Below are 72089 nucleotides of genomic sequence, written 5' to 3'. Positions count from 1 at the left end.
CTGATTGGGAACCATATTTAGGTAGCCTGGGTTTCACTGTGTGTTTGTGGGTGATTGGTCCTGTCCTTAGTGTTAGTTTGCACCAGTTTAGGCTGTTTCGGTTTTCATTACGTTTATTATTTTGCACTGTTTGTATTTAGATTCGTGTTGCTATAGTCAATAAACATGGACCGTAATCTACACGCCGCATTTTGGTCCGACTCTCCTTCACATACAGAAAACCGTGACACAAATGTAAATCAAAACCAGATGTTGAACTGATGTCTGTGCCCAGTGGGATGTGAAGGGATGAAACTCAGTGTTTTAAGGCCCAGCCCACTTCTGCCATGTCATGACATACCTGGACCACCTATTGAGATGTGCATTTTGTTTAGTAAATCAGTTGACAAAAGGAGACTGGACGAGGACTTTAAATCAATTCATTAATTGATGTAAATGAAATGAGCACTTGACTTGACTGATGTGAAGGGTGTGCTGTTAGCCTTGAGTCCATCTGTCAACCCTACTATTACACAGCACCTTGGCCAGCTCTACCCAACCCACTCTACACACACACACACACACACACAGGTAAACACCTGAAGCCCAGGTGCGAAGGAGTTTTGTATGAAGACCAAAGGGGTCTCCCTCTCTCTCTCACACACACCTCCTAAACCCCAGTTGGGAGGTGGAGGGTGGTTGAAAGGTAGCTTTTGATCTGACAGGCCAGGGTGTAAGGTGGAGGGGAGGAAGAGGTGGGGAGGAGGAGGGGGAGAGGAGGAGAAGAGGAGGAGCCACTGTCCAGGAATGACATCTAAAAATGGCACTAACTAAAAACATGAACCTCAGGACCTGTGTCACAATTAAGTCACTTCCTTTACACATCTCCTTACTCTCCTTCCCATAGAGACTTTGACGATTATAACACTGTCCATTCCACCAAAACAAAGCAGCATATTGTTACCCCAACTATACCTCCCTTTCCCCTCTTCATGTTATCAAGCCAAAGACCCAAAACCAGACCACCCCAGTCCAGCACAGCCAGCAACCGCCACACCGCTAGTGGAGTTGTTCTGCCAACTTGGATGTCTGCCGAGTTCTACACATAGGTTTTGAAAACAGCTTGACTGTTTGGGGTTTGAACTGCTTTTAAAAAAATGCGCAGGTAATTGGCATAGACTATTTATAGTCGCCATATGCCAACCTGAAAATGCGTCATTATGCCTGATTTGCCTCTTGTCTCAGCGCATGACAGAAAATATACAGAGCACAGTAGCCTACCAGTGTAAACAAGGAGATGTGGATTTTATCTTGAGTTTCAAGCTAAGGTAAACCTTTCTAAACAAATGGAGGCTAACAAGGAAAGTTGCGTGGGTGATAGGAAGACTGCGTGACAGTGACGTCTGCGGTGTTATTAGAAACGATGGGTGACAGGTAAACAAACAGACGTCAACGCAAATGTGCCCTGAAGCCAAAACAACCTCCTTTTAATCCATTGTCAAGTTCAGATCGTGTACTCAAACTACATATTTTTACGACTCAAGAATATCATCCAAAATCAGGCCAAATTCGTTATTTTTCTTACCTTTGATAATATTGTGGATTCTTCTTTCTCTTTCTCCTCATAGCGACCGAGGGGCACCAACAACTCGTCCTCACAACAGATGAAACTCACAGTACATCCCATATAGACGAATTCAGCGAACAATGATCCATTCAATTCAAATCAGTGTTCCGGTATATCGTGTTGCGGCTCTGCTCTATTTTTTCAAATCAAAGTTTACGGTCGCAGTTTCCAAAAGACACACTGAAAACTCACGCAGGTGAGACAGGCGCGAGTAGTCTACAACTCGTGCTCCAGTCTCCTCAATAAATCTCGCATTGAGAAATTACTCAATATTCCCGCTGAGATTTGGTGGATAAAATCCGTCGCCTACATTTCCCTACCCCACGCTGGTATGGAGTGGAGCAAAGACACACGAACATGTGTTTGTAATTCAACTCTGCTCATTCCTCCCTCCCTCAGCCTCTCATAACCTGCCCAGTACGACAACTTCCAAAGACTGGTCCCAGTGTGGAGCATAAGCATGCTTTCTTCAAAGGGATGGGTGTTAAAATATGTTTAGCCTTGAAACGTGTGTGTTTATTAATGATGATGAATATTATTATTGACCTAATATTTAACTATCGATGAACTACAGTACTTCATCCACATACTGTTATTTGTTTTATTAATGTTGCTTCTTTGCACCCCAGTATCTCTACTTGCACACTCATCTTCTGCACATCTGTCACTCCAGTGTTTAATTGCTAAATTGTAATTATTTTGCCACTATGGCCTATTAATTGCCTTACCTCCCTTTTCCTACCTCATTTGCACACACTGTATATATACTTTTTCTACTGTATTATTGACTGTATGTTTGTTTATTCCATGTGTAACTCTGTGTTGTTTGTGTCCCACTGCTTTGCTTTATCTTGGCCAGGTCACAGCTGTAAATGATAACTTGTTCTCAACTTGCCTACCTGGTTAAATAAAGGTGTTCTCAACTTGCCTACCTGGTTAAATAAAGGTGTTCTCAACTTGCCTACCTGGTTAAATAAAGGTGAAATAAAAAATAAATAAAAAACGTATAAACCCTATTGCAATCAACATATTTCTATTGTCCTTTGTAGCTTTCCAAATAGTGTGATAAGAGATTAACAACCACCTGCAACATTATTCCTTGGATTCCATGTCTGTGTCTGAAATGTTTCATCTCCATTTTCGTCATTTGGCAGACACTCTTATCCAGAGTGACTTACAATTGGCCCAGGTCAAAATTTGTGAACTATACACAGTAGTGTGTAGGGTGCCATTTCAGACTAAACCCATGTTTACCTAGTTTACCTGACTTGCCTAGTTTAAATAAAGGTTCAATAAAAATAACTACAAAAATGTGTTGTTTATACTGCAACACCCATATCATGCTGAGACTGTTGGAGCCATCTGAACAGGGGGGGATTCTGTCCCCACACCCAGGTATGATGACTTAGAGAGAGTGCTTTACTGTGAGGTCATGACAGGAAAACAGCCAGATCATGCTGAGACTGTTGGAGCCATCTGAACAGGGGGGGATTCTGTCCCCACACCCAGGTATGACGACTTAGAGAGAGTGCTTTACTGTGAGGTCATGACAGGAAAACAGCCAGATCATACTGAGTGTTGGAGCCATCTGAACAGGGGGGAATTCTGTCCCCACACCCAGGTATGACGACTTAGAGAGACTGCTTTACTGTGAGGTCATGACAGGAAAACAGCCAGATCATACTGAGACTGTTGGAGCCATCTGAACAGGGGGGATTCTGTCCCCACACCCAAGTATGACGACTTAGAGAGAGTGCTTTACTGTGAGGTCATGACAGAAAAACAGAAACTGTCAGATTTTTCAGAAATGAAAAAATGGGACACAGTGAGTGTGTGTATTTTTCCTTTAAATGTGTGTGTGTGTGTGTACATGGTTGTGTGTGTGTTTGCATGCGTGCCTGTGTGTGTGTGTTTTCCTTTATGTGGTGTGTATGTGTGTGTACTGTTTGTGAGCATATGCCTACATCATGTGTGTGTTTGACCTACTCTGCTGGCTTCCTCGTGCTGATTGGTTCAAGGTTGGTAAGGAAGTGGTTAAATAAAGACTTCCTCTAATTTAGTTTATTTATATTCCCATATTATTTGAACTGCGGTTCTCTACTCTGGCTTCCTATCATGGAATATCAGCTGCACTTTCTAGGAGTCAGAAATGACCTGGTATGTACTAAGAAACAACATGGTCAAATTATAATTGCACAGTAATAACACATGCCCTACTTGTTTGTTTCTTTGGGATTCATCCCCAGTGCATGTTTGATTGAATTCCACCCATGGTTGTTTTGCAGGTCGGAGGAGGGGGTTGTTGTTGCATCAGAGTGACCTCATCGCGTTGCAGGGTTGGATAATGCCTCTCTGGGGGGAGAAGTTAAAGATAGAGTGTTATGTTGAGAAGTGAAGGACCCTCGCTGCTCCTGCTTAAAACCACACTTTTCATATTTACAGCTCATTGGTCAAGCCTGACCAGTAACAGAATCAAAACATTACATCACATACACTCTCTCTCTCTCTCTCTCTCTCTCTCTCTCTCTCTTTCTCTCAATTCAATTCAATTCAAGGGCTTTATTGGCATGGGAAACATGTGTTAACATTGCCAAAGCAAGTGAGGTAGACAACATACAAAGTGAATATATAAAGTGAAAAACAACAAAAATTAACAGTAAACATTACACATACAGAGGTTTCAAAACAGTAAAGACATTACAAATGTCATATTATATATATATATACAGTGTTTTAACAATGTACAAATGGTTAAAGGACACAAGATAAAATAAATACGCATAAATATGGGTTGTATTTACAATGGTGTGTGTTCTTCACTGGTTGCCCTTTTCTCGTGGCAACAGGTCACAAATCTTGCTGCTGTGATGGCACACTGTGGAATTTCACCCAGTAGATATGGGAGTTTTTCAAATTTGGATTTGTTTTCGAATTCTTTGTGGATCTGTGTAATCTGAGGGAAATATGTATCTCTAATATGGTCATACATTGGGCAGGAGGTTAGGAAGTGCAGCTCAGTTTCCACCTCATTTTGTGGGCAGTGAGCACATAGCCGGTCTTCTCTTGAGAGCCATGTCTGCCTACGGCGGCCTTTCTCAATAGCAAGGCTATGCTCACTGAGTCTGTACATAGTCAAAGCTTTCCTTAATTTTGGGTCAGTCACAGTGGTCAGGTATTCTGCCGCTGTGTACTCTCTGTTTAGGGCCAAATAGCATTCTAGTTTGCTCTGTTTTTTTGTTAATTCTTTCCAATGTGTCAAGTAATTATCTTTTTGTTTTCTCATGATTTGGTTGGGTCTAATTGTGCTGTTGTCCTGGGGCTCTCTCTCTCTCTCTCTCTCTCCAATTAAATTTGCTTTATTGGCATGACGTAACAATGTGCATCTTGCCAAAGCTTATTTTGGATATTTACAATATTAAAATGAGAATCAAAATTGTCAACGGGACAACAGTAACAACAATAACCAAGTGTCAAAATGACCGTACATTCAACAATAACAATAAGCATACAGTAGAGTACATGTGCAGGTTGATTGGTCTGTCAGACACTGTCCCTCAACTTATGGCAGGCAGCAATGTAGTGCCCTGCCAACCCACAGCTCTCTGCGTCCTCCCCCAACAGGACGGGTAGCCTACTCTCATCAGAGAGGTTTTTGAAACCTTGAATAAGGGTTTCAAATTTGGGGAAATGACACTCTCTAATTGTTTTATATTTTTGACATTTTGTCAGGAAATGCAGCTCCATCTCAGGTTCTGCTGTTGTGCAGTGGTTGCACAGCCTTTCCTCTACAGGGAGCCAGGTTCTGCTGTTGTGCAGTGGTTGCACAGCCTTTCCTCTACAAGGAGCCAGGTTCTGCTGTTGTGCAGTGGTTGCACAACCTTTCCTCTACAGGGAGCCAGGTTTTCCTGTGTCTACCCTTCTCAATGGCAAGGCTGTGCTCACTGAGCCTGTACTTTGTCAAGGTTTTTCTAAGGTTTTGATCAGTAACCATGGTCAAATATTTAGCCACAGTGTACTGTCGATTTAGGGCCAGATAGCACTGCATTTTGCTTTGTGTTTGTGCTTGTGTTTCCCAATTTTCCTGTGTTGTAATTTGGTTTATCCTGATTGATTGGATGTTCTGGTCCTGAGGCTTCAGTGTGTTAGTAGAACAGGTTTGTGAACTCAGCCCCAGGACCAGCTGGATGAAGGGACTCTTTTCTTTGTTCAGCTCTTGGCATTGCAGGGCATGGTAGTGATATGAGAGGGGGTCACTGTATTTTAGATGTTTCCAAAACTTAATTGCTCTTTTTTTGAGTTTTTATTATTAGTGGATATTGGCCTAATTCTGCCCTGCATGCATTGTTTGTAGTTTTCTTTCTCTCTCTCTCTCTCTCTCTCTCTCTCTCTCTCTCTCTCGCTCTCTCTCTCTCTCTCCCTCTCTCTCTTTCTTTCTCTCACACACACACACGCACACACACACACACACACACACACTTCTATTCCTTGTGCTCTGCTCACCAAGGTATAACAGTGTTTGGAATGAGGCCGATAAAACACATCTGTCCAATCCCTGGAGGAAGATCAGGTTCATAATGAGGTTACTATGCAGTAGGTGTGGAGTAGTATATCTGTAGGTCTGTCAGTCTCTCTGGGGGACTGGTTCAATGCCAGAACACCACTCATACAGAGAAGAACCAACTTTTATATCATGTTTATTTGCTCTAATGTTTAATGTGATAATCACTCATAATGAAACTGTACGTTGACTACAGTAGCTGAGAACAAGCATCTGTGCTAGTTGAAGAGGAATATGGAGCAGCTGGCAGAGTGTACCATGTGTGAAATGGGTGTCTCACACACACACCTTCTCATGTTTATCCACACACACACACGCACACACGCACACACACACACACACTGTTATGGTGAGTGAATGAGGACCCAAAAGCGAACTAACTTAAACAGAGCTTCTTTAATAACCAAACATAGGTAGGCTCAGATAGACCGGCAGATTCCGACAGGACAGGACAAGGTTACAGCAAACATGACGATAGTCTGGCTCAGGCATGAAACACAACAAACAAGAATCCGACAAGGACAGGAACAGAAACAGAGAGAGATATAGGGACCTAATCAGAGGGAAAAAGGGAACAGGTGGGAAACGGGGTGAATGGGTAGTCAGAGGAGACAAGGAACAGCTGGGGGAAAGCGGGGGAGAAAAGGTAACCTAACAACGACCAGCAGAGGGAGACAGGGTGAAGGGAAAGGACAGAGACAAGACACAACATGACAGTACATGACAGTACCCCCCCACTCACCGAGCGCCTCCTGGCGCACTCGAGGAGGAAACCTGGCGGCAACGGAGGAAATCCTCGATCAGCGCACGGTCCAGCACGTCCCGAGAGGGAACCCAACTCCTCTCCTCAGGACCGTACCCCTCCCAATCTACGAGGTACTGGTGACCACGGCCCCGAGGACGCATGTCCAAAATTCTACGGACCCTGTAGATGGGTGCGCCCTCGACAAGGATGGGGGGGGGGGGGAAGACGAGCGGGGGCGCGAAGGACGGGCTTGATGCAGGAGACATGGAAGACCGGGTGGACGCGACGAAGGTATCGCGGAAGAAGAAGTCGAACTGCGACAGGATTAATGACCCGAGAAATACGGAACGGACCAATGAACCGCGGGGTCAACTTGCGAGAAGCCGTCTTAAGGGGAAGGTTCTGAGTGGAGAGCCAAACTCTCTGACCGCGACAATATCTAGGACTCTTAGTTCTACGCTTATTAGCAGCCCTCACAGTCTGCGTCCTATAACGGCAAAGTGCAGACCTGACCCTCTTCCAGGTGCGCTCGCAACGTTGGACAAAAGCCTGAGCGGAGGGGACGCTGGACTCGGCGAACTGAGATGAGAACAGCGGAGGCTGGTACCCGAGGCTACTCTGAAAAGGAGATAGCCCGGTCGCAGACGAAGGAAGCGAGTTGTGGGCGTATTCTGCCCAGGGGAGCTGTTCTGACCAAGACGCAGGGTTACGAAAAGAAAGACTGCGTAAGATGCGACCAATAGTCTGATTGGCCCGTTCTGCTTGACCGTTAGACTGGGGGTGAAAGCCGGAAGAGAGACTGACGGAAGCCCCAATCAAACGGCAAAACTCCCTCCAAAATTGAGACGTGAATTGCGGACCTCTGTCCGAAACGACGTCTGACGGAAGGCCATGAATTCTGAAAACATTCTCGATGATGATTTGTGCCGTCTCTTTAGCAGAAGGAAGCTTAGCAAGGGGAATGAAATGAGCCGCCTTAGAGAACCTATCGACAACCGTAAGAATAACAGTCTTCCCCGCTGACGAAGGCAGTCCGGTGACAAAATCTAAGGCGATGTGAGACCACGGTCGAGAGGGAATAGGAAGCGGCCTGAGACGGCCGGCAGGAGGAGAGTTACCGGACTTAGTCTGCGCGCAGACCGAACAAGCAGCCACGAAACGACGCGTGTCATGCTCCCGGGTGGGCCACCAAAAACGCTGGCGAATGGAAGCAAGCGTACCCCGAACGCCAGGGTGGCCGGCTAACTTGGCAGAGTGAGCCCACTGAAGAACGGCCAGACGAGTAGGAACGGGAACGAAAAGAAGGTTCCTAGGACAAGCGCGCGGCGACGGAGTGTGAGTGAGCGCTTGTTTTACCTGCCTCTCAATTCCCCAGACAGTCAACCCGACAACACGCCCCTCAGGGAGAATCCCCTCGGGGTCAGTGGAGGCTACTGAAGAACTGAAGAGACGAGACAAAGCATCAGGCTTGGTGTTCTTAGAGCCCGGACGATAAGAAATCACGAACTCGAAACGAGCGAAAAACAGCGCCCAACGCGCCTGACGCGCATTAAGTCGTTTGGCAGAACGGATGTACTCAAGGTTCCTATGGTCAGTCCAAACGACAAAAGGAACGGTCGCCCCCTCCAACCACTGTCGCCATTCGCCTAGGGCTAACCGGATGGCGAGCAGTTCGCGGTTACCCACATCATAGTTACGTTCCGACGGCGACAGGCGATGAGAAAAATACGCGCATGGGTGGACCTTGTCGTCAGAGAGGGAGCGCTGAGAAAGGATGGCTCCCACGCCCACCTCTGACGCGTCAACCTCGACAACGAACTGTCTAGAGACGTCAGGTGTAACAAGGATAGGAGCGGATGTAAAACGATTCTTGAGGAGATCAAAAGCTCCCTGGGCGGAAATGGACCACTTAAAGCACGTCTTGACAGAAGTAAGGGCTGTGAGAGGAGCTGCCACCTGACCGAAATTACGGATGAAACGACGATAGAAGTTCGCGAAGCCGAGAAAGCGCTGCAGCTCGACGCGTGACTTAGGGACGGGCCAATCAATGACAGCTTGGACCTTAGCGGGATCCATCTTAATGCCTTCAGCGGAAATAACAGAACCGAGAAATGTGACGGAGGAGGCATGAAAAGTGCACTTCTCAGCCTTCACAAAAATACAATTCTCTAAAAGGCGCTGGAGGACACGTCGAACGTGCTGAACATGAATCTGGAGTGACGGTGAAAAAATCAGGATATCGTCAAGGTAAACGAAAACAAAGATGTTCAGCATGTCTCTCAGGACATCATTGACTAATGCCTGAAAGACAGCTGGAGCGTTAGCGAGGCCGAAAGGAAGAACCCGGTATTCAAAGTGCCCTAACGGAGTGTTAAACGCCGTCTTCCACTCGTCCCCCTCCCTGATGCGCACGAGATGGTAAGCGTTACGAAGGTCCAACTTAGTGAAAAACCTGGCTCCCTGCAGGATCTCGAAGGCTGAAGACATAAGAGGAAGCGGATAACGATTCTTCACTGTTATGTCATTCAGCCCTCGATAATCTATGCAGGGGCGCAGAGACCCGTCCTTCTTCTTGACAAAAAAAAACCCCGCTCCGGCGGGAGAGGAGGAGGGGACTATGGTACCGGCGTCAAGAGCTACAGACAAATAATCTTCGAGAGCCTTACGTTCGGGAGCCGACAGAGAGTATAGTCTACCCCGGGGGGGGGGTGGTTCCCGGAAGGAGATCAATACTACAATCATACGACCGGTGTGGAGGAAGAGAGGTGGCCCTGGACCGACTGAACACCGTGCGCAGATCGTGATATTCCTCCGGCACCCCTGTCAAATCACCAGGCTCCTCCTGTGAAGAAGAGACAGAGGAAACAGGAGGGATAGCAGACATTAAACATTTCACATGACAAGAGACGTTCCAGGAGAGGATAGAATTACTAGACCAATTAATGGAAGGATTATGACAAACTAGCCAGGGATGGCCCAAAACAACAGGTGTAAAAGGTGAACGAAAAATTAAAAAAGAAATGGTTTCACTATGATTACCAGAAACAGTGAGGGTTAAAGGTAGCGTCTCACGCTGAATCCTGGGGAGAGGACTACCATCCAGGGCGAACAAGGCCGTGGGCTCCTTTAACTGTCTGAGAGGAATGTCATGTTCCCGAGCCCAGGTCTCGTCCATAAAACAGCCCTCCGCCCCAGAGTCTATTAAGGCACTGCAGGAAGCTGACGAACCGGTCCAGCGTAGATGGACCGACAAGGTAGTGCAGGATCTTGAAGGAGAGACAGGAGTAGTAGCGCTCACCAGTAGCCCTCCGCTTACTGACGAGCTCTGGCCTTTTACTGGACATGAAGTGACAAAATGACCAGCGGAACCGCAATAGAGACAGAGGCGGTTGGTGATTCTCCGTTCCCTCTCCTTAGTCGAGATGCGGATACCTCCCAGCTGCATGGGCTCAGCACCCGAGCCGGCAGAGGAAGATGGTAGTGATGCGGAGAGGGAGGCGACGGAGAGCGCGAGCTCCTTTCCACGAGCTCGGTGACGAAGATCAACCCGTCGCTCAATGCGAATAGCGAGTTCAATCAAGGAATCCACGCTGGAAGGAACCTCCCGGGAGAGAATCTCATCCTTTACCTCTGCGCGGAAACCCTCCAGAAGACGAGCGAGCAAGGCCGGCTCGTTCCAGCCACTGGAGACAGCAAGAGTGCGAAACTCAATAGAGTAGTCTGTTATGGATCGATTGCCTTGACATAGGGAAGACAGGGCCCTGGAAGCCTCCTCCCCAAAAACAGATCGATCAAAAACCCGTATCATCTCCTCCTTAAAGTCCTGATACTGGTTAGTACACTCAGCCCTTGCCTCCCAGATTGCCGTGCCCCACTCACGAGCCCGTCCAATAAGGAGAGATATGACGTAGGCGACACGAGCAGTGCTCCTGGAGTAAGTGTTGGGCTGGAGAGAAAACACAATATCACACTGGGTGAGGAACGAGCGGCATTCAGTGGGCTCCCCAGAGTAACACGGCGGGTTATTGATTCTGGGCTCCGGAGATTCGAAAGCCCTGGAAGTGGCCGGTGGATCGAGGCGGAGATGGTGAACCTGTTCTGTGAGGTTGGAGACTTGGGTGGCCAGGGTCTCAACGGCATGTCGAGCAGCAGACACTTCCTGCTCGTGTCTGCCTAGCATCGCTCCCTGGATCCCGACGGCTGAGTGGAGAGGATCCGAAGTCGCTGGGTCCATTCTTGGTCGGATTCTTCTGTTATGGTGAGTGAATGAGGACCCAAAAGCGAACTAACTTAAACAGAGCTTCTTTAATAACCAAACATAGGTAGGCTCAGATAGACCGGCAGATTCCGACAGGACAGGACAAGGTTACAGCAAACATGACGATAGTCTGGCTCAGGCATGAAACACAACAAACAAGAATCCGACAAGGACAGGAACAGAAACAGAGAGAGATATAGGGACCTAATCAGAGGGAAAAAGGGAACAGGTGGGAAACGGGGTGAATGGGTAGTCAGAGGAGACAAGGAACAGCTGGGGGAAAGCGGGGGAGAAAAGGTAACCTAACAACGACCAGCAGAGGGAGACAGGGTGAAGGGAAAGGACAGAGACAAGACACAACATGACAGTACATGACACACACACACACACACACACACACACACACACACACACACACACACACACACATACACACACACACACTACTCATGTTCATCCGACACCCTGTTGTGCTGGGAGCATGTCTGGTCCATCAGCAGGGTGCCACACACACACATCTGACACTCCGTAGAGCAGAAAAAAAAGTTTGGGACATAAAAGACTGTAAAAACACCATCAAATCTGCTAAGGTGATTTACATTTTAAAATCTGTTCCTAAGTATTCCCATCATAATAGATGTGATCGTATACATTTAAGCAAGGTTTGAAATGACTATGACAAATATGATATCTGTTTGGGTCAATTTGCAGTCCACAAATTATTTGTAATTATGTTCTTGCCCCCTGACCATCCGCTGAAGAAACAATTGTCCCACAGCTGAATCTAGTTGATGATCCTGCCCTAGAGGCTAGAGTGTGTTTGATCTGTCAGCAGGCTGTCCAGGGCTGATGACATGCTTGAGGCCACCCAAAGACCTTGGCACCTTGGGGAAGAACATGGTCGGTTCATATTTCTGTGTTTTTTTAGGTGTGTTTGTGAGTGTGTGTAAAATTAGTATGGCGTGCGTCATTGACAAATCTTATCATGGCCTAATTCTGAATTTCTAATTACTTCCACAGTTTCTCTTGAAAACGTGTCTCCAAGTAAATATTGGCACTGCTCAATTGCATTGTCCATCTTTTGCAGCCATAAGCAAGTGAAACGGCCACAGAAACAGACTATCCTTCCAGGCTGTTAGTTTAACATCTTCCTAAAGCTCCCTTAAAGCTACGATATGTACGTTTTGGGGCAACCCAACCATAATTCACATAGAAATGTTAGTTACAGATCTGTCATTCTCATTGAAAGAAAGTCTAAGAAGCGGTAGTGTCACGCCCTGACCATAGTTTGCTTTGTATGTTTCTATGTTTTGTTTGGTCAGGGTGGGATCTGAGTGGGCATTCTATGTTGTATGTCTAGTTTGTCTGTTTCTGTGTTTGGCCTGATATGGTTCTCAATCAGAGGCAGGTGTTAGTCTTTGTCTCTGATTGGGAAACATATTTAGGTAGCCTGTTTTGTCATTGTGGGTTGTGGGTGATTGTCTATGTGAGTTGCTTGTGTCAGCACAGTTCTTATAGCGTCACGGTCGGTTTTCGTTTATTGTTTTGTATTCAGTGTTCAGTGCTTTCTTGAATTAAAATATCATCATGAACACATACCACGCTGCATTTTGGTCCGCTTCTTACGACGATCGGGACAAGTAGTTCTGTTCTATGTGCGCTACTTTCAATGCTTCCCATTCCTAAGTTTTGTTGTTTGCGTCTTTTAATTTCAGTTTTGTACAATAGCTTAAAATATTTTTGGTTATGGAAAATATATTAGGTGAACTATTAGAATTTTAGCAACCAGGAAATGGCAGAGCATCTCTAAGGCCCTTGGGGAGCATGTAGGTGATGAGTGCTGCATTGTTGTGTTGGGGTTAGGAACCTCTCTGTCAGTGGGAATCATCCCTCTCCCAGGGGGCCCCTATCTGATAATTATTTTGGTCAGGGGTCAGGCCCAGGAATTTGTCATGGATGTATTACACAATGGCCGCTACAGGACTGTAAGTGAGGTAGAGGTGGAATACTCCGGAATACACAGCGAAACTGTGGCCACCTGCTCCAAACCTGTAGTGTTGGACTAGAAGTCTTGTACAGGGGATGAGAGAGATACAGATTATTTTTAAAGGACGACAAGATAACTTTTGTTTTGTCTCACCCCCCCTCCCTCCCTTCCCCCTCTGTCTGTCTCTCTCTGTCTCGTACTCTCTCTGTGTCTCGTACTCTTTCTGTGTCTCGTACTCTCTCTGTGTCTCGTACTCTCTCTGTGTCTCGTACTCTCTCTGTGTCTCGTACTCTCTCTGTGTCTCGTACTCTCTCTGTGTCTCTCGTACTCTCTCTGTGTCTCTCGTACTCTCTCTCTCTGTCTCGTACTCTCTCTCTGTCTCGTACTCTCTCTGTGTCTCGTACTCTCTCTGTGTCTCGTACTCTCTCTGTGTCTCGTACTCTCTCTGTGTCTCGTACTCTCTCTGTGTCTCGTACTCTCTCTGTGTCTCGTACTCTCTCTGTGTCTCGTACTCTCTCTGTGTCTCGTACTCTCTCTGTATCTCTCGTACTCTCTCTGTCTCTCTCTCTCTAGTTCTCTGTCTCTCTCTCTCTAGTACTCTGTCTCTCTCCGTCTCTCGTACTCGCTCTGTCTCTCTCATTCTCTCTCTGTCTCTCTCATTCTCTCTCTGTCTCTCTCATTCTCTCTCTGTCTCTCTCATTCTCTCTCTGTCTCTCTCGTACTCTCTCTAGCTCTCGTATTCTCTCGCGTGTTTCTTACTCTGAGATGTTTTGACAGATGTGCAAGGTGGAGCGGGAGGATAAGGTGGTGCTTTCTCTATACAAATCCCCTTTTATTCAATATACACACAATGCTGTTCTGGAGTAAAGCTGGAGGATATGCCTTTGTTGTTATTGAAAGCCCACCACAGGAGGTTGGTGGCATCTTAATTGGGGAGGACGGGCTCGTAGTAATGACTGGAGCTGAATAGGTGGAATGGTATCAAATACATTCCATTTGCTCTATTTCGGTCATTATTATGATCCGTTCTCCCCTCAGCAGCCTCCACTGAAGGGCACCTCTCCTGTCACGACTTCTACCGAAGGCGGCTCCTCTCCTTGTTCGGGCGACGTCACCGGCTTTCTAGTCATTGCCTCTCCATTTTTCATATGTCCATTTGTTTTGTCTTGTTCCATACACACCTGGTTTTCATTCCCAAATCAATCTACATGTATTTAGTCCTCTGTTCCCCACCATGTCTTTGTGTGTAATTGTTCATTGTAAATGGTGTTTGTTCAAGCGCGATACTTTTACAGTTTCTGTTCGTTGAGTTTGCCTGTTCACTCTACTCTGCTCTCCTACACCTGACTTCACCTCCCTTACACAGCCTTTACATCTCCATTTGATTTGTCACAGACATTTGTTTTGTTTGTTTCCAATTTTATCTGCAGTCCTGAAGTTATTCCTGACACACCGAAAGAAACTAACATTTTAGTTAACAACTTTAGAAGTTAGTTCCAGATCAAGAACTGAAAGACAAGGCATTCTTCCCTGAGGACAGACCCTCACCATAACCAAAACAGTTCTTTAACTGTGCTAAGGTTACCTTTCTGAGTTTGTGTAAACACTGAAAACCATTCAGCCAAAACCTTATAGAGGTACAAGTACCTTCAGTCCTAGCGCACTATGACCCTAAGGTCAAACTAAACTGTCTTTAGGTTCACATCTGCACATTGGGGTTAGCTACAGCTATTAGGTAGCTGTGGCAACCTGAGACGTGACCACCTGGGGGTTTGGAAAGGTCATAGGTGAGGGTCAAGCTAGTGTTGCAAGTTGACATTTGAGGACAGCGGAGATTGACATGGGGATATCCTGTGGTGGCTTGGTGCTGTGTGATCATCCCAAGGGGAGAAGAGAGAAAAAAGAAAGAGCATGAAAGAGAGAGAGAGAATAGAAGAGATGGGTGAAGGAGGACAGGAATAGGGTGCACTGAGGAAGAAGGGAAAGATGTAGCCAATAAAGAAAGTGAAGGAGAGACAGGAAGAGAGAGGAGGTTATGTGAAGAGGGATGAGGAGAAAGAGGAGACAGGAAGAGAGAGGAGATCATGTGAAGAGTGATGAGGAGAAAGAGAAGGAGAGACAGGAAGAGAGAGGAGGTCATGTGAAGAGGGATGAGGAGAAAGAGAAGGAGAGACAGGAAGAGAGAGGAGGTCATGTGAAGAGGGATGAGGAGAAAGAGAAGGAGAGACAGGAAGAGAGAGGAGGTCATGTGAAGAGGGATGGGGAGAAAGAGAAGGAGAGACAGGAAGAGAGAGGAGGTCATGTGAAGAGGGATGAGGAGATAGAGAAGGAGAGACAGGAAGAGAGAGGAGGTCATGTGAAGAGGGATGAGGAGAAAGAGAAGGAGAGACAGGAAGAGAGAGGAGGTCATGTGAAGAGGGATGAGGAGATAGAGAAGGAGAGACAGGAAGAGAGAGGAGGTCATGTGAAGAGGGATGAGGAGAAAGAGAAGGAGAGACAGGAAGAGAGAGGAGGTCATGTGAAGAGGGATGAGGAGAAAGAGAAGGAGAGACAGGAAGAGAGAGGAGGTCATGTGAAGAGGGATGAGGAGAAAGAGAAGGAGAGACAGGAAGAGAGAGGAGGTCATGTGAAGAGGGATGAGGAGAAAGAGAAGGAGAGACAGGAAGAGAGAGGAGGTCATGTGAAGAGGGATGGGGAGAAAGAGAAGGAGAGACAGGAAGAGAGAGGAGGTCATGTGAAGAGGGATGAGGAGAAAGAGAAGGAGAGACAGGAAGAGAGAGGAGGTCATGTGAAGAGGGATGAGGAGATAGAGAAGGAGAGACAGGAAGAGAGAGGAGGTCATGTGAAGAGGGATGAGGAGATAGAGAAGGAGAGACAGTAAGAGAGAGGAGGTCATGTTAAGAGGGATGAGGAGAAAGAGAAGGAGAGACAGGAAGAGAGAGGAGGTCATGTGAAGAGGGATGAGGAGAAAGAGTGACAGATAAAAGGAAGGATGGTTTAGTGATAAAGAGATACAGGAGAGAGTGTGTAAGGGTGAGGTAGAGAGCGATAAAGGAGAGACAGAGTGGGTAAGGGTGAGGTAGCGAGTTACAGGGAGTGAGGACAGGGGTGACAGAGTTCCTTGGCTGTCTTTTTTGTCATTAGTCCACTGTTGATACAGTCCCAACATGTTTTCCTGTCAGCAGTCAAGTTTTCAAAATATTGGACTAAAGATATGTATCTTGAAGATTTGGTTGGTGATATGCAAAACATGTTGCGACTGTATCAACAGTAGAATAATGATTCCTCCCTTCTCTCTCTCTCTCTCTCTCTCTCTCTCTCTCTCTCTCTCTCTCTCTCTCTCTCTCTCTCTCTCTCTCTCACACTCACTCACCACTCCCTATCCACATCATCCAAACAGAAGACAGGTCCAATATCATAACTGTGACATACTCTGGGCAGCTTTTAAATAGTAGTGACCTCATTTTGGCTGTCTTCACCAGCTAGCTAATCAGGAGGCCTATGGAGCAGTCAAAGATGGTATCCCATTCAGACCCATGTAATGACTGCCCTCTGCTGGTGAATGGGGGTAATAGTCATTTGGTAATAACAGATAGAACACATGGGTAATAAACCGGCTGTAGGGCCTTCTTAATACCAAACACTAGAAGGGAGCCAATTATAGCCTTTTGAACCATGTATGGTGAGATAGCTTGCCTGAGACCTAAAATACATCTGCCAGCCCCTGGAAGGTAACTTTTTTTGTTTTGACTCTGGAGTGTTGAAAGATTTGGAACTAGTTGGTCACATCACAGTTGAGTTTATTGTGTCATACAACAGACACCAGAGGGCATTATATACATGTACAGACACCAGGGGCATTAGTTTATGGAGGGACATTAACTTAAAGAACACATACATACAGGAGCAGCCTGATAGTGCCAGCACATATTCAATGTCAAGCAAGGAATGTTAGGCTACAATATATTACAAAGGGACAATCTTATACGTTATTCAAAGCAGGGTTGGAGTTAATTCCATTTAAATTCCAGTCAGTTCAGAAAGTGAACCAAACTCCAATTTGAATTTTAAAAATGTCCTCATTGAAAAGCATTGAAAAGCATTGAAAAGCATTGAAAAGCATTGGAATTTGAATTTTAGGGTGCTTCCTGAATTGAAATGGAATTGACCCCAACCCTGATTCAAAGTAATGTGGAGACAACCTGTCAGATCAATCATAACAGTCCATTCCCTTCTGAGGTCTGGGATGTGGACCTGCTAAATCGAGACGACGACCCCCTCTCTGGTCCTCGTGACTTCCTGACCAGGGCAACCAGGTTCCCCCTGAACTTCTCCCCCACGAAGGCATACAGCACTGGGTTAACAAAGCTGTGGACCAGGGCCAGGCTGTGGGTGACCTGGAGGGCCAGGTCCACCCTGTTCCTCACAGCACAGTCGAAGCGCACCAACTTGGCCCTCATCAGGGTGTCGGCCATCACCGTCATGTGTAACGGCGTCCAGCACAGGAGGAAGGCGAACACCACGGCAATGATGACCCGCATGGCCCTGTGCTTCTGGAAGCCACGCGTCTGCAGCAACCGGGCCACGGTGATGCTGTAGCACGCCACCATGATGACTAGTGGGAGCAGGAACCCTAGGATGTGTCGTAGGCCGCGAGTAGCGAGCCGCCAGTGGGTGGCTCTGCTGACGTCGAAGTGCTCAGCACACCTCGTCGGACCACCGCTCTGGGGCGTGAAGGCGTCGTTGAAGAGGGCAGGGAGAGAGAGGGAGCCCCCCAGAGCCCAGATGAAGGTGCAGGCGTACCATCTGCAGGCTCTTTGGCGGCCCTTACGGGACTTGGCGGGGCGAACGATCACCAGGTAGCGGTCGACACTGATACACACCAGGAACAGGATGCTGGTGTAGAAGCTAGCCTCCATAACCATGCTGAGGAACTTACACAGGAAGTCACCAAAGATCCAGCCGTGGAGCGTGGCAGCAGCCCAGAAGGGCAGGGTCAGAGCCAGCAGCCCGTCGGCTACAGTCAGGTGAAACAGGAAGACGTCGGATGGGGTCAGGGACTGTTGACTGAAGCCAATCACGAGCCCCACAAGTAGGTTACCAGGAACAGCCAATAGGAAGATGGCGATGTGAAGGACACACAGGAATATGACGGCACCGGGATAAAGGGGCTGAGCTGCACAGGACAATGTGTTAAAGTTCAGGTCAAAGGAGGTGATGTTGAAGTAATAGGAGTCGTTGGCTGAATTGTAATCATAGTCCAGGACATATGATTGTTCTAGCTCTGTTGGAGATGGGAAAAACCGTAGTCAGTGGGGATCTTTTTATGATATGATCACTTAGTCTTATACTGTTATTCTATCTAAAGCTTCTTATACAGTCAACAGATGCACATGTCTTTCTATAGATCTATCCATCACATCCTCCATCCACCCACCCAAACCCATCCATCCATCCACCCACACCCATCCATCATCCATCCATCCACCCACCCATCCATCTATCCATCCACCCACCCAAACCCTTCCGTCCGTCCGTCCGTCCACCCAAACCCATCCATTCACCCACCCAAACCCACCCATCCATCTATCCATCCACCCACCCAAACCCTTCTGTCCGTCCACCCACCCAAACCCATCCATCCACCCATCCACACCCATCCATCATCCACCCACACCCATCCATCATCCATCCATCCACCCACCCAAACCCTTCTGTCCGTCCACCCACCCAAACCCATCCATCCACCCATCCACACCCATCCATCATCCACCCACACCCATCCATCATCCATCCATCCACCCACCCAAACCCTTCCGTCCGTCCGTCCACCCACCCAAACCCACCCATCCACACCCATCCATCATCCACCCACACCCACCCATCCATCTATCCATCCACCCACCCAAACCCTTCCGTCCGTCCGTCCACCCACCCAAACCCATCCATTCACCCACCCAAACCCACCCATCCATCTATCCATCCACCCACCCAAACCCTTCCGTCCGTCCGTCCACCCACCCAAACCCATCCATCCACCCACCCACCCATCCATCTATCCATCCACCCACCCAAACCCTTCCGTCCGTCCGTCCGTCCACCCACCCAAACCCATCCATTCACCCACCCACCCAAACCCACCCATCCATCTATCCATCCACCCACCCAAACCCTTCTGTCCGTCCACCCACCCAAACCCATCCATCCACCCATCCACACCCATCCATCATCCATCCACCCACCCATCCATCCATCTATCCATCCACCCACCCAAACCCATTCATCCACCCAAACCCACCCATCCATCCATCTATCCAACCACCCACCGAAACCCATCCATCCACCCACCCAAACCCACCCATCCATCCACCCAAACCCATCCATCCACCCACTCAAACCCATCAATCCATCCACCCAAACCCATCCATCCACCCACTCAAGCCCATCCATCCACCCAAACCCATCCCTTCATCCATCCAAATCCATCCATTCATCCACCCAAACTCGTCCATCAATCCATCAATCCACTCAAACCCATCCATCCATCCAAACCCATCCCTTCATCAATTCATCCACCCAAACTCATCCAACCATCCATCCATCCATCCATCCACCCACACCCATCCAACCATCAACCCAAACTCATCCATTCGCCCAAACTCATCCATCAATCCATTCAAACTCATCCATCCATCCACCCAAACCCGTCCATCCACCGAAACTTTTCCATCCATTCACCCACACCCATCCAACCATCAACCCAAACTCATCCATTCGCCCAAACTCATCCATCAATCCATCCAAACTCATCCATCCATCCACCCAAACCCATCCATCCACCCAAACTCATCCATCCTTCCACCCAAACCTATCCATCCACCAAACCTATCCATCCAAACCTATCCATCCATCCACTCACCCATCCATCCACCAAAACCTATCCATCATCCAAACCCATCCATCCACCCAAACCCATCCATCCATCCACCCAAACCCATCCCGTCATCCATTCATCCATCCACCCACGCAAACCCATCCATCCACCCACCCAAACCCATCCATCCACCCATCCAAACCCATCCAGCCCTCTTCCAAACCCATCCATCCATCCACTCAAACCCATCCATCCATTCAAACCCATCCCTTCATCCATTCATCCACCCAAACTCATCCATCCATCCATCCACCCACACCCATCCAACCATCAACCCAAACTCATCCATTCACCCAAATTCATCCATCAATCCACACGAAGTCATCCATCCATCCACCCAAACCCATCCATCTATCCACCAAAACTCATCCATCCATCTGCCCAAACCCACCCACCCACCCATCCATCTATCCATCCACCAAAACCCATCCATCCACCCACCCACCCACTCAAACCCATCCATCCACCCAAACCTATCCATCCACCCACTCAAACCCATCCATCCATCCATCCACTCACCCATCCATCTATCCATCAATCCATCCACCAAAACCCATCCATCATCCAAACCCATCCATCCACCCAAACCCGTCCATCCACCCACCCATCCATCTATCCATCAATCCATCCACCAAAACCCATCCATCGTCCAAACCCATCCATCCATCCACCCAAACCCATCCAGCCATCTATCAAACCTATCCACCCAAACCCATCCAGCCATACAAACACATCCACCCGTCCATCCATCCACTCAAACCCATTCATCCCGCCATCTACCAAACCTATCCATCCATTCCAACCCATTCATCCAGCCATCCATCCATATATCCACCCAAACCCATCAATCCACTCAAACCCATCCACCCATTCATTCATCCATCCATCCATCCACCCAAACCCATCCATTCCACCCAAACCCATCCCTCATCCATCCAAACCCATCCATTCCTCCACCCAAACTCATCCATCAATCCACTCAAACCCATCCATCCATCCAAACCCATCCATTCCTCCACCCAAACTCATCCATCAATCCACTCAAACCCATCCATCCATTCAAACCCATCCCTTCATTCATTCATTCACACAAACTCATCCATCCATCCACCGACACCCATCTAACCAAACTCATCCATTCGCCCAAACTCATCCATCAATCCACCCAAACTCATCCATCCACCCAAACCCATCCATCCACCCAAACCCATCCATCCACCCAAACCTATCCATCCACCCAAACTAATCCATCCATCCACCCAAACTCATCCATCCACCCATCCAAACCCATCCATCTATCCACCCACCTAAATCCATCCACCGATCCATCGACTCAAACCCATCCATCCCAACCCATCCATCATCTACCAAACCCATCCATCCACCCATCCACTCAAACCCATCCATCCATCTATCCAAACCCATCCATCATCTATCAAACCCATCCATCCACCCATCCACCCAAACCCATTCACCCAAACCCATCCATCCATCCACCCACCCATCCATCCACCTAAATCCATCCCTCCATCCGAATTTCATGAGTATTCTACAAACTATATAGGTTCTCACCTGTCATTTTTGCAACCAGCTCTATGATAATGAAGAGGGAATTGCCACTGTTTTAAAGACATCACAGCTGGGATGGAAGTGTCAAGATATCCTGTTTTAGTGACCAATATTGTGTCACTGCACGTGCGTCATTTGTGAGCCTCAAATTCTGCCTCCTCAACGATTACAAGTGAAAGTCATACACTCCACTTTTTCATTGAATTATCAAAAAGAGTTTGACAATAGTTTGGAACTTTTTAGACAGTTTATTTTTCTGTCAGCTGTTGGTGAATCTGAGAGGACGTTACTATATATATTATGGCAAGATAGAGACAGACAGAGAAAGACTAGCCTTTAACTTCTGATGCCCTTGTCGAGACATCTTCACTTAAAGACATCCTCTAGTGATTTTGAACTTTTACTGTTTTTAAAGCAATATCCCAAGAATAATTACAGTCAAATACACACACTGAAGGGTACAAAAATATGCTTTGAGCAATATGGTGTTTTATAGGCAAAACTGCAAACGTCAAGCTGTAGGGCATTCAAGGAGTTGGTCTGATGAGAACGTGTTATGCCATCCTCATGACATGTGACATGCCTGGACCACCTATTGAGGTGTGCCTTTTGTTAAGTAAATCAGGTGTTAAATGAGTGTAACAGCTCTCGTCGAAAGGAGTGGACCAAAGCGCAGTGTGGAAAGTGTTCATGATATTTTATACAAAAACACTCAAACAAAAATAACAAACGCTAAAACGAAAGCGCACAGGTCTGTCAGGTACAGACACTAAACAGAAAACAATATCCCACAAAACCCAAAAGGAAAATAACAACTTATATGTGATCCCCAATCAGAGACAACGATAGACAACGATAGACAGCTGCCTCTGATTGGGAACCACACACGGCCTGGGGACCGTCGCTGCAGGCTCAGGACTGGGGACCGTCGCTGGATGCTCCGGACCACGGATCATCACTGGAGGCTTTGGGCCATGGATCATCACTGGAGGCTTCGTATGTGGAGCAGGGAACAGGTCTCACCGGACTGAGTCGTTCTGGAAGTGGAGCTACCACAACGCGTCCTGGCTGGATACCCACTTTAGCTCGGTGAGTGTGGACAGCTGGCACAGGACACACTGGGCTATGAAGGCGCACTGGAGGCATAGTGCATAGAGCCTCTGGAGCGTAGAGCTGGCGCAGGATATCCTGGACCGAAGAGACTAGGAGCGCTGCTGAATGCCCACTCTAGCACGGCAACTGCGTGGAGCTGGAACAGAGGTAAGCACGGGGAGTTTGCTCAGGTCTAAACCCTGACTCCACCAATCTCCCCGTGTGCCCCCTCCCCCCAATTTTTGTTTTGAGCTGCCTCTCGGGCTTCCATCATTTGCTCAACTCCTCGTATCGTCGCCGTTCCTCACTCGCTGCCTCCATGGCAGGGTCTTGTCCCCTGCCATTACCTCCTCCCAGGTCCAGGATGTCCTCCACTCCCTTTTCTCCCGGGCCCAGGAACCCTGCTCCTCCTGGCCACACTGCTTGGTCCTTTGGTGGTGGGATCTTCTGTAACGGCTCTCGTCGAAAGGAGTGGACAAAAGCGCAGTGTGGAAAGTGTTCATGATACTTTATACAAAAACACTCAAACAAAAATAACAAACGTGAAAACGAAAGCGCACAGTTCTGTCAGGTACAGACACTAAACAGAAAACAAGATCCCACAAAACCCAAAAGGAAAATGACAACTTATATGTGATCCCCAATCAGAGACAACGATTGGGAACCACACACGGCCAAAAACAAAGAAATAGAAAACATAGACTTTCCCACCCGAGTCACACCCTGACCTAACCAAACATAGAGAATAAAAAGGATCTCTAAGGTCAGGGAGTGACAGTGAGATTCAAAGGAGACTGGAGTACCACTTTAAGATGAGCACCAATGGGCCTAATAGTTACACACACGTTAGTCCAGTACAACCCCGGCTATGATCCATAGCTAGTCGGCTTGGCCTAACATGTCATGCCCTGATCTGTTTCAGCTGTCCTTGTGCTTGTCTACCTTTGCCCCTCCCTGTATTACTGAACTCTGCCTGTCCCTGAGCCTGCCTGCTGTCCTGTACCTTTGCTCTTACTAATGATTATCGAGCCCTGCATGCCTTGACCTGTCGTTCGTCTGCCCCTGTTGTTACATTAAACATTGTTACTTCACACAGTCTGCACTTGGGTCTTACCTTGATACATGACGTAACCAAACTAAATATTCAACGGAGAACATTTCAACTACTGCCTAAACAAATACCAGGGGCTGCGAACTACCACCTGTTCAGAGAAAACTCCCCCCAACCACAAAGTAGCAATAAATGTGGGCATTCACACACACACAAACACACAGACGATCACAAATAAACAAAACATTGAGTTTGTCAGTAAGTGATATCTATTCTTAACTTGTCAAGAAGACATCCAAGATGGCGTAGCAGTCAGACGTCTTTGTCCTTTGTCTTGTCGTGTCCCATATGTATATATCTTTTTATACCTTTTTCTTCGCATATCTTTTTTATATTTTTCTAAACCTCAACTTCAAAATACTCTCCTGCAACCCTAATTTTTATTTACCTCAGAACCGGGATCCCCCAACAGAAGCTAGCCAGCTCACTAGCTACTAGCTAGTAGTCAGCTAACCACTGCTAGCGGTCATCAGTTAACCTTTAGCTCGGAAAGCTCTCGCCAGTATGTACAACGCGACTCAAACCAGAGCAAACCGGACCTATTTTCTTTCCATATCCCCAGATTCCTACCGCAAGCGCTGAACCTTTTCACCTGGATCATCGCAGCTAGCTAGCTGTAATCCGAGTGACTACTCCTGGCTAACGTCTGTCCCGAAGCAAGCACCAATTAGCCTGGAGCTAGCCCATGCTAGGCCCATTCTCCCGGCTAGCTGAAGAGGCCCATCAGCCACTCCTGGGCTACAATACCTGGACCCCTTCTACTGCCAGTACGGGACACGGAACCCCGCCGATCCTTCATGACTGTACTACCGACGTAACCTGCTCGAGGGGGTACTCAACTGGTCCCTATGCCGCGAAGTCCCCTGAATGCCCATCTGCTAGCCTGCTAGCCGCGGCCCACTAGCTGTCTAGAGCATATTGGACTGTTAGCTGAATAGATCCATCGGTCAATTTCTTGGGCCACTATACCTATTTTGCTAATTGGACTAGGTCCTCTCTGCTACTCGGAACCCTACTAATCCATCACGACTGATCTATCGACGTCACACGGAGGCTAAAACAGACGTTCCTCCGTCGTGACGTCCCTCTAAGGCTCTTCTGCTAGCTTGCTAGCCCCGGCCTGCTAGCAGTCTGAATCGCCATGTCTCCAGCCAGCCCAACCACTCACTGGACACCTATGATCACTCGGCTACGCATGCCTCTCCCTAATATCAATATGCCTTGTCCATTACTGTCCTGGTTAGTGATTATTGTCTTATTTCACTGTAGAGCCTCTAGCCCTGCTCAATATGCCTTAACCAACCATTTAGTTCCACCTCCCACATATGCGGTGACATCACCTGGTTTAAACGTCTCTAGAGACAATATCTCTCTCATCATTACTCAATGCCTAGGTTTAGCACCAATGTACTCACATCCTACCATAGCTTTGACTGCACATTATGCCTTGAATCTATTCTATCTCGACCCAGAAACCTGCTCCTTTTACTCTCTGTTCTGAATATACTAGACGACCAGTTCTTATAGCCTTTAGCCGTACCCTTATCCTACTCCTCCTCTGGTGATGTAGAGGTTAATCCAAGCCCTGCAGTGCCTAGCTCCACTCCCATTCCCCAGGTGGTCTCATTTGTTGACTTCTGTAACCGTTAAAGCCTTGGTTTCATGCATGATAACATTAGAAGCCTCCCCCTAAGTTTGTTTTATTCACTGCTTTAGCACACTCTGCCAACCCGGATGTCCTAGCCGTGTCTGAATCCTGGCTTAGGAAGACCACCAAAAACCAGAAATGTCCATCCCTAACTATAACATTTTCCGACAAGATAGAACTGCCAAAGGGGGTGATGTTGCTATCTACTGCAGAAATAGCCTGCAGAGTTCGGTCTTACTATCCAGGTCTGTACCCAAACAATTTGAGCATTCACTTTTAAAAATCCACCTTTCCAGAAACAAGTCTCTCACCGTTGCCGCTTGCTATGGACCACCTTCTGCCCCCAACTGTGCCCTGGACACCATATGTGAATTGATTGCCCCCATCTATCTTCAGAGCTTGTGCTGCTAGGTGACCTAAACTGGGACATGCTTAACACCCCGGCAATCCTACAATCTAAGCTTGATGCCCTCAATCTCACACAAATTATCAATGAACCCACCAGGTACAACCCCAAATCCGTAAACACTGGCACCCTCATAGATATCCTCCTAACCAACTTGCCCTCTAAATACACCTCTGCTGTTTTCAACCAAGATCTCAGCTATCACTGCCTCAGTGCCTGCATCCATAATGGGTCTGCGGTCAAATGACCACCCCTCATCACTGTCAAACGCTCCCTAAAACACTTCAGCAAGCAGGCCTTTCTAATCGACCTGGCCAGGATATTGACCTCATCCCGTCAGTAAAGGATGCCTGGTTATTCTTTAAAAGTGCCTTCCTCACCATCTTAAATAAGCATGCCCCATTCAAAAAAATAGAACCAGGAACAGATATAGCCCTTGGTTCTCTCCAGACCTGACTGCCCTTGACCAGCACAAAAACATCCTGTGGTGTTCTGCATTAGCATCGAATAGCCCCAGTGATATGCAACTTTTCAGGGAAGTTAGGAACCAATATACACAGGCAGTTAGGAAAGCTAAGGCTAGCTTTTTCAAGCAGAAATGTGCATCCTGTAGCACAAACTCAAAAAAGTTCTGGGACACTGTAAAGTCCATGGACACTGTCACCACCAATAAATCCACTATAATTGAGAATTTCAATAAGCATTTTTCTACGGCTGGCCATGTTTTCCACCTGGCTACCCCTACCCCGATCAACACCCCTGCACCCCCCACAGCAACTCATCCAAGCCTCCCCCATTTCTCCTTCACCCAAAACGAGATAGCAGATGTTCTGAAAGAGCTGCAAAATCTGGACCCCTACAAATCAGCCGAGCTAGACAATCTAGACCCTCTCTTTCTAAAAGGATTTGCCGAAATTGTTGCAACCCCTATTACTAGCCTGTTCAACCTCTCTTCCATATCGTCTGAGATTCCCAAAGATTGGAAAGCTACCGCGGTCATCCCCCTCTTCAAAGGGGGAGACACTCTAGACCCAAACTGTTACAGACCTATATCTATCCTACCCTGCCTTTCTAAGGTCTTTGAAAGCCAAGTTAACAAACAGATTACCGACCATTTCGAATCCCACCGTACCTTCTCCGCTATGCAATCTGGTTTCTGAGCTGGTCATGGGTGAACCTCAGCCACACTCAAGACAATACTGTGCAGCCGTATTCATTGACCTGGCCAAGGCTTTCGACTCTGTCAATCATCACATTCTTATCGGCAGACTCAACAGCCTTGGTTTCTCAAATGATTGCCTCGCCTGGTTCACCAACTATTTCTCTGATAGAGTTCAGTGTGTTAAATTGGAGGGCCTGTTGTCCAGACCTCTGGCAGTCTCTATGGGGGTTAGGGTCTCTGATCCACCTCTACGCAGACGACACCATTCTGTATACTTCTGGCCCTTCTTTGGACACTGTGTTAACAAACCTCCAGATGAGCTTCAATGCCATACAACACTCCTTCCACGGCCTCCAACTGCTCTTAAATGCAAGCAAAACTAAATGCATGCTTTTCAACCGATCGCTGCCCCCACCTGCTCGCCCGTCCAGCATCACTACTCTGGACGGTTCTGACTTACAAATACCTAGGTGTCTGGTTAGACTGTAATCTCTCCTTCCAGACTCACATTAAGCATCTCCAATCCAAAATTAAATCTAGAATCATTTTCCTATTTTGCAACAGAGCCTCCTTCACTCATGCTGCCATACATACCCTCATAAAACTGACTATCCTACCGATCCTTGACTTCGACGATGTCATTTACAACACTCTACTCAACAAATTGGATGCAGTCTATCACAGTGCCATCCATTTTGTCACCAAAGCCCCATATACTACCCACCACTGTGACCTGTATGCTCTCGTTGGCTGGCCCTCGCCAAACCCACTGGCTCCAGGTCATCTACAAGTCTCTGCTAGGTAAAGCCCCGCCTTATCTCAGCTCACTTGTCACCATAGCAGCACCCACCCGTAGCACGCGCTCCAGCAGCTATATCTCACTGGTCACCCCCAAAGCCAAGGCAGCCGCCAGTTCTCTGCTGCCAAAGACTGGAACAAACCACAAAATCTCTGAAGCTGGAGACTCATATCTCCCTCACTAGCTTTAAGCACCAGCTGTCAGAGCAGCTCACAGATCACTGCATCTGTACATAGCCCATCTGTAAATAGCCCATCCAACTACCTCATCCACATACTTTATTTATCTTGCTCCTTTGCACCCCAGTATCTTTACTTGCACATTCATCGTCTGCACATCTACCATTCCAGTGATTAATTGCTAAATTGTAATTACTTTGCCACCATGGCCTATTTATTGCCTTACCTCCCTTATCCTGCCTCATTTGCACACACTGTAGACCTTCTCTACTGTATTATTGACTATGTTTGTTTATTCAAAGTGTGTTGTGTGTCGAACTGCTTTGCTTTATCTTGGCCAGGTCGCAGTTGTAAATGAGAACTTCTTCTCAAGTAGCCTAGCTGGTTAAATAAAGGTGGAATTTTAAAAAAGATAGAAAAGAGAACAATGGTAATCTTGGGTAGAGCTGCCGTGGGATGAGAGGGTCTACATGTCTGTCATTAACATCCCTGTGACCTACAATACACCATGTCTAGGTCCTGTCCACTGTGTCACTTACATGATATGCTCAAATTGCATGCATGTCAATAACTGTCATATTGCAGAAGACACTGGGGTCTTTGGTCAGTGTTGCAAGCTCTTTGTACAGGGAAGGAAGTGAGGTAAGATGGCTGGGTACCTTACAACATTATGCTTTTCAGGCCCGTCAAGTGTTAAGCTTCTTAGAATGTGGAAATATGTTGTTCTCAAGCAATGAACTCAGAATCCCTACGTTGTACATTTTCCATCAATGTGTGTAGCAACGGTCATCAAAATTGTTACAAAGTAAAAAATAAAATTCTGATCAATTTAACTGTTGGACAATGGATGAAGATACTCCAAATATTTTCCAAAAAGTTTTAAATCCTTCGAATTATAGCACATTGTTACGGTTTTCTTCCGTCAAAGGAGAGGAGGACCAAAATGCAGCCTGGTTATTTTGATTCATCTTTAATAAAAGATAACCACGAACAATACTAACCACAAACAATACAAACCAATAACATGAAAACCTAAACAGCCTTATCTGGTGCAAACAAACACTGAGACAGGAACAATCACCCACAAAACACTCAAAGAATATGGCTGCCTAAATATGGTTCCCAATCAGAGACAACGATAAACACCTGCCTCTGATTGAGAACCACTCCAGGCAGTCATAGACTTACCTAGAAAACCCCACAATCCCATGACCTACAAAAACCCCAAGACAAAACACACCACATAAATAACCCATGTCACAGCCTGGCCTGACCAAAATAATAAAGAAAACACAAAATACTAAGACCAGGGCGTGACACACATAAAACTTTGTACTGGCACAGACAAGTAATGAATTGAGTTGAGGCATTTTGGTAGAAATTCAGGTATTCAATTAATTGACAAATGTAACTTTTCTTATGATGCACTCTGTCACGGATCCCTCTGATTAGTATTTGTATAAGTGTACCCTTTGGTTTCCATTGGGCTCTCGATTATTGTTACAATGTCCGTTGGTGTGTGCCGTTGGTTTCGTGCCCTTGTGGATTGCACAGATGCTTACGGGTCTAGTCCCGTGTGTTAATAATTGTGTATCCGAGGTACTTCTTGCTCTTTTGTTTGGGTTTCAACTCTGTTTTTGTTACGTGTTTGTTTGGTCTTTGTCCCTGTGCCTTTAGACGGCACGCCATAATTTGGTCTTAATAAAAAAAACAATTACGCATTCCTGCACCTGTCTCCTGAATTTCTTCACATTTTCTTAGTGTATCATTTTTCCCCCATATTTTATAAAATAAAGAATTTATATTGGTTAGAAATATGAGTTGAATTATGGGCTACAGGAAGCTCAAATAGCAGGTGATTGGTTACACTAACCCACCTCCCATTCTGGAACTATTGCATGACCAGAACTAGTAATTGGTAGTTGTCACTCCTGGCAAGGCCCCACCCCCCTTTGCTAAACAATCATGTTGCATTGTCTGAAGTACCCCCTCATGTGCATTTTATCAGTAGGCCTATGGTGTCATGAGTCTTCTCAAGTACCCCCTGTGGATTGGCCAAGTACCCCCAGGGAACCTAGTACCCCTGGTTGGGAACCACTGCTCTAATTTATATAAACAAATAGCAATTCAACAATGTGCACGAAATTAACTATTTTGATGGAAATCACAAATGTCTTCCTGCTAAATTGAACAATAACAAGCTAGCAGGAGGACATTTGAGGATTAACTATGCTCCTCAAGGAGTAAAAGAGTGTTTGAAGTCCACCGAGATAGTGAATTTCTGCATATTGTTTAATTGCTATTTGTTTATCTAAAGCATAAGCGATAAGTGGTTGATTGAATCGTAGTAATCAAATTGTAGTAATCATGGCCCGGGGGCCCTGACCTCCAGGGGGCTCCAATTTCTTTTTAGAGGTATCATTAAGATGGCATAAGTCATGGCAAAATGTGTAGAAGTTCAGGAAATTAGCATTAAAACATTTCTGTCCACATCATAGAAAAATGTGTAGAATTTCAGGAAATTAGCTTTAAAACATTTCTGTCCACCCCATAGAAAAATGGGTAGAATTGCAGGAAATAGCTCTAGAACTGTCACGCCCTGACCTTAGAGAGACATTTTATTTCTCTCTTTGGTTAGGTCAGGGTGGGATTAGGGTGGGCATTCTATGTTTCCTATTTCTTTGTTTTTGGCCGAGTGTGGTTCCCAATCAGAGGCAGCTGTCTATCGTTGTCTCTGATTGGGAATCATACTTAGGTAGCCTTTTCCAACCTGTGTTTTGTGGGTAGTTATTTTCTGTTTAGCTGTTTTGTTGCCTGACAGAACTGTGTGCGTTTGGTTTTTCAACTTTGTTATTTTATTGCGGTGTTCAGTTTATTAAAAATCATGAACGCCTACAACGCTGCACCTTGGTCTCCTTCTTCTCCTTCTTCAACCCACGAGAGGCGTTATAAGAACTGAAAAAAAGTATCTCTGCCCCATGGCAAAATTAGTTGAATAGCATGAAATTTGTTATAACATCTAAAAATGGCAAAATGTGTAGAACTGCTGAAAAAATGGTTTAAAATGGCAACATTTTTTCAAGAATGTATTTTTTTTAAACCTTTATTTAACTAGGCAAGTCAGTTAAGAACAAACTATTTTTAAAATGGCGGCCTACACCGGCCAAACCCGGACAACACTGGGCCAATTGTGAGCCGCCCTATGGGACTCCCAATCATGGCCGGTTGTGATACAGCCTGGTACAGCCTGGATGTAGCGATGCCTCAAGCACTGAGATGCAGTGCCCTAGACCACTGCGTTGCGGGCCACTAAAATCTCGCTTAGGGCCCCCAAAAGGTTACAGTCGGCCCGGGATATCTGTACCACCCAATCCAAAAAACGCACACAAAAAAGCAGACACAAATATTTCAGATATCAATGGTCTACAAACACATTTGCGACAACAGTATATCTTCAATGCATTGATAAAATACATGCCATGATCTTGGTGATACTGTGTGTCTTGTTTAAAATAAAACTCCCTAGTTGTTGAGAAACATAGTCAGTTACCAAGAGAACTTTGCCTAGAGTGTACTCCACTGCCTATTTTCCCCTTTACTCTACAAAGCATTCTATGAGTTTCACTATCTGAGAGGGCACTGCCCTGAGTACATTGTGATGTATGTTTTTGGCCAGCCCAAGTTGTCACCCTATCATCTTCCTATTTGTCACACACACACACGCAGTCAATGAGGTGCCTCCCCAAAAGGTCCTAAAGAATCATTCATTATGTATACATACATCTTGTATTGAGAAAGGCCACTAGCCCAAAATGTTGACCAAAGTACCATGTCCACCATTACTAACAATGAATATTACACCTTTGTGAACAATAAGATACAGATCTCCAGCATTTTTGTCTCTCAGCCTGTCAATTTTATAGGATGCTACAAGACAGCATCTTCAAATGTAGTCTACTAGTTGTAGTCTGTAGGCCTACTGTAGTCTACTCATCAACTTTTTATGGAATTATGTAATGATTCTTATCCAATGAAATCGTCAACAAAAGCATTCTCCTGTGTAGCCTACATATTTGGCGTGTTTGCAAGTGGAAGAGAGTGTACATGTGTGAGTGAGAGAGAGAGAGAGAGAGAAAACATGTCAAAGTCTTGTGAAAGTAAGAGAAGAACTGAATTCTGTACTATTGAGTCTAGGGCCGATTGGCCTTATAATCAAACGCTTAGCTTGTCATACCTGTGGGACCACAGACCAAGTAACCACCAATAAGCAATAATAAAACACCTGTTGTTTCAATGACATGACCTCAATCATTAAACTAATTGTCACATCTGCCCCTGTAGTGCCCTCTACTGCTCATCCTGGGTCTCCTTGACCTGCCGCCACTCCCCCAGTACTCTCTCTCTCTCTCTCTCTCTCTCTCTCTCTCTCTCTCTCTCTCTCTCTCTCTCTCTCTCTCTCTCTCTCTCTCTCTCCGTGTGTGTGATTATGTGATTGTGTGGGTGGAGAAAGGTGTGCTGGAGTCAGAGCAGATCCCCACCAGCTGCAACCTGTTCCATAATCAAGACCTCTACAAATACTCAGTCCTGCCACTTCTACACTGCCAGATTGTAATCTCTGCTCAGTCAGTGTACGCCTCTAGCCAGTTGTTACGATTAGAGCCTCTTGTGCCTGTTTTCCTTGCCTGATGCTGTTTTCCTCTCCGCTACAGTTCTGCCTGCTCTGACTCTGGTCTCTGTCTCGTCATCCTGCTATTCTGTCCTGGATTCCCCACTCTACTACTCCCTTGGATTCCCCTCCAGACCTACTTACCCTGTTGTCCCAACCCCTCTCGCTCCAGCCTCGGCCTCCGCACCTGGTTTCTTGCAACCCACCCGAACGTCCTCTGGCCTGCACTCCATCTTCCCCCTGTGTTTAAATAAATACCTTTAGTTACTTCATCCCAGTCCCCTTGTCTGAGTCTGCTCTTGGGTTCCACTCTGCGTAACACTGTCTCAGTGGCTCAAGGAATCCATTATCAAAGGACAAATATAGCAGTAAAGAATTGTTTTGAGAACAAAAATAAACTGCCCTGTTTGATAGGTGGCTATCACAAAATAGAGGCTGTTCACAAACAAATTAGTCCAAATATGCATGTTTGACAGACAGCTACTGCTTGAGAGGAACTCTCTACAGTCTCTGACTTGGATACTCTCATGCAAAAGTGGTCAGAAGCTTCTTGAGGTAATGGGTCCATATGGGGTAATGGGTCTCTTTCCCCTGCAGTGCTAAAACACACAGGCCCGTGGTGCAGTGGTCTAAGGCACTGCATAGCAGGGCTAGAGGCGTTACTAAAGAACCAGGTTCATTCCCGGGTTGTGCCACAATCGGCCAGGAGTCCCATAGGACGGCGCACAACTGGCCCAGCATTGTCCGGGTGAAGGGAGGGTTTGGCCAGTGGGGCTGTACTTGGCTCATTGTGCCCTAGCGACTCCTTGTGGTGGGCCGGGTACTTACAGGCTGACCCTGGTCACTTTTTTCTAGTCACTGTTCTTCTACATCTGCATTGATCGCTGTTTGGGGTTTAGGCTGAGTTTCTCTATAGCCCTTTGTGACATCGGCTGATGTAAAAAGGGCTTTATAAGTAAATTTCACTGATTGATTGATAAACATTCTGAGTGGACCCTGTGGTTTTCCTTACCTGCAATGGATTTAAGTGAAGATAGACTTGTGTTTACTGTTTTTCACTTTCTTGGGCCTCATTCCTTCTCACCTTCTCGAGCGGTAGGCTTGTCCCTACTTGAATTGAGATTCCTCTGGTCTGCCCAACAGAGAGGACTTGAGGGAGGGAAGATGAGGGGAGATAGATGGGGAAGGAAAATTATTGGATCCATAGCCCACACCCAAGAATCCAATTTCAATACTGTTCTGTAAGGTAGGAAATAATGTAATGTAATTAATTACTTGAAATAAAACTTTGTGTCTCCTCATTGAACGTAACCATCACACTCAGTCTATATTATCGATCAATCAAATGTATTTATGAAGCCCTTTTTACATCATGTTTATCTTCATTCATTTTCTTTGAGACAGATACTTGGATACATGAAGTTGCATTCATTTGCATAAGCCTACATATAGCATGCATTAGTTGTATATACTGTATACAGTACCAGTCAAAAGTTTGTACACATTCAAGGGTCTTTCTTTATTTTTTATATTTTCCACAATGTAGAATAATAGTGAAGACATCAAAACTATGAAATAACACAAATGGAATCATATAGTGACCATAAGTGTCAAACAAATCAAAATATATTTTAAATGTGTAACGTCTGCTTCCAACTCACACCCTCAAACACGTAGATCCCCTGAACGCAGCTCACTTTCCAGCCCACACTCTCCAGATCCCAGTCACCTGCATTCCAATCACCTTTTCACACACCTGAATGTCATTATCACACACTATATAGTTCAGTTCTTTGCACTCCATCACTGAGATATTGTTTGTTTTGTGACATGTCTTTCAGAGCACGCTGTGTCCCGTGATTTGCGCCTTCCGTGTATGATAGTTTTTGCCTATACCCTACCTGTACTTTAGCCTATTGGATTTCCTGTTATCTACCTATTGCCCGATCTCCCGAACAACGTTACTAGCCTTTCCCCTGCCTGTACTGTTGCCCTTTTGGACCCCCTGTGTATGACCTTCTGCCTCCTCCTGTGGTCTTTTGCAAAAAACACCTTCTGCGCCCTGCGGATGAAACCAGCTCTCTGTCTCCCCTTCGTGTTCATTACAATATTTTAAATTCTTCAAAGTAGCCACCCTTTGCCTTGGTGACAGCTTTGCCCACTCAATCATCAAGTTTGCGGACGACACTACAGTGGTAGGCTTGATTACCAACAACGACGAGACAGCCTACAGGGAGGAGGTGAGGGCCCTCGGAGTGTGGTGTCAGGAAAATAACCTCACACTCAACGTCAACAAAACTAAGGAGATGATTGTGGACTTCAGGAAACAGCAGAGGGAGCCCCCCCCCTGTCCACATTGATGGGACAGTAGTGGAGAGGGTAGTAAGTTTTAAGTTCCTCGGCGTACACATCACAGACAAACTGAATTGGTCCACCCACACAGACAGCATCGTGAAGAAGGCGCAGCAGCGCCTCTTCAACCTCAGGAGGCTGAAGAAATGTGGCTTGTCACCAAAAACACTCACAAACTTCTACAGATGCACAATCGAGAGCATCCTGTCTGGCTGTATCACCGCCTGGTACGGCAACTGCTCCGCCCACAACCGTAAGGCTTTCCAGAGGGTAGTGAGGTCTGCACAACGCATCACCGGGGGCAAACTACCTGCCCTCCAGGACACCTACACCACCCGATGTCACAGGAAGGCCATAAAGATCATCAAGGACAACAACCACCCAAGCCACTGCCTGTTCACCCCGCTATCATCCAGAAGGCGAGGTCAGTACAGGTGCATCAAAGCTGGGACCGAGAGACTGAAAAACAGCTTCTATCTCAAGGCCATCAGACTGTTAAACAGCCACCACTAACATTGAGTGGCTGCTGCCAACACACCGACTCAACTCCAGCCACTGTAATAATGGGAATTGATGGAAATTGATGGAAAATATATCACTAGCCACTTTAAACAATACTACTTAATATAATGTTTACATACCCTACATTATTCATCTCATATGTATATGTATATACTGTACTCTATATCATCTACTGCATCTTTATGTAATACATGTATCACTAGCCACTTTAAACTATGCCACTTTGTTTACATACCCTACATTACTCATCTCATATGTATATACTGTACTCGATAACATCTACTGCATCTTGCCTATGCCGTTCTGTACCATCACTCATTCATATATCTTTATGTACATATTCTTTATCCCTTTACACTTGTGTGTATAAGGTAGTAGTTTTGGAATTGTTAGGTTAGATTACTCGTAGGTTATTACTGCATTGTCGGAACTAGAAGCACAAGCATTTCGCTACACTCGCATTAACATCTGCTAACCATGTGTATGTGACAAATACATTTGATTTGATTTGATTTGACATATGCTGAGCACTTGTTGGCTGCTTTTCCATCACTATCCGGTCCAACTTATCCAAAACCATCTCAATTGGGTTGATGTCGGGTGATTGTGGACGCCAGGTCATCTGATGCAGCACTCCATCACTCTCCTTCTTGGTCAAATATTCCTTACATAGCCTGAAGGTGTGTTTTGGGTCATAGTCTTGTTGAAAAACAAATGATAGTCCCACAAACCAGATCGGATGGCATGTCGCTGCAGAATGCTGTGGTAGCCATGCTGGTAAAGTGTGCCTTGAATTCTAAATAAATCGCTGACAGTGTATTTGTATTTATTAGGGATCCCCATTAGCTGCTGCCAAGGCAGCAGCTACTCTTCCTGGGGTCCCACATTACATATAAAACAAAAGATAAAACAGTGAACTATGTTTGTACTGAACGAGCTAAAGATTAAACTGTACATCATATAGCATCTCTACACCACCTATACACAACACAAAATGTTCAATACCACCATACAACAATATCACAATGTGTGCATATGCATGTGTCTGTACCTTTGTGTGTGTCTCTTCACAGTCCCCGTTGTTCCATAACGTGTATTTGTACCTGCTTTTTAAATTCTACGGATTCTACTGCTTGCATCAGTTACCTGATGTGGAATAGAGTTCCATGTAGTCATGGCTCTATGTAGTACTGTGCTCCTCCCATAGCCTGTTCTGGACTTGGGGACTGTGAAGAGACCTCTAGTGCCATGTCTTGTGGGGTATACATGGGTGTCCGAGCTGTGTGCTGAATGCTCGGTACATTCAGCTTGTCAACACCTCTTACAAAACCTAGTAATGATGAAGTCAATCTCTCTTCCACTTTGAGCCATGAGAGATTGACATGCATGTCATTAATGTTAGCTCTCTGTGTACTTTTAAGGGCCAGCCGTGCTGCCCTGTTCTGAGTCAACTGCAATTTTCCTAAGTCCCTCTTTGTGGCACCTGACCACACTACTTAACGGTAGTCTAGGTGCGACACACTTGTGTTGTTATGAAGGCAGAGCAGTGCTTTATTATGGACAGACTTCTCCTCATCTTAGCTACTGTTGTAGCAATATGTTTTGACCATGACAGTTTACAATCAAGGGTTATTCCAAGCAGTTTAGTCACCTCAACTTGCTCAATTTCCACATTATTCATTACGAGATGTAGTTGAGGTTTAGGGTTTAGTGAATGATTTGTCCCAAATATAATGCTTTTAGTTTTGGAAATATTTAGGACTAACTTATTCCTTGCTACCCATTCCGAAACTAACTGCAGCTCTTTGTTAAGTGTTGCTGTCATTTCAGTCGTTGTAGTAGCTGACGTGTATAGTGTTGAGTCATTCGCATACATAGACACAATGACCTTACTCAAAGCCAGTGGCATGTCATTAGTAAAGATTGAAAAAAGCAAGGGGCCTTAACAGCTATACTGGGGAATTCATGATTCTACCTTGATTGTGCTTGAGAGGCTTCCATTAAAGAACACCTTCTGTGTTCTGTTAGACAAGTAACTCTTTATCCACATTATAGCAGGGGGTGTAAAGCCAAAACACATATGTTTTTCCAGTAGCAAACTATGATTGATTATGTCAAAAGCTGCACTGAAGTCTAACAAGACAGCCCCCACGATAATTTCATCATCAATTTCTCTCAGCCAATCATCAGTAAGTGCTGTGCTTGTTGAGTGTCCTTCCCTATTTGCGTGCTGAAAGTCTGTTGTCAATTTGTTTACGGTGAAATAGCATTGTATCTGGTCAAACACCATAATTTCCAGAAGTTTACTACGGGATGGTAACATGCTGATTGGTCCGCTATTTAAGCAGGTAAAGGGTCACCAGCAAAGCACCCCCACACCATCACACCTCCCCATCCATGCTTCACGGTGGGAACCACACATGCGGAGATCATCCGTTCACCTACTCTGCGTCTCACAAAGACACAGCAGTTGGACACAAAAATCTCAAATTTGGACTCATCGGACCAGATTTCCACCAGTCTAATGTCCATTGCTCGTGTTTCTTGGCCCAAGCAAGTCTCTTTTTATTGGTGTCCTTTAGTAGTGGTTTCTTTGCAGCAATTCGACCATGAAGGCCTGATTCATGCAGTCTCCTCTGAACAGTTGATGTTGAGATGTGTCTGTTACTAGAACTCTGTGAAGCATTTATTTGGGCTGCAATCTGAGGTGCAGTTAACTCTAAGGAACTTATCCTCTGCAGCAGAGGTAAATCTTCCTTTCCTGTGGAGGCCCTCATGAGAGCTAATTTCATCATAGTGCTTGATGGTTTTTGCAACTGCACTTGAAGAAACGTTCAAAGTTCTTGAAATGTTTTGCATTGACTGACCTTCATATCTTAAAGTAATGATGGACTGTCATTTCTCTTTGCTTATTTGAGCTGTTCTTGCCAAAATATGGACTTGGTCTTTTACCAAATAGGGCTATCTTCTGTAAACCATCCCTACCTTGTCACAACACAACTGATTGGCTCAGTAATTACACAAAATAATTTAAATGCATTCCAGGTGACTACCTCATGAAGCTGGTTGAGAGAATGCCAAGAGTGTGCATTGCTGTCATCAAGGCTAAGGGTGGCTACTTTGAAGAATCTCAAATATAAAATATATTTTGATTTGTTTAACAATTTTTTGGTTACTACATTATTCCATATGTGTTATTTAATAGTGTTGATGTCTTCACTATTATTATACAATGTAGAAAATAGTAAATGTAAAGAAAAACCATTGAATAAGTAGCTGTTTCCAAACGTTTGACTGATACTGTATATATACAGTATATTTCATATATGCATTACATAGCCTACTACATTGCAAACTTGTGGTTGGTCTATTACTAGGAGTAAGAAGGAACCATGAACGATTTAAATGTGTTTTGTTATCTGACAAAAACACACAATGAAGGTGAGCAGTTATTTAAGCAATAAGGCCCGAGGTGGTGTGGTATATGGCTGTTCTTATGCACAATGCAACGTGGAGTTTCTGGATACAGTCCTTAGCTGTGGTATTTGGCCATATACCACAAACACCCGAGGTGCCTTATTGCTATTATAAACTGGTTACCAATGTCATTAGAGCGTTAAAAATACATGTTTTGTCATACTCGTTGTATACGGTGTGATATACCACGGCTTTCAGTCAATCAGCATTCAGGGCTCGAACCACCCAGTTCATAATAAAAAAAAATTGAAGCAATCAGTGTGCACATTTTATATCTAGACCAATATCAGCCACAATTTTACAGGCTGTGCTGTGAGCAACCTTGCTTTGGGGTCCGGAATGAAATAAGCGGAAGAGCCGACAGACGGAAGACTCGGCGGAAGCGGTCTGTCAGGGAAGAAACATTTGCAGAATTTGACACAAAGAAGCCCAAGGATCTAAAACATTTTATATTTCGATAAAAACGTATTCCCCAGTCCGCTGCAATGATTCTCCTAGAAATCAACAACCGGATTATAGAAGAGACGCTGACGTTGAAATTTGACGGCGCATCCAATGGGTGAGAAATCATTGTTCCAGACTAGCTTGCTAGCTTCCGAATAGCTAACAGTAGCCGAATATTAATGTCTGGCCAGTATTATTTGCTAGACAATGAATGAATTATGGATGGAAAACGTGCGGCTGGTGGAATTGACAGAATAGGGACTATATATTTGACACGTACAGTAATATTCTGGTTTAACTGAATAAAGTGGCACGCGCCTCTGCAAGAGGCATCGCTTAGCCGGAATAATGGGGTGTGTCTGTCACTGGTTAGCTTTGGCTAGCTAGACTAGCTGGGCAGGGGAAGCCTATCTAATAACTGTCTAGCCCCAATAAGGGGGTAACGCTAAGCGAACTCTAGTTTACGTGTGCTTGTCGGCATCCCCTCATTTATTGTCCCAATGAACTGCCAATTTTTAAATTATGATGGTGGCTTTCACATAAAATATGTACAGCCGTATTGTTAGCTAGCTAACTATACCTATCACTGGCTGCTATGCTAATCACCGCAGTAAAAGGGAACCTGCTTTTCTAGTTCATGGTATAGTAGCTAGCTAACTAGTTTGCTTTCATCTCTCCTCGCTTTGAATTGAGAAAGCGAACGTATCGTTATGGGTTAACCTTGTATTAGCTAGAATCGTTCAATTACAATGAAATGAATAGAGAATAATAATAATCAGACTAGATAGCTGCTAACGAGTATAGCTAGCAATATATTAGCCATCGCGTTGTTGGCCTCTTCCGCATTCCAGCATCCCCAAGTTGGGTCATGTCAGTGCAACTCTCTGGGGAGAGGAACTGCTGTTATAGACAACTTCTAAACCCCAAGGAGTGGTTTCTTGAAATACAATTGCAAGTTGCACGAAAACCAAAATGGTTTTACACAAATATGCCAACATGGTAACTGCTGCTACAGAATATTATTATACTGGCAGCAAATTAAGCGTTGTCTATAGTTAACAACTACTCAACAAAACAATTTGTTATATTATCATGCATTCAGTTTTATACATATTTGACGTATAATCCTCTATTTGTAGAACTAAACCAGAGGCAGTGGAGGTGACATTTGCAGGTGAGTTAAGGACTAGTGGTTAATATTTCCGTGCCGTACCATGCAGTTTTAACAATATTATCCTATTTTCAGGTGTCCAGGTGGGTGCTTGTTTGTAACTGATGGCTTTTCTCTGAACTGTAGATTTCGATGGTGTCCTCTACCACATCTCCAACCCCGATGGGGACAAGACCAAGCTGATGGTCAGCATCTCCCTTAAGTTCTACAAGGAGCTGCAGGAGCACGGAGCTGATGAGGTGACACACACATACACACCAGCATCTGTACCTCCCTTGCCCTTCATTCAATCTATGGATATGTCCTGTGTAGCTCAGTTAGGGCACAGTGCTTGCAACGCCAGGGTTGTGGGTTCGATTCCCAAGGGGGGGCAGTTTATGTGACCGACTGGCTCGATTCGGTCTTATGTAGCAACATTTGAAGTTGTGTTTTTTTTACATTGGATAAAGGTAGAGACTCTGCGCTAGAAAATGGTATATCATACACTACAGCTGAGGAACATTGGGAAAGTAATTCTGCTTTGAAAGTTGATAAACATGTAACCTCACTTTTGAGAAAATGGCCCTTGAATTTTTTGGTACCTACCGGAGAGCTTTTCTTTGTCTACACCCATTCAGCATCGTTCACACCCTTTTAAGCTTTAGCCCCACCCATCTCTTTAATGATTCACATGTGAGGCTATGTACTAAATAACCAAAGATTTAACTTTTGGACTCCCTCTGCATATTTGCAATCAAATGCCAGAATTTTCTCCTTAGATATCATCCTCTAATTCCACTGATTTCAGAACTCAGTCCTCAAGAAAGAGGAGAGCAACACTTATGCAGTTCTACTATCTGATCTCTTTTTTAAATATATTTTTAAAAAATCAGCATTAAAAAGGATTACCTACACATAATGACCAGTTCAGATTATAGACAGAAGCGTACTACATGGCAGACCAATCCGAACTCGTCTCGCAGCATGTCCAGCCCACTCCTTTTCTCAGCCAATCATTGCTAGCAGGAAGGATGCTGTATCTTTCCATGACTAAACCAACTAGGCTCGTAATTTAACAACTTTATTTGTTTTTACATATGGCAAACAAGTTTGTTATTGAGGCATTCTTCCAGAATGCATTTCTTGCTAAAAATACATTTTGATTTAAACTTTTATTTTTTTATGTTCAAATGGCGGTCTTGTGAAGTAGTGACTCCTGAAATGAGTCATATATTTTTTTTTTTTTAAGGATGAAAATGTATGCATTCACTACTGTAAGTTGCTCTGTATAAGAGCGTCTGCTAAATTACAAAAATGTAATGCTTGTAAACTAACCCATGGCACTCATCATAGCTTCAATTGTAGTTTAAAATGTGTCAGAGTAGATGTTTTATTTTTTGTTGAAAAGGAGAATGTCTGTAAAGCAGGATGTCAGGGCTTTGTACATCCTCACCATGTATGGAAGAAAGCAGCAGCTGTGGTTTCTTATAGAAACAGGAAGTGCTTTATGACTCACCCTATAAGGAGGAAGTGCTGACTGAGACAGCTAAATGTTGCCTAATGAACACCATGACTGCTTTCCTGTAGTCCACCAGTCCTTGTTGTCTTACTCTCTGTGAGCACTACTGAATCAAAGGACTGGATAGGTTTTAACAGTACTGCTTTTACCTGTCGAGCACTTTAAGATCATGGAGGGAAAGAGCTGTGGAAAGGAACACCTATATCACTTGCTGCACAGTGGTGTGTTTTTAAAGGACCAAATCATGTCCCAGTCCTGTCACCTGACCATAGAAAATGAATGTCTACCTTCATTGCCTTGTGTCCCACTTCCAGCTCCGTTCTTCATTGTAGTGGTATAGAAAGCTAGTTTAACTACTGCAAAAACAGTGGCTTTATGAGAACATGTTCAACTAATCAAGTCTTGTCCTTTTCAGTCACTAAGTGTAAATTTGGTACACCTTGTCACCTTTCTTCACTAACCCACAAAACACATTTTTGTGTAGAAATGTTCCGCTTTACGTGTTACATAATAGATTTACATAAATACGTGTCACAATGGTGCACTCTACGTGTTACATAATAGATTTACATAAATACATGTGTCACAATGGTGCACTCTTGCAGTTTTACTGTAGAGGAAACTGAGTTGCAGTACGTCTTATAATAGAAGTTGTCATCTGTTACTACATGTGTACGCTGGATTTGCATATAGCCTTATTTGTTCAGAACTCGGGCTGCATTCCAGTGATTCCACATTGACGGGTAACCGTTGTTTTAGGGGAAGGCTTATGATCTCCCCTTACCATTATCTACACTGAGACATCCACCTCTACCAGTCCACTCTGGCTCTCTGATGTTGCATAGCTGGTGTCGGACTCCGTCGGGGCATTTATCTGTTACTGTCCATAATAACACACCAAATCCCTCCCTCCTTTCAGCTGCTGAAGCGGGTCTATGGGAACTTCCTGGTTTCACCCGAGGCGTGTAAGTATTATGTAACTACGGTCCACTCTCCCTATGTAAGTTTCCACTGTCACCATGTTAATGACTCCAACTCCTCAGAGAATTATCGACAGCGCGTCATATAGCCTATCACTTACGGAGGTCCAACACCCACACTTATATTACTACCACTGACTTCTCTGATAGTACATTTTTCCTGAATAAAGTAGCTAACTATTATTGAGATACTGTATGTGGTTGTCCCACCACCTAGCTGGGACTGAGATGCTGTATGTGGTTGTACCACCACCTAGCTGGGACTGAGATGCTGTATGTGGTTGTACCACCACCTAGCTGGGACTGAGATGCTGTATGTGGTTGTACCACCACCTAGCTGGGACTGAGATACTGTATGTGGTTGTACCACCACCTAGCTGGGACTGAGATGCTGTATGTGGTTGTCCCACCACCTAGCTGGGACTGAGATGCTGTATGTGGTTGTCTCACCACCTAGCTGGGACTGAGATGCTGTATGTGGTTGTCCCACCACCTAGCTGGGACTGAAATGCTGTATGTGGTTGTACCACCACCTAGCTGGGACTGAGATGCTGTATGTGGTTGTCTCACCACCTAGCTGGGACTGAGATGCTGTATGTGGTTGTACCACCACCTAGCTGGGACTGAGATACAGTATGTGGTTGTACCACCACCTAGCTGGGACTGAGATGCTGTATGTGGTTGTACCACCACCTAGCTGGGACTGAGATGCTGTATGTGGTTGTCCCACCACCTAGCTGGGACTGAGATGCTGTATGTGGTTGTACCACCACCTAGCTGGGACTGAGATGCTGTATGTGGTTGTACCACCACCTAGCTGGGACTGAGATACAGTATGTGGTTGTCCCACCACCTATCTGGGACTGAGATACAGTATGTGGTTGTCCCACCACCTAGCTGGGACTGAGATACAGTATGTGGTTGTCCCACCACCTAGCTGGGACTGAGATACTGTATGTGGTTGTCCCACCACCTAGCTGGGACTGAGATGCTGTATGTGGTTGTACCACCACCTAGCTGGGACTGAGATGCTGTATGTGGTTGTACCACCACCTAGCTGGGACTGAGATACTGTATGTGGTTGTACCACCACCTAGCTGGGACTGAGATGCTGTATGTGGTTGTCCCACCACCTAGCTGGGACTGAGATGCTGTATGTGGTTGTCTCACCACCTAGCTGGGACTGAGATGCTGTATGTGGTTGTCCCACCACCTAGCTGGGACTGAGATGCTGTATGTGGTTGTACCACCACCTAGCTGGGACTGAGATGCTGTATGTGGTTGTCTCACCACCTAGCTGGGACTGAGATGCTGTATGTGGTTGTACCACCACCTAGCTGGGACTGAGATACAGTATGTGGTTGTACCACCACCTAGCTGGGACTGAGATGCTGTATGTGGTTGTACCACCACCTAGCTGGGACTGAGATGCTGTATGTGGTTGTCCCACCACCTAGCTGGGACTGAGATGCTGTATGTGGTTGTACCACCACCTAGCTGGGACTGAGATGCTGTATGTGGTTGTCTCACCACCTAGCTGGGACTGAGATGCTGTATGTGGTTGTCCCACCACCTAGCTGGGACTGAGATGCTGTATGTGGTTGTACCACCACCTAGCTGGGACTGAGATGCTGTGTGGTTGTCTCACCACCTAGCTGGGACTGAGATGCTGTATGTGGTTGTACCACCACCTAGCTGGGACTGAGATACAGTATGTGGTTGTACCACCACCTAGCTGGGACTGAGATGCTGTATGTGGTTGTACCACCACCTAGCTGGGACTGAGATGCTGTATGTGGTTGTCCCACCACCTAGCTGGGACTGAGATGCTGTATGTGGTTGTACCACCACCTAGCTGGGACTGAGATGCTGTATGTGGTTGTACCACCACCTAGCTGGGACTGAGATACAGTATGTGGTTGTACCACCACCTAGCTGGGACTGAGATGCTGTATGTGGTTGTACCACCACCTAGCTGGGACTGAGATGCTGTATGTGGTTGTACCACCACCTAGCTGGGACTGAGATACTGTATGTGGTTGTCCCACCACCTAGCTGGGACTGAGATGCAGTATGTGGTTGTCCCACCACCTAGCTGGGACTGAGATGCTGTATGTGGTTGTCCCACCACCTAGCTGGGACTGAGATGCTGTATGTGGTTGTACCACCACCTAGCTGGGACTGAGATACTGTATGTGGTTGTCCCACCACCTAGCTGGGACTGAGATGCTGTATGTGGTTGTCCCACCACCTAGCTGGGACTGAGATGCTGTATGTGGTTGTACCACCACCTAGCTGGGACTAGTTTAGTTTAGTTTTTTCTACAGCCTGAAGTGTAGACACATTCACTTAAAATAACACCATGCACCCACATCCTCCTCCATGATTGAAACTATAGATAGTGTTTACTGGGTGATACGCTGTCTTTGGTTGGCACCAGGTCTAACACTTTGCATTTAGGCAAAACTTTTTGCTTAGTTTACTTTGTTGGAAAGTTTATGCAGAATTTGGGTTTTATTAGTATTTATTGTCATTTGCTATAGGCTGGTTTTGACCCCCATTCCCCTCAGATATTGACACCATGTCATAGTTAGTAAACCTCTTACTAAGAAGTTTTCTAGCGATTTAATAATTATATCGAACAATAGCTGATCTTGTCTGTAATTGGCTGTCTCCTAGGCTACAACGTGTCTCTGCTCTTTGACCTGGATGCGGTCCCAGCCAACAAGGAGGAAGTGATCCACCAGGCGGGCATGCTGAAGAGGAACTGCTTCGCCTCGGTGTTTGAGAAGTACTTCAAGTTCCAGGAGGAGGGCAAGGAGGGAGAGACGAGGGCCGTGGTCCACTACAGAGACGACGAGTCCATGTAGGTGGCCGCTGTACTGCCTGGATGAAAATGTATAGAAGTAACCATAGACAAAACAAGGATGCTATTTGTTGTTGACTACTAAAAGTCTGAGGCTTTGGGTGGGGGGGTTCTACTAAAACATGGAATTGTTTTAAGGTGGTCATGACAGATCATTTAGTTATTTGATTTGGAATTTTAGGACCCCTGTAGCTATCAAAACAATTACTTGTTGAAATATAGAATTGTGCCTTTACTGCTATAGCCCATAAAAACACTGAGTAACACATTCAAAAATGACAAAACAGTATAAAATAAATCATAAGGAATAAGGTTTTGAAGTGTGTATATCTCAATCTCACACACACTACCGGTCAAGTTTTAAAAACACCACCTCAATCAAGGGTTTTTCTTTATTTGTACTATGTTCTACATTGTAGAATAATAGTGAAGACATCAAAACTATGAAAAGCACCTATGGAATCGTGTAGTAACCAAAAAGGTATTAAACAAATGTTATATTTGAGATTCTTCAAATAGCCACCCTTTGCCTTGATGACAGCTATGCACACTCTTGGCATTTTCTCAACCAGCTTCATGAGGTAGTCACCTGGAATGTATTTCAATTAACAGGTGTGCCTATTTAAGTTCATTTGTGAAATTTCATTCCATAATGCATTTGAGCCAATCAGTTGTGTTGTGACAAGGTAGTGAGTGGGGGGTATACAAAAGATGGCCATATTTGGCAAGAACAGCTCAAATAAGCAAAGAGAAATGACAGTCCATCATTACTTTAAGACATGAAGGTCAGTCTATTGCTCGTGTTTCTTGGCCCAAGCAAGTCTCTTCTTATTGGTGTCCTTTAGTTGGTTTCTTTGCAGCAATTCGACCATGAAGGCCTGATTCACGCAGTCTCCTCTAAACAGTTGACGTTGAAATGTGTCTGTTACTTGAACGCTGAAGCATTTATTTTGGCTGCAATCTGAGGCTGGTAACTCTAATGAACTTATCCTATGCAGCAGAGGTAACTCTGGGTCTTCCTGTCCTGTGGTGGTCCTCATGAGAGACAGTTTCATCATAGTGCTTGATAGTTTTTGCGACTGCACTTGAAGAAACTTCCAAAGTTTAAATGTCTGTGTTGACTGACCTTCATGTCTTAAAGTAATGATGGACTGTCATTTCTCTTTGCTTATTTGAGCTGTTCTCGCCATAATATGGACTTGGTCTTTTACCAAATAGGGCTATCTTCTGTAAACCACCCCTACCATGTGACAACATAACTGATTGGCTCAAAAGCATTAAGAAGGAAAGAAATTCCACAAATGAACTTTGAACAAGGCACACCTGTTAATTGAAATGCATTTCAGGTGACTACCTCATGAAGCTGGTTGAGAGAATGCCAAGAGTGTGCAAAGCTGTCATCAAGGCAGAGGGTGGCTATTTGAAGAATCTCAAATATAAAATATATTTTGATTTGTTTAACAATTTTTTGGTTACTACATGATCCATATGTGTTATTTAATAGTGTTGATGTCTTCACTATTATTATACAATGTAGAAAATAGTAAATATAAAGAAATTTTGATTTATTTAACACTTTTTTTTTTGCTTCATTCCATGTGTGTTATTTAATATTTTTGATGTCTTCTTTATTCTACAATGTAGAAAATAGTAAAAAGAAAAAACTCTTGAATGATTAGGTGTCTAAACCTTTGACTGGTACTGTGTATATTTTTAAATCCAAGAAACCTTTTTTCTTTTACTGCCAGTATTCCATGTCACCGGGGTGACTACTGGTTGTTGACATGTTCCTGTGTTTGTCCTCAGGTATCTGGAGGCCAAGAAGGACAGAGTGACGGTGGTGTTCAGCACTGTGTTCAAAGACGACGATGATGTCATCCTTGGGAAAGTGTTCATGCAGGTGAAACAATATTTCTCTCTCAAGTAGTGATGCACCGATATGACATTTTTGGCTGATGTCCAATATTTTCCTTGCCAAAAAACCCCGATACCGATGTTTAACATTTTAGTGGCCTTTTAAGCATTCTAGTACAGTCAGTTAGTTAAAACACGCATGGATGCAGCAGTCTAAGGCAATGCATCTCAGTTCAGGAGGCGTCACTACAGTACCTGGTTCAAATCCAGGCTGTATCACATCCGGCCGTGATTGGGAGTCCCATAGGGCGGTGCACAATTGGCCCAGCGTTATCCGGGTTAGGCCGTCATTGTAAATAACGTTTTGTACTTATGTCCTGATTACCAGTAAAACATAATCAAAACCAATTTCTATCACTTACTTGCTGTGCTGTTTTGTTGTTCATTTGTTTAGTTGTTTCATTCTCAACCAGGATTTCATCATGCATGTCAAGCAGTGAAGTTTCAGCTCTGTCTGTCCGTGGCCTCTCTTCCTCGGTGCGCACTGTCACTGTCTCTGTTTCCATCTTGTCCAGCTGTGTGACATTTCACATAAACCCTGTCTCTTGTCTGCATGGAAGTAGTGATCCCTGTACATAGCATCGAGCATGGTAAAGAGAGAATGCCACCGACTTGCTTGTTCACAGCCTGTGTGGGCAGTTTTGTTGAGCAGGCGTTTCAATGCTGTGACAGAGGGCATCACGGCTGCAGTTGATCAGCTTATTTCTCCAGTCAGTTGTTTTGAATGGAGCTAGCCAGTGTGTTCAAGTTTCCATGTTTCAAACATGTTCTCAAATGCCATTGAAATGGCAGCAGCAGTATGACAACCAGCACATTGATGAACATGAAATATGACTTTCCACATTCTGAAATCCTCATTGACCCACTGTGCTGTCAGACTCAGCATGCTGATATCGCTGGTCCAAATGTCAGTCGTGAAGCTAATAGCAGTGACGCTATTACTGTGTAACTCCTGTAGGGCAACATCTGAAAAATAGCACACTTAGTAGTGTGTATCGGTGCTCAACCAGTCGGCGAAAGCCAACATCACCCACGACAGAGAATGGTTGTCAAGGACAACGAATTCCATTATCTTGGCGTTAATGGATTTGGCCATTGAGTTGTCTCGCTGAAATGTTGTTACTCTTTCAAATGACTGCTCGACTTGTTGAGTGCTCGATCCACACAGCAGACATGGTGGGCTAGGTTAGGATTTCTGTGTAGCGCAACATTTTACGTGGCGTCATTACATTATAGGTATGCTCGTCAGCTTTTACATCGGTATTGCACATCGGCGTTAAACTAGAAATATTTTGTCGACGTTGTCATGTTTAGCTAATATTGTCCGATTCCGATATGTTCACTGATATCGTGCCTCCCTACTCAAGTTTTCATCACCCTTAACAGGAACCGCCTCTCGTATGATTTAAAACGAGCTTGGCAGCACTATGTATTAAAAGTTGACCGATTAATCGGAATGGCCGATTTAATTAGGGCCGTTTTCATAACAATCGGAAATCGGTATTTTTGGGCGCTGATTTGCCTATTTTTTTTATTTAAAAAAATACGTTTTTTTATACCTTTTTAACTAGGCAAGTCAGTTAAGAACACATTCTTATTTTCAATGATGGCCTAGGAACAGTGGGTTAACTGCTTTGTTCAGGGGCAGAACAACAGATTTTCATCTTGTCAGCTCGGGGGATCTAATCTTGCAACCTTATAGCATTAAACTTATCTTATAAAAAACAATCAATCAATCATAATCACTAGTTAACTACACATGGTTGATGATATTACTAGATATTATCTAGCGTGTCCTGCATTGCATATAATCTGAGTGAGCATACAAGTATCTAAGTATCTGACTGAGCGGCGGTAGGCAGAAGCAGGCGCGTAAACATTCATTCAAACAGCACTTTTGTGCATTTTGACAGCAGCTCTTCGTTGTGAGTCAAGCATTGCGCTGTTTATGACTTCAAGCTTATCAACTCCCAGGATGAGGCTGGTGTAACCGAAGTGAAATGGCTGGCTAGTTAGCGCACTTTAATTGTCGTTGTGTTCCTGGTTCGAGCCCAGGTAGGAGCGAGGAGAGGGACGGAAGCTATACTGTTACACTGGCAATACTAAAGTGCCTTTTAGAACATCCAATAGTCAAAGGTTAATGAAATACAAATGGTATAGAGGGAAATAGTCCTATAATTCCTATAATAACTACAACCTAAAACTTCTTACCTGGGAATATTGAAGACTCGTGTTAAAAGGAACCACCAGCTTTCATATGTTCTCATGTTCTGAGCAAGGAACTTAAACGTTAGCTTTTTTACATAGCACATATTGCACTTTTACTTTCTTCTCCAACACTTTGTTGTTGCATTATTTAAACCAAATTGAACATATCTCATTATTTACTTGAGGATAAATAGATGTTATTGATGTATTAAGTTAAAATAAGTGTTCATTCAGTATTGTTGTAATTGTCATTATTACAAATCCATTTAAAAAAATTCATCGGTATCGGCTTTTTTGGTCCTCCAATAATCGGTATCGGCGTTGAAAAATCATAATCGGTCGACCTCTACTATGTACATTACAAAATGATGTAATTACAATACAGTATGTATGTCCATATGGTTGTGAAAAGGAGAAAGGTTGCCAAAGTATCTTTGCTCTGTTGCCTAAAGGTAGTTCACTACAGTAATGCAGAAACCCCATCACCTCCATGTCTGCAAATGATTTATGAAATATCTTATTTGCTCTCCACACTATTAGGTATTTGTCATGGACAACCTTTAGTGTGTGTCGCTCTCTGTATGTGTCTCACTGTCTGTCTGTGTTGCTGTCTCTGTGTGTAGGAGTTTAAGGAGGGTCGGCGAGCCAGTCACACTGCCCCCCAGGTTCTGTTCAGCCACCGGGAGCCGCCCCTTGAGCTGAAGGACACTGACGCCGCCGTTGGAGACAACATCGGCTACATCACCTTCGGTCTGTACCAACCATTCCCAGGTTTTCCAGAAATCCTGGTTGGAGGATTCTGGATTTTCTGCTTATTCCATTCTGATTCCTGGAATCTTCCAAATGGGATGTTGGGCCTTCCTGGGAATTACATGGTTTTACTGTACAAGAAGGTGCCTAGAGCTGAATTGTGTGACCGTTAAAATATATATATTTAACTTAAACTAGACATGCAATGAATTAGTCGTTTTCCAACGCTAGTGACATGATAGAAAGTAGTCAGTGGATGATCATAAACAAACATTCGCTTGAATATCAGGTCAGTCATCAGCCTAATTCCAATGTCTTTGTGGTAATGTGTGTTATTTCTCCTGTCCTCTCAGTCCTGTTCCCACGTCACACCAACGCCAACGCCAGAGACAACACCATCAACCTCATCCACACCTTCAGGGACTACCTGCACTACCACATAAAGTGTTCCAAGGTGACTTCCCTAACTAGTATACTAACTAGGACCCTATTAGTCCCAACTTCTGCACTGCCCTAACTAGGACACTACTATACCTGCACTACCCATTATTGTGCTCCTAGATGAGCACTAACTATTGCCCTTACTAGGGCCCTACCATACCTTTACTACCATGTAAAGGAACAGTTTTCTGGACATAGATCAAGTAAGGGTTGAGGGAATAACTTTACCGGCACTAGCATGGTAAAACCCTGCAGTCTGTGATCATAAAGGTATCTGATGGGCTTTCCATCGTAAACAGTTACGGGCGTGTAAATATGTGCTTTTCAGATTCCTGCCTGGTATGAGTTGAGGTCAATTAGTGTGCATGTCAGTGAGCTGTTGGTTCAGTAGGTGTGTATTAAGGTTCAGTAGGCGTGTATTAAGGCATGTCTCTGTGTCGTCGCCCCCCCCCTTCCAGGCCTACATCCACACACGTATGAGGGCTAAGACTTCTGACTTCCTCAAGGTGTTGAACAGGGCTCGACCCGACGCTGAGAAGAAGGAGATGAAGACCATGTCGTAAGTTACTGCTGCTCTGCACTCCAGCGATGGTGTGCTGATCTAGGATCAGTTTAGCCTTTTAGCTCACTATGGATAGTATTACATGTTTATGTGGGAGGGGTTCCTGGATCGGCACACCTACTCTCAGATGCTTTTAGAATTTGGTCCCATACCCTGGACTGTGCTTGATTGAGCTTGCCTGGAACTAATGGAATAGTCCCAAAAGTGCATGCCCCGCCCACCTGGCACTCCAGCCAATGCTCGAACAAAACGCTCAAAGTATTTGAAAAAATGAACATACTATTTGGACCCAGGTCTGACTTATTCCACTGCCAGCCATTGGGTTCACTGGGATGTGTGTGACCTAACGTTGACTCTAGCAGCACTGCCTGTAGGACACTTCTGTCCTTTAAAACAAGTCATATGGGAAGTTTACCCTGCTGTGTGTGCCTGTGAGTGTAGCCTGTTCTCAAAGATCTGAGATCAGTTAATCTGTTATCATTTATTGAAGCACACGGGCTACTTTCACCATGTCCCCAGATCTTATTGTCCCTGATAATGCTTTATTTTGTGTGTGAACTGTTTTCACGTCCCTCGCCCACCTCGACATCCCTTTCTTAATTAAATACCAACACCGAACACACTCATCAGCGCCTGTGTGGTGAACAGCAGTCAGATGGAGAGAGAGCCAGGGTGGAAGTGTGTACTCTCTCTACGTCTCTGGTACCAAGTTGCAGCCTTCACCCAAACCACAGCTGATAATGGATTGTAGAGATTCCTTAGAAGCTGATAAAAGAATAGCTTCTACAGATTCATTAGAACCCTTCTGTAATGTTCTTGTGTCTGTAGGCTACGGTGTTTGTGAGGGCGGTCTTGTTTCAACAGTTGTGTTCATTGTGTGTGTACTACTAGAACTGACTTGACACGAGCAGCGCTGTTTAAAGTGGGCTCAGGTGGAATTTTTACAAGCTCCCCCCACTCACTCGCACACTCAGTTTGTTCCCTATTGCTGTGTGGGATCTGTGGATCTGACCAGCACTCCCCATCTCTGTCTGAAACAGAAGAGGCCTTGTCTAAATATGTATATTTAATTGTGACTCCGGGAAATTCTATGCCACTGATCCTCAGGGAGCTCCGCTCTGGGTGGAAGGAAGCAGGGGTGTACTCTTGTTTCACAATCTGGGATTTAGTCAGCGGTAGTTGACATAGTTGGGTCAACATTTAGTTGGAAGGTGTGGTATCTGTATTTTTTTTACTCTTGCATGGAGGCCATATGTGCTGACCTTTTGTGTGTTGACCAAGAGTCGTCTGTTCTTTCGACCAACCTATTGGTCAACATTTTTAAATGTGTATTTTTCCATATAGACGCATCAAATGTCTTTTAATCAAATCAACTATATATATATATATATATATATATATATATATATAACTAATATTAAGTATACAATATATATACTGAGCTTGTCTAATGCTTTATGCAAACTGTTTGATTAAATAATTAAGACACACAAATGACTAGAGGGAGTCTGACCACAATTGATTTGATTGTGCCGGGCCTGGTTCAGACTTGCTCTGTTAAAAAAACATTGAGCGACTGTGACAAACACCCTTTGTCTCTCTCTATCCTCTCTACTGCTGCCACCACACATCAACACAGTGTATATTACTTATTCCCTCAATCCTTGCTCTCTTTACGTGACACATGTATGCTTTGCATGCACGTGACCAATAGGGCCTGACCTATAGCATATCATAGTCACATCAATAAATTGGTTCTAACAAACTCTGAACACCATAACATGTGTGACAGCAAAATGGATGCAGAGGACGTGACCAACTGGAAACGGGAATGTTTACTGGTTGTGCAGGAGGTAAAAGGGAAGTCAGATGTCTGGAATAAATTTGACTAGTTGTAGTAAATACTGGAGATCAAGAAAAATGTGTTATGGAGCGCTGGGATGGTAGTTCTCCAGGAACAGGGTTGGAGAGAGGACCTATGGGATGGTAGTTCTCCAGGAACAGGGTTGGAGAGAGGACCTATGGGATGGTAGTTCTCCAGGAACAGGGTTGGAGAGAGGACCTATGGGATGGTAGTTCTCCAGGAACAGGGTTGGAGAGAGGACCTATGGGATGGTAGTTCTCCAGGAACAGGGTTGGAGAGAGGACCTATGGGATGGTAGTTCTCCAGGAACAGGGTTGGAGAGAGGACCTATGGGATGGTAGTTCTCCAGGAACAGGGTTGGAGAGAGGACCTATGGGATGGTAGTTCTCCAGGAACTGGGTTGGAGAGAGGACCTATGGGATGGTAGTTCTCCAGGAACTGGGTTGGAGAGAGGACCTATGGGATGGTAGTTCTCCAGGAACTGGGTTGGAGAGAGGACCTATGGGATGGTAGTTCTCCAGGAACTGGGTTGGAGAGAGGACCTATGGGATGGTAGTTCTCCAGGAACTGGGTTGGAGAGAGGACCTATGGGATGGTAGTTCTCCAGGAACTGGGTTGGAGAGAGGACCTATGGGATGGTAGTTCTCCAGGAACAGGGTTGGAGAGTGGACCTATGGGATGGTAGTTCTCCAGGAACAGGGTTGAAGTGAACCTATAGGATGCTAGTTAGGAAGCTCTGTGTCCATATTAGATCAATGTGTGCCAAAGTCTAAACAGTCGTATTCGTGAATGCAATGGTTTGCTGTGTCATGACATGAAAAAATAAATGATTGATACAGTAGCCTATACAAGTATTGAAATACAGGCCTAAGTAAGTTACGGTATGAAGACTAAACAGGATGGGCTCTTAGGCCTACAGGTTTGATGGTGGTTATATAAGGCTGCTATACTAAGCCTACTAATGATAGACCTAAATCATTATTATAATAATAATAATAATAATAATGGAAAAGGAGGGTTATTGTAAATATAATTTCAGGCAATTTGTAACCGTGTAAACAACACTAAGTAATACTAGAGGCTGGTCTAATGAAAAAGTGTATAGCCTTTATTTCAGCATAGCAAAGATTAAGAACAGCTGAATTTGTGAAAATGTTACGTGAGGCTTGGTGCTCACGGTGTCAGTAGGTTTTTACACTCAAACAGGCAACAGAAGTATTTATTTTATTTCTGTAGATACAGCACACTGTTTCACAACCGTGACCACTATCCAACACGGGAGAAAGCACATTTGTTATAAAATTATATTTTTATTTGTGTTGCACCCTTACATAATGTAACCATATACAATTCCAGTAGCACGTCTTGGACTGTGCCATCCCCAAGCCCTCCACAATGGATCAGTCCACCCAGACAGGCACCAATCAGACGGGTGACTTGTACACCATGATTTAAAATAATGATGTTTTGCTACTGCTCGACTAAAGAAATCTAGGTCGACTAACAGCCTATCAACCAAACAATTGACCAGTCGACTATATTGTCAGCCCTAATCTACAGTGCCTTCTGAAAGTAGTCCCTTAACTTTTTCCACCTTTCTTTATATATATTTTTTTAACCTTTATTTAACTAGGCAAGTCAGTTAAGAACATATTCTTATTTTCAATGATGGCCTAGGAACACTGGGTTAACTGCCTGGTCAGGAGCAGAATGACATATTTGTAAATCAGTCCAATTCCAGCAGGAGGGTTAAGAAGGAAAGAAATTCCACAAATTTACTTTTAACAAGACCCACCTGTTTATTGAAAATCATTCCAGGTGACTACCTCATGAAGCTGGTTGAGAGAATGCCAAGAATGTGCAAAGGCTGTCAAGGCAAAATGGTGGCTACTTTGAAGAATCTCAAATATAAAATATATTTTGATATATTGACACCTTTTTTTTTTTGGTTACTACATGTTATTTCATCACTATTATTCCACAATGTAAAAAAGAGTACCTTTTTAAAAATATTTTTTTTTAACTGGAATGAGTAGGTGTCCCAACTTATGTGTTTTTTTTTCTTTATTTTACCCTCCTTTTCTCACCAATGGTCTCGGGAGAGGCGAAGGTCGAGTCATGCGTCCTCCAAAACATGACCCGCCAAACCGCGCTTCCACCCGCCCGCTTAACCCGGAAGCCAGCTGCACCAATGTGTTGGAGGAAACACTGTTTAAACTTCTTGGTGCTACCCATCCCATTAGCGGGATCATTTTCGTCAGCAAATAGCATAGGGCAACAGTCAAAAAATATTACTAAAAAATATTAATATTCATGAAATCACAAGTGCAATATTGCCGAACACGGCTTAGCCTTTTGTTAATCCACCTGTCGTCTCTGATTTTGAAATTATGCTTTACAACGAAAGCAATCCAAGTGTTTGTAAGTTTATCGATAGCATAGCATCATGTACACATAGCATCAGGAAGCTTGGTCACAAATCAGAAAAGCAATCAAATTAATCGTTTACCTTTGATCTTCAGATATTTTCACTCACGAGACTCCCAGTTACACAACAAATGTTCCTTTTGTTCCATAAAGATTATTTTTATACCCAAAATACCGATGTTTGTTTGTCGCGCTATGTTCAGAAATCCACAGGAAAGAGCGGTCACGACAACGCAGATGTATATTCCAACTAATATCCATAATGTCCACAGAAACATGTCAAACTTTTTTTATAATCAATCTTCATGTTTTTAAAATATATATTCGATAATATATCAACCGAGTGTGTAGGTTTTTCAATAACAGCGGGAGGAACGATGACGGCTTTACTCAGTTGTGCAAAAACTCACTCTGAGAGCCCCCACCTATCCACTTACGCAATGTGATCCTTCACGCTCATCTTTCAAAATAAAAGCCTGAAACTGTCTAAAGACTGAAGCCATAGAAAAAGGAATCTGGTTGATATCCCTTTAAATGGAGGATAGGCTTGCATAGGAACAGAGGGGTTTCAAAATAAGAGGCACTTCCTGATTGGATTTTCCTCAGGCTTTTGCCTGCAATATCAGTTCTGTTATACTCACAGACAATATCTTTAGTGTTTTCTATCCTAATCTGACAATTATATGCATATTCTAGTTTCTGGGGCTGAGAAATAGACAGTTTCAAATGGGTACGTTTTTTAGCCAAAAACGAAAATACAAAAGGCTACACGCAAAAGGTTAACTGACAGTCAGCCTGCAGGTGCCCGGTCCGCCACAAGGAGTCGCTATAGAGCGCAATGAGAAAAGTAAAGCTCCCTCGGCCAAACCCTCCCCAACACTGGGCCAATTGTGTGCCGCCCTTTGGGACTCCGAGTCACGGCTGGTTGTAACGCAGCCTGGTATTGAACCCGGGTCTGTAGTGACGCTTCAAACACTGCGATGTAGTGCCTTAGACCACTGCGCCACTCGGGAGGCCCCATGTATTTCATTTTCAATACATTTGTAAAATAAGCATGTTTTCACTTTCACATTATGGGGTATTGTGTGTAGATGGACGAGGGGGGGAAATATATTTGGAATTCAGGCTGCAACACAACAAATGTGGATTAAGTTGAGGGGTATAAATACTTTCTGAAGGCACTGTATCTGCCTTCAGCTGTCAACTATATATTTCAACTGCAACATTTCAACAAGTTTGTCACCTAGTCAGCGCCAGCGAGGAGCCTACCTTGGAACTCGTGGCGAGAGGGTTTTCCTTTAAAACATTGACGGAATAAAACCTAGAAGCAGTAATGCCACGCCCTCTGTAGAATAGGCTTTAGGGCGAGCTGCCAATAAAGTGTCTGTGTGGCAAGACTTTTTAATTGATTTCTGGCCAACTGTTTTTTATGTCTGTTTTCAGGGGCAAGACGTTCTCCCGCTGAGGCTGGTCCACTCACGCACTCTGACCCCTGGACATGCCCAATCGTGCCACACTGAGACTCGACTCCACATTGGACAGGATCACAGGCCCCTAAAGCCCCGCCCAGCGCGTGTCCATCCTGTGTCTTTTTTAAATAAAGTTGTCTCTTAGTAGAAATCGAGGCTGAAACAAATAAAAAGGGCATTCCTTGCTTTGCATAGTTAAAAGATAACTATTAGTCCTATATAAATATATATATATATATAAAAAAAATATGATGTTTTGATACGATATCTTTTACTCCATTTGGTACTCTTACCTTGCTCCCTCCCTCTCTGGTGGTGTCCATAACTTCAGAACCCCTCCTTTCTCCCTCTCTCCCTGAAGGTGTCCATAACTTCAGAACACATCCTTTCTCCTTCCTCCCTGATGGTGTCCTTAACTTCAGAACCCCTCTCTTTCTCCTTCCTCCCTGATGGTGTCCATAACTTCAGAACCCCTCTCTTTCTCCTCCCTCCCCTATGGTGTCCATAACTTCAGAACCCCTCTCTTTCTCCTTCCTCCCTATGCTTCCATGTTGTCTGTACCATTGTCATTGGAAAAATAAACCAGTCTTATAAAAATCATTATTTTCTGTGTTGTGGTTTCACAGACCTTAATCTCACATTAACATGACTTTATTTGTACAAGGTCCAATGGAAATGTGACTTGCACTTTATCCCAACCCAAAGAAAAAAAGGTACACATACAGGTTGGAGAAGGGGGCTGCCATACTACGGCGCAATTGTGGGGGTTAAGTGCCCTGTTCAAGGGCGCAACAGCAGGCGATGGCATCTAGGATTTGATACCTGCAACCCTCCCATTGCCAGCTAACTTCCCGCATGATTTTTCCCTTAAGACCCGGGATTCGACCTGGCAACCCTTCGGTTGCTGGCTTCTCTAACCGCTATGCTACCTGTCGATACCTGCCATCATGTCTTAGTCACAATTCTTTACAGCTTCAGTCCTTGTTTGACATTCATCTCACGTCATCAACCAAAGTTGTTTTCTGGTTTCTTTTTGCCGTTTCATCTAGATACCGATCCTTAGAACTCCAGACCTCGTTTCCTTAGATCCTTGTCAGCCATGACTTTCTTTTCCAGGGGTAGCTACATCTCCTTTGACAATCCATTATCTTGCGATAACAAAAACATGGACTTTTACCTGTTGCTAGGGAACATGACAATGGTGGAGATTTGAGAGAGTTCAGTCAAGGGTAAAGTACCACTCGTTACAAGTTGGCACCACTGAGGGATTGGTGGAATGTTATGTAGAGCTGTCAAACTGGTGAGGAGTAATACCGTGGAGAGGCCTGCCTACTTTATTTTATTATCAGTACAGCAGAAACGGTACATCTGTTTGCTTGTGCTCTTGCCAACTCTGTCATGCCACACGTCTTACAAAGAACCTAATCTTACACTTCAGCAACTGTAGTTGTCATTCATGGGAGACGACATGTTTACTGTTGTGTTGTCTTTGATTTCACTTTAGCTTCACTGAAAACGGCTCTGTTTATCCAGTGTTGTGTGGTGGCGTATGATCAGGACGTTTGCCCTGGTATCGTGTGTTGGAGCGAACCATTAAGGAGAGCTGAGCATTAAATAGGTCTAGTTGCCAGGCTGAAGTAGCAAGGACATGCACATTAAGAAAAGATGACACCCAGGCTATTTTTTGAAAGAGTACATTAACCAGGACCATACGTAAATTTATGACAGCTGGACGTACTATGGTTAGAAGGATACAGGAAGAAGGATGGAAGCAAGATAACATGACTAACGCGTGAAACATAAGCATGCAATGCATACATTATTTTTAGGACGTGAAAAGGGTTCTACCATCGTTATAACCTAACCAAAAGCAAATATGAGCGTTAGTGGGCGTGAACTAGCTCTGAGATGAGAAGAAAATAATGGAGAAAGGTCAAGGGAAGCTATTTTCATATAGAGGGAGGGGACTCTATATGTTATGTAAAGGCAGGACTCTGTAATATGAGAATTTAGTCTCTTTCCATGGAGGGGCTCGGCCCTGTTATGTTTGTGATAGGGTCCTTCCATGGAGGGGCTCGGCCTTGTTATGTTTGTGATAGGGTCCTTCCATGGAGGGGCTCGGCCTTGTTATGTTTGTGATAGGGTCCTTCCATGGAGGGGCTCGGCCTTGTTATGTTTGTGATAGGGTCCTTCCATGGAGGGGCTCGGCCTTGTTATGTTTGTGATAGGGTCCTTCCATGGAGGGGCTCGGCCTTGTTATGTTTGTGATAGGGTCCTTCCATGGAGGGGCTCGGCCTTGTTATGTTTGTGATAGGGTCCTTCCATGGAGGGGCTCGGCCTTGTTATGTTTGTGATAGGGTCCTTCCATGGAGGGGCTCGGCCTTGTTATGTTTGTGATAGGGTCCTTCCATGGAGGGGCTCGGCCTTGTTATGTTTGTGATAGGGTCCTTCCATGGAGGGGCTCGGCCTTGTTATGTTTGTGATAGGGTCCTTCCATGGAGGGGCTCGGCCTTGTTATGTTTGTGATAGGGTCCTTCCATGGAGGGGCTCGGCCTTGTTATGTTTGTGATAGGGTCCTTCCATGGAGGGGCTCGGCCTTGTTATGTTTGTGATAGGGTCCTTCCATGGAAGGGCTCGGCCTTGTTATGTTTGTGATAGGGTCCTTCCATGGAGGGGCTCGGCCTTGTTATGTTTGTGATAGGGTCCTTCCATGGAGGGGCTCGGCCTTGTTATGTTTGTGATAGGGTCCTTCCATGGAGGGGCTCGGCCTTGTTATGTTTGTGATAGGGTCCTTCCATGGAGGGGCTCGGCCTTGTTATGTTTGTGATAGGGTCCTTCCATGGAAGGGCTCGGCCTTGTTATGTTTGTGATAGGGTCCTTCCATGGAGGGGCTCGGCCTTGTTATGTTTGTGATAGGGTCCTTCCATGGAAGGGCTCGGCCTTGTTATGTTTGTGATAGGGTCCTTCCATGGAGGGGCTCGGCCTTGTTATGTTTGTGATAGGGTCCTTCCATGGAGGGGCTCGGCCTTGTTATGTTTGTGATAGGGTCCTTCCATGGAAGGGCTCGGCCTTGTTATGTTTGTGATAGGGTCCTTCCATGGAGGGGCTCGGCCTTGTTATGTTTGTGATAGGGTCCTTCCATGGAGGGGCTCGGCCTTGTTATGTTTGTGATAGGGTCCTTCCATGGAGGGGCTCGGCCTTGTTATGTTTGTGATAGGGTCCTTCCATGGAGGGGCTCGGCCTTGTTATGTTTGTGATAGGGTCCTTCCATGGAGGGGCTCGGCCTTGTTATGTTTGTGATAGGGTCCTTCCATGGAGGGGCTCGGCCTTGTTATGTTTGTGATAGGGTCCTTCCATGGAAGGGCTCGGCCTTGTTATGTTTGTGATAGGGTCCTTCCATGGAGGGGCTCGGCCTTGTTATGTTTGTGATAGGGTCCTTCCATGGAAGGGCTCGGCCTTGTTATGTTTGTGATAGGGTCCTTCCATGGAGGGGCTCGGCCTTGTTATGTTTGTGATAGGGTCCTTCCATGGAGGGGCTCGGCCTTGTTATGTTTGTGATAGGGTCCTTCCATGGAGGGGCTCGGCCTTGTTATGTTTGTGATAGGGTCCTTCCATGGAGGGGCTCGGCCTTGTTATGTTTGTGATAGGGTCCTTCCATGGAGGGGCTCGGCCTTGTTATGTTTGTGATAGGGTCCTTCCATGGAGGGGCTCGGCCTTGTTATGTTTGTGATAGGGTCCTTCCATGGAAGGGCTCAGTTTTGCTACTTTGTATTAAAGTGTATATTGAATTCACAAGTTTTTGTAAGAGTGTTATATTTCTGAGACAATTCTCCACGACACTTGCGAGACGTTCACGCAGAGTGGTGCTTTTGTGAAAATCCTGAGTTGCGTTGGCCTCAACCATGTCATGGCTTTAGAAGCTTCTGATATGCTAATTGACATCATTTGAGTCAATTGGAGGTGTACCTGTGGATGTATTTCAAACTCCGTGCCTTTTTGCTTGACATCATGGGAAAATCAAAAGAAATCAGCCAAGACCTCAGAAAATAATTGTAGACCTCCATAAGTCTGGTTCATCCTTGGGAGCAATTTCCAAACGCTTGAAGGTACCACATTCATATGTACAAACAATAGTACACAAGTATAAACACCATGGGACCACGCAGCCGTCATACCGCTCAGGAAGGAGACGCATTCTGTCTCCTAGAGATTCATGTACTTTGGTGCGAAACGTGCAAATCAATCCCAGAACAACAGCAAAGGACCTTGTGAAGATGCTGGAGGAAACCGGTACAAAAGTATCTATATCAACAGTAAAAGGAGTCCTATATTGACATAACCTGAAAGGCCGCTCAACAAGGAAGAAGCCACTGCTCCAAAACCTCCATAAAAAAGCCAGACTACGGTTTGCAACTGCACATGGGGACAAAGATTGTACTTTTTGGAGGAATGTCCTCTGGTCTGATGAAACAAAAAGGGAACTGTTTGGCATAATGACCATCGTTATGTTTGGATGAAAAAATGGGGATGTTTGCAAGCCGAAGAACACCATTCCAACCGTGAAGCACAGGGGTGGCAGCATCATGTTGTGGGAGTGCTTTGCTGCAGGAGGGACAGGTGCACTTCACAAAATAGATGGCATCATGACGCAGCAAAATTATGTGGATATATTGAAGCAACATCTCAGGACATCAGTCAGGAAGTTAAAGCTTGGTCACAAATGGGTCTTCCAAATGGATAATGACCCCAAGCATACTTCCAAAGTTGTGGCAAAATGGCTTGAGGACAACAAAGTCAAGGTATTGGAGTGGCCATCACAAAGCCTTGACCTCAATCCCATAGAAAATGTGTGGGCAGAACTGAAAAAGTGTGTGTGAGCAACTTATTGTGGGAAGCTTGTGGAAGGCTACACAAAATGCTTGTCCCAAGTTAAACAATGTAAAGGCAATGCTACCAAATACTAATTGAGTGTATGTAAACTTCTGACCCATTGGGAATGTGATGAAAGAAATAAAAGCTGAAATAAATCATTCTCTCTACTATTATTTCACATTCTTAAAATAAAGTGGTGATCCTAACTGACCTAAGACAGTGAATTTTTACTAGGATTAAATGTCAGCAATTGTGAAAAACTGAGTTTAAATGTATTTGGCTAAGGTGTATGTAAACTTCCAATTTCAACTGTATGTGCTAAAATTTCTACTTGTAGCATCTAAGTCTAGTCAAGGACAACACATTATTTTCATGTTGAAAGGTGCTAGTTCCAGTGTTTTGGAATCTTTGTCTTATAGTCATGAAATGTTTAGCAATGATTGTTGTTCAAAATGTTTGCAATAAAATATTGTTTTCATGTTTTTCTTTTACATAGATGTCATTTCTACCACACCTTGTCATTTCCACCACACCTTGTCATTTCCACCACACCTTGTCATTTCCACCACACCTTGTCATTTCCACCACACCTTGTCATTTCCATCTCAACCCATATTTTTGAGGTAAATTAGTATATTATGTATAATTTACATGTATTTGTTTTCGATATGGAAATCATATGGTTATCATAATCTCACAAAAAGGTTGGGTGGAAATCTCTTATTTTCCATGATAAATGTTTTCAGCTGTCACCAGGCAAGTTTATACATTCAGGTGTCATGTTGAATTATTAATATTAGGAAAACCTTAAAAATCACTTAAAATAGGTCAAGTACAAATGTATAAGAAATTTGTTATAAATCAATTGTATATTTCATTTTCAACTAAAATGGATGTTTAATGACGTGATAGAAATTACATTTGTCTATAGGTGTCTGGGAAAAATGACAAAAATATAAACATTCCTGAATAGTATGATCACAGCCATTATCAGATATAGTTTCTAGAAAAATCAAAGACAAGTACAGTACTGATAAAATTGTGTTTTAATTTCTGAGAGTTTGCACTGTCAAAGTGCCCGAAGTTGCAGAATCACCCTTAGATCCAATTCCTCAGATCAGTGTCAATGTTTCTGTGGGTGAACAGTAAACACACAGCCACTATTTTCAGTCCAACAGTTTTAGTCCCACCACTACAACAATACGCTAACTACCCAGGGAATATTAGACAACTTATTGGTAAGAAAAACAAGTTTCAATGTCTTGAACAAGACAACTGGAAGGCATTGATGATACAGAGTCAAGAATAGTGTGTTGAAAGTATTTATTTTGTAGATAAACATCTCTGAGGAAGAATGCAGTGAAATAACACCACCAAATCTACTTCAAACCACACATAACATCATTAGTTACGATGAATAGAAAACATGATAGCTAGGTCCAGCCTGCCTGACAGCTAGGTCCTGCCTGCTGGCCAGAAAGCTAAAGTATTCAGACCCCTTGACTTTTCCCACATTTTTTTACATGTTATAGCCTTATTCCAAAATGGATTAAATCTACGCACAATACCACATAATGAAAAAGCAACAAAAAAAAGTTTTACATTTTTGAAAATGTGTATAAAAACAGAAATACCTTATTTACATAAGTATTCAGACCCTTTGCTATGAGACTCAAAATTGAGCTCAGGTGCATCCTGTTTCCATTGATCATCCTTGAGATGTTTCTACAACTTGATTGGAGTCCACCTGTGGTAAATTCAATTGATTGGACATGATTTGGAAAGGCACCTGTCTATATAAGGTCCCACAGTTGGCAGTGCATGTCAGAGCAAAAACCAAGCCATGAGGTCAAAGGAATTGTCCGTGGAGCGCCAAGGCAGGATTGTGTCGGGGCACAGATCTGGGGAAGGATACCAAGACATTTATGCATCATTGAAGGTCCCCAAGAACACAGTGGCCTCCATCATTCTTAAATGGAAGAAGTTTGGAACCACCAAGACTCTTCCTAGAGCTGGCCGCCCAACCAAACTGGGCAATTGGGGGAAGGGCCTTGGTCAGGAAGGTAACCAAGTACCCGATGGTCAATCTGACAGAACTCAAGAGTTCCTCTGTGGAGATGGGAGAACCTTCCAGAAGGACAACTATCTCTGCAGCACTCCACCAATCAGGCCTTTACGGTAGAGTGGCCAATCCTCAGTAAAAGGTACATGGCAGCCTGCTTGGCATTTGCCAAAAGACACCGAAAGACTCTGACCATGAGAAACAAAATGATTTGGTCTGATGAAACCGAGAATGATCTATTTGGCCTGAATGCTAAGCGTCACGTCTGGAGGAAACCTGGCACCATCCTTACGGTGAAGCATGGTGGTGGCAGCATCATGCTGTGGGAACGTTTTTCAGAGGCAGGGACTGGAGACTAGTCAGCATTGAGACAAAGATGAATGGAGCAAAGTACAGAGAGATCCTTGATGACCTCAGACTGGGATGAAAGTTCAACCTTCCAACAGGACCACAAACCTTAGGACACAGCCAAGACAACGCAGGAGTGGCTTCGGGACAAGTCTGTCTTTGAGTGGCCCAGCCGGAGCATGGACTTGAACCTGATCAAACATCTCTGTTGAGACCTGAAAATTGATGTGCAGCAATGCTCCCCACCCAACCTGACAGAGCTTGAGAGGATCTGCAGAGAAGAATGGGAGAAACTCCCCAAATATAGGTGTGCCAAGCTTGTAGTGTCATACCCAAGAAGACTCAATGCTGTAATCACTGACAAAGGTACTACAACAAAGTACTGAATAAAGGGTCTGAATACTTAAGTAAATGTGATGCTTCCGAAAAATATATAAATTAGCAGAAATTTCTTAAAACCCGCTTCTGCTTTTTTCATTATGGGGTATTGTGTGTAGATTGATGAGGAATAAAACAATTGAATACATTTTAGAAGAAGACTGTAACCTAACAAAATGTGGAAAAAGTCCAGGGTTCTGAATGCTTTCCGAAGGCCCTGTATGTCTGCCCGACCAGACAAATAGTTCCTGGTTAATATAATTCCAAGAGTGTGCAAAGCTGTCATCATGGCAGAGGGTGGCTACTTTGAAGATTCTCAAATATAAAATATATTTTGATTTATTTAACACTTTTTGGGGGGGGTTACTACATGATATGTGTTATTTCATAGTTGTGATGTCTATACTATTATTCTACAATGTAGGAAATAGTAAATATAAAGAAAACTCTTGAATGAGTAAGTGTGTCCAAGCTTTTGACTGATACTGTAAATCTATTTGAAAATGTATGGCAAGACTTGAAAATGGTTGCCTCGCCATGATTAACAACAAGTTTGACAGAGCTTGAAGAATTTAGAAAATAATCATTGACAAACGTTGCACAATCTAGGTGTGGAAAGCTCTTAGAGGCTTACCCAGAAAGATGTACAACTGTAATCACTGCCAAAGGTGATTCTAACATGTATTGACTCAGGGGTGTGACTACTTATGTAGATCTGTATTTCATTTTCAAAAATGTCTAAAAACATGTTTTCACTTTGACATTATTGGGTATTGTGTGTAGATGGGTGAGAAAAGTCAGGCTGTAACACAACAAAATGTGGAATAGGTCGATGGAAATCAAATCAAATTGTATGGGCCACATACTGTACACATATTTAGCAGATGTTATTGCGGGTGTAGCGAAATGCTTGTTTTCCTAGCTCCAGCCGTGCAGTAATATCTAACAATTAACAACAATACACACAGATCTAAACGTATCCATACCATAGCAGCTGCTTTGGATATGTATTTTACTTGAGAGCTCTGCCCTCTATGCCAGGTCTCCCTTGAGAAAAGTATGTTATTGTTAACCTGGTAAAATAAGCTAAAGGTTGTGTGCTCTCTCACTAGATAGAATTGTGTGTTTCAGTGGCAGATTTTCCAAAGAAAATACACATATCAGGATTTCTCAATCAGATTAGATACACAGCTCATTTCCTTCATAAATGTAGGTACTAGTTATTGTAAATATTACAGTTCTCTAGGTCCTCCATTCCCAGACCTAAAGCCCCCTGTCCCCAGCAGGAAATACCAGGAAAAAGTGTTTTACTTAAGGTACAACTTCCTATTGAGGAAATGCAAGATAACTCATTCATATTTAGATTGAGAGTTACTGACATGAATAGAAGCATATACAGGCAATCAATCAAATGTATTTATAGATCCCGTTTTACATTAGCAGTTGTCACAAAGTGCTTATACATATACCCAGCCTAAAACTCCAAAGAGCAAGCAATGCAGATGTGGAAGCACAGTGGCTAGCAAAAACTCCTTAGAAAGGCAGGGACCTAGGAAGACGTTTGTAACTTCTCATGATTCAGCCTATTTGTCAAACCAAATCTGAACGTTTGATATCCTTTTTACTGTTCTGTTTGATAGTAATTGTTTCCAAAGGTAATCACTTAATGTCCTACTACAAGGATGTGGTCTGGTTGACACACTTCTGATTCACAATAACACAGAGACACATACACACACACCACAGATTGCCAGGGTAAGTACAATGAGCATTTGGGAAAATTAAGTCTACTGCGTGCTTGCCCGATATGAACAAAAACACTTAATTGAGGTTAGTGTGTAGACAAGGCTTTGTCATTAAAATAATGCCTATTTTTCAGATCTGCCAAGCAGGCTAGACGGGTGACAGTTGTCTTCACTGAGCTGCTCCAGGCCTGGAGAGCCACAATGGAACTTCCAGAGGCCTGTGGACCTGAAGCAGTGTGATGTGGTCCAGGTAATTAACACACACTCAATCACTCTGTCTGTTTTGTTGAATAATTATTTCCACTTAAGAAAATTGTGCCCCTCTCTTTTAGATCTTAAACCCCTATTTGCTCAACTACAGCCCTCACAGCTGCAGTTGTCTGCCCTGCACCTGCTATACAGAGTTAACAGGTATCCCAGGCATCCTTGTTTCTCAGTCAGAACACTGGAATGTGAGATGGGATCTACACCTCCATTAAAATGATAGAAATCCTCATTTCGTTTCATGTTTTTCAGTTTGAGCTCATACTTTCTCCTTCTCAACATCTAACGCGAGGGGGATGGTGTGGCTTCACAAGGGTCGTTGCTCATCTGTTTGACGGCTCCAACACAGTTACACCTCCGACTCCGACAAAACATCAGCTATAGTTATATTATCATTGTCATTTACTAAAATTGTGCCTATCTTTTAGATCTGCCACCCACCCTGCCAGCAGTCCTCTGCTGTGGTATTTTATTTCCCGGCTGCATCAGTTCCCACTACACTGGCCGTGACGGGAGACACTTTGAAGACTCCCAGGTGGATACAGGTCATTCAGAATTATATTACATACACATACGCTCACTCACACCAACAGACATGCTCACACACAAACATGCTGTTGAGCGGTATACGTACTGTCACTTTGTGCATCTCTCTTTCAGACCTGCCTTGCACTCCACCACTGCCCCTGACAGCCTCACCCGGAAGTGCATGCAGACTGACAAAGTAGAGAAAAGTAGAGTGTCTGACAAGAAAAAATAAAACAACCTTCACACACTCTCTCTCTCTCTCTCTCTCTCTCTCTCTCTCTCTCTCTCTCTCTCTCTCTCTCTCTCTCTCTCTCTCTCTCCACTCTCTCTCTCTCTCTCTCTCCTCTCTCTCTCTCTCTCTCTGTCTCTCTCTCTCTGTCTCTCCACTCTCTCTCTCTCTCTCTCTCCTCTCTCTCTCTCTGTCTCTCTCTCTCTCTCTCTCTCTCTCTCTCTCTCTCTCTCTCTCTGTCTCTCTCTCTCTCTCTCTCCTCTCTCTCTCTCTCTCTCTGTCTCTCTCTCTCTGTCTCTCTCTCTCTCTCTGTCAATGTAAATCAAAATATAACTACTTATTATTTTATGTTTGCTCCATTTTATTTGAAGATTTTGTGCAATAAAGTACATTCACAGACAAAGCAAGGTCTTTGGTTTATTGGATATTTCTCTGATTGAAATGTGTGGCACAAAGGAAGTGGGCAGAGCTGCAACCCTCTGGCAGTGTGTGTACAGGTCATCTGAAGCTGGGCCCCAACAGCGCTCACATACAGTTGAAGTTGGAAGTTACATACACCTTAGCCAAATACATTTAAGTTTTTCACAATTCCTGACATTTAATCAGAGTAAAAATTCCCTGTTTTAGGTCAGTTAGGATCACCACTTTATTTTAAGAATGTGAAATGTCAGAATAATAGTAGAGAATGATTTATTTCAGCTTTTATTTCTTTCATCACATTCCCAGTGGGTCAGAAGTTTACATACACTCAACTAGCATTTGGTAGCATTGCCTTTAAATTGCTTAACTTGGGTCAAACGTTTTAGGTAGCATTCCACAAGCTTCCCACAATAAGTTGGGTGAATTTTGGCCCATTCCTCCTGACAGAGCTGGTGTAACTCAATCAGGTTTGTAGGCCTCCTTGCTCGCACATGCTTTTTCAGTTATGCCCACAAATTGTCTATAGGATTGTGGTCAGGGCTGTGTGATGGCCACTCCAATACCTTGAAATTGTTATCCTTAAGTCATTTTGCCACAACTTTGGTCATTGTCCATTTGGAAGACCCATTTGTGACCAAGCTTTAACTTCCTGACTGATGTCTTGAGATGTTGCTTCAACATATCCACATAATTTTCCTGCGTCATGATGCCATCTTTTTTGTGAAGTGCACCAGTCCCTCCTGCAGCAGAGCACCCCCACAACATGATGATGCCACCCCGTGCTTCACGGTTGGGATGGTGTTCTTCGGCTTGCAAACATCCCCGTTTTTCTTCCAAACATGATGGTCATTATGGCCAAACAGTTCTATTTTTGTTTCATCAGACCAGAGGACATTTCTCCAAAAAGTACAATCTTTGTCCCCATGTGCAGTTGCAAACCGTAATCTGGCTTTTTTTATGGCTGTTTTGGAGCAGTGGCTTCTTCCTTGCTGAGCGGCCTTTCAGGTCATGTCGAAATAGGACTCATTTTACTGTAGATATAGATACTTTTGTACCTGTTCCATCTTCACAAGGTCCTTTGCTGTTGTTCTGGGATTGATTTGCACTTTTCACACCAAAGTACATTCATCTCTAGGAGACAGAACACGTCTCCTTCCTGAGCGGTATGACGGCTGCGTGGTCCCATGGTGTTTATACTTGCGTACTATTGTTTGTACAGATGAATGTGGTACCTTCAGGCATTTGGAAATTGCTCCTGTCGTGGCTAATCATTTCAAAATATGACACTTGCAAGAACCTGTGAATTCAATAATAGACTTTTAATACAATGTATTGCAAGCCGGAGTGGTCCGCGGAACACACACACTTTTTCAGAGCACTCGCTCTGATTTATACACATACAACCTATGAGTCCATCCCACATGCAAATGATGTTACATCCCAATCTGTGCATCCTGCTTGTTCACGCCCAATAACGCCCATATCTGCTTTCCGTCAGATTATAATGGTGACAAGACCCTTGCTTTGTCCCTGCACTTAACTTAATGCATTCTTCTGTTTGTGTGTTATCTAGGGTCAGCAGACTATGTGTCTCCAGTTTTAGTGTTTCCAGCTGTCCCATACTCTCATGGCCTTACTCAGCCTTCCTGTCCTATACAATAGACAATGCATTTTACCAGAATGGCAAATGCACTCTATAAGTGTATCTCTCTCTTGTGTTACAGTATTATGTTCCTCCATATATGTACATCATTCTCCCATACTCCCAAGGATGAACCAGACTTGAGGTCTACAATTATTTTCTGAGGTCTTGGCTGATGATTTCTTTTGATTTTCCCATGATGTTAAGCAAAGAGGCACTGAGTTTGAAGGTAGGCCTTGAAATACATCCACAGGTACACCTCCAATTGACTCAAATTATGTCAATTAGCCTATCAGAAGCTTCTAAAGCCATGACATAATTTTCTGTAATTTTCCAAGCTGTTTAAAGGCACAGTCAACTTAGTGTAACTTCTGAGCCACTAGAATTGTGATACAGTGAATTATAAGTGAAATAATCTGTCTGTAAACAATTGTTGGAAAAATGACTTGTGTCATGCACAAAGTAGATGTCCTAACTGACTTGCCAAAACTATAGTTTGTTAACAAGAAATTTCTAGAGTGGAGTCATTAGTTTTAATGACTCCAACCTAAGTGTATTTTAACTTCCGACTTCAACTGTATGAACATGGTTCCCAGGAGTGGCAGGCTGATATGTTTATTGTCCTGCAAAAATGTTTTTATATACCAAGGTCGTTCCCTGGCTAACCATCCACATTGTTCCTGGCCAAACTGACGTTTCTTCTCCACAATGAATGTATGTAGCGATCGATAGAGCAGAGGAATTACATTCAGGGTGAGTCGTCAGGCAACCAAGGCCAAGGAATGGAGAGAGAGGGGTGACCTGGAGGGAGTTCCAGACCTCAGCTTTTTATAAGGCAGAAAAGCAGAGATGGGTGGCTGACACGGAAAAATTTAACACAAAATGCACACACACTCTCCTAACTCTCTCTCACACACACTATGTAAATATGTAAATACATTGGAATAGGTTACTTTATGTGTGCTTTTAGGATTGGAGATATCTAGGTCTACAAATCTCTACAGTGCGGTTAACAAATACTGTATACTCTTTAATAACTGACAACGTTCTATAATGAATAGATATTACAATAATAATCCATAATAGAGTGACCAATAGTGACTGTGTTGTGATTGTTTAGAGTTTTAATTAGTACACAAGTAGTGCTTCAGGGTGGGATCCAACCGTGTCTGAAAAGCAGCAGAAAAGGTCACCAAAATGTCTGTTATGGCTGTACACATCTGTCTTGACTAGGCTACCTGCTGATACCTGGCCTCATGCCATAGTCACAATTCCTTAGAACTCCAGTCCTTGTTTCACAGAATCTAATCTTACATGTAACCTAGGATCATCTCTCCCATTCCCAGCTATAAACCTAACCATTATGAGGTAAATCTCAAAACTGTTCCGGGAACGGTGGGTGAATGAGTGTGTGCCCTTACATCCTTATGGTCCTTCTTGAGGAAGGCGAGCTCTTCCTTCACAGACTCGATCTGGCTCTCCAGCTGCATGCGGTTCAGGTTGATGTCGTCCATCACCTTCTTCAGACCAATCAGGTCCTTCTCCACAGTCTTCCTGGCCTGCTTCTCGTTGTCAAGCCTGCAGAGGAGAGGACAGGAGCATGTATCAGTCTCTCTTAGCCCCATACAATGTAAAAAGCAACATTGGGTTTTAGCAAAGACTGCTACATGTAAATGAGCCCTATTTTCATAATTTATTTTATTAGAATGTCATAATAATAATAATCCAATAATATACATTTTATTTTGTGTATTTTTGTCCTATTTTGTTGTAATGAATTGAAGGTACTACTAAGTACTTTAAATACATCTCCAGGTGATAGCATGTCATGTCTCACTTGTTTTTGAAGTCATCATTGGCCAGTTTGCTGTTGTCCATTTGCAGTAACAAACGTGCATTATCCATGGTCATGTCACGGAGCTGAAACCGAGAGAAC

General features: G+C 44.3%; 4 protein-coding genes across 29 annotated transcripts in view; 1 reads left to right on the top strand and 3 right to left on the bottom strand.

The window, feature by feature from the left end:
- The window catches only part of LOC110528828 (tensin-1), a 309937-nt gene extending 307993 nt beyond the window's left edge, over window positions 1-1944 (bottom strand). For 20 of the 26 annotated variants that reach the window (XM_090240065.1, XM_090240023.1, XM_090240024.1 and 17 more), the window contains exon 1: window positions 1565-1856. In XM_090240065.1, the coding sequence (XP_090096191.1) occupies window positions 1565-1666 (102 nt within the window). In that variant the 5' untranslated portion in view covers window positions 1667-1856. Of the gene's footprint in view, window positions 1-1564 lie in introns of all 26 variants that reach the window. The other 6 variants (XM_090240020.1, XM_090240039.1, XM_090240045.1 and 3 more) reach the window with 1 other exon arrangement.
- A 14993-nt stretch (window positions 1945-16937) lies between these two features.
- Window positions 16938-21761, bottom strand: LOC110497002 (C-X-C chemokine receptor type 2-like). The gene is made up of 2 exons (XM_090240014.1): window positions 21661-21761; window positions 16938-18438 (listed from the first exon to the last, which is right to left on the bottom strand). Exons 1-2 carry the CDS (start codon window positions 21665-21667, stop codon window positions 17369-17371), a joined length of 1077 nt encoding a protein of 358 aa, XP_090096140.1. The 5' UTR covers window positions 21668-21761; the 3' UTR covers window positions 16938-17368.
- Window positions 21762-39230: 17469 nt separating this feature from the next.
- Window positions 39231-58262, top strand: LOC110495471 (actin-related protein 2/3 complex subunit 2-B). Its single transcript, XM_021570746.3, has 10 exons — window positions 39231-39630; window positions 40655-40689; window positions 40813-40925; window positions 43104-43149; window positions 45844-46030; window positions 47837-47930; window positions 50776-50902; window positions 51256-51356; window positions 51802-51902; window positions 57640-58262. The coding sequence occupies exons 1-10, from the start codon at window positions 39557-39559 to the stop codon at window positions 57659-57661; spliced, it is 900 nt and encodes a 299-aa protein (XP_021426421.1). The 5' UTR covers window positions 39231-39556; the 3' UTR covers window positions 57662-58262.
- A 13015-nt stretch (window positions 58263-71277) lies between these two features.
- Window positions 71278-72089, bottom strand: part of LOC118965247 (keratin, type I cytoskeletal 18-like) — a 1474-nt gene continuing 662 nt past the window's right edge. Inside the window, exons 2-4 of the mRNA XM_090242185.1 lie at window positions 71991-72073; window positions 71575-71731; window positions 71278-71322 (exon numbers count right to left, since the gene is read on the bottom strand). Of these exons, the coding sequence (XP_090098311.1) occupies window positions 71278-71322; window positions 71575-71731; window positions 71991-72073 (285 nt within the window). The remainder of the gene's footprint in view (window positions 71323-71574; window positions 71732-71990; window positions 72074-72089) is intronic.

Source organism: Oncorhynchus mykiss, chromosome 7 (assembly GCF_057628025.1).
Source record: "Oncorhynchus mykiss isolate SJ-2025 chromosome 7, ASM5762802v1, whole genome shotgun sequence".
Lineage (NCBI taxonomy): Eukaryota > Metazoa > Chordata > Actinopteri > Salmoniformes > Salmonidae > Oncorhynchus > Oncorhynchus mykiss.
This window is presented reverse-complemented; position numbering and strand designations above follow the sequence as displayed.

Bases quoted from the DNA above. Each gene is read 5' to 3' on its own strand.
- LOC110495471 (XM_021570746.3), top strand. From the start codon at position 39,557: ATGATTCTCCTAGAAATCAACAACCGGATTATAGAAGAGACGCTGACG. The intron at 39,631-40,654 runs GTGAGAAATCAT...CTCTATTTGTAG, and splicing joins TTTGACGGCGCATCCAATGG to AACTAAACCAGAGGCAGTGG. The intron at 40,690-40,812 runs GTGAGTTAAGGA...TCTGAACTGTAG, and splicing joins AGTGGAGGTGACATTTGCAG to ATTTCGATGGTGTCCTCTAC.